The sequence below is a fragment of the Daucus carota genome, chromosome 1, assembly GCF_001625215.2.
Source record: "Daucus carota subsp. sativus chromosome 1, DH1 v3.0, whole genome shotgun sequence".
Classification (NCBI taxonomy): Eukaryota; Viridiplantae; Streptophyta; class Magnoliopsida; order Apiales; family Apiaceae; genus Daucus; species Daucus carota.
In genome coordinates this window covers 39,460,980-39,527,324 of record NC_030381.2, presented here as the reverse complement: position 1 = coordinate 39,527,324, position 66,345 = coordinate 39,460,980, and the positions used below count along the sequence as shown (strand labels likewise).

The following is a 66,345-nucleotide window of genomic DNA, read 5'->3' as shown; positions in this document are numbered from 1 at the left end:
TTATAATTTATTTTTAAGAAATCAGAGTAATTCACAACCACCCAGTTTATTAATTTATAGTAATAGTAATATATATAAAGATAGTGCACAAAATTAGTCATTTAAAATTTCATTATTATTGAAAAATGTTAGAGAAGTCAAAATTATTCCCAAATTGGATGTACTGTAAATATTTAGTCCATAAAATTTGGTTGGATATTTATTTCAAAAGATATGTAATAATTTAAGGAGGGAACGGCTGTCTTTAAGTGCCGTGAGTGGTGGACATGGTATGCTTTACAACGAAACAAGAGGCACCAACCTGTCTATTCTTGAGTGAACACCTACCATCTTTTGAGCATCTCGTAATGTCCTTTCATAGTATGTAAAATCGCGAGTGATGGTTCAAAAATTTTAATATTTTAATTTAATTTAATTTAATATAATGTATATATATTACGATTTTGAGGTTTTTCCAGCAATATCTCTAGTCAAAGACATTTGTTGCAATTAGTTTATTTTGATTGAAAACAAAACGGGTTAATTATCAAATTAATCACTGAACTGGGCTTAATGTATCAATTTGGTCACTGAACTCAAAACGGTAAATTCATTCACTTAGGTAAATTCATGTACCAGGCTGGAAGTAAGAATTTGAAATCATTCACTTCTAGTAAATTCATGTACCAGGCTAAGAAGTAAGTTGCTTGTGTTTGAAAATTTTAATATACTAATATTATAAAATGTGTGATTTACTTGTAATATTTATATTATCATTTTATATATTTTCATATCTCATTTTCTCCGGATACATTTATATATAATTATATACGTTTTCTAATTAAAATATGTTTTTAAGTAATTTATATACATAATTGCATCAATATACTTTTCATAAATATGTAAAAATTAAGTTTTAAATAATCCTGTCCCCGGCCGATGATTTAAAATTATACTCCATCTGTCCCATTCATTTATATACAGTTTTCTTTTTGGATGTCCCATCATTTCTATACATTTCAAAAATAATAACTTTTAATAATATAAAGGGAAAATAGATTTTTTTGCCACCCAACTTATTATTTGTTTAGAAACCTACCACTGAACTATAATTTATTTTTTTTTTGTCACTAATGTTAGGTTCGGATTTTTTTTTGTCACTAACGTTAGGTTCGGATTTGATTATTAACACTGTGTTATTCTTTTTAGAGTTAATTGCATTTGGCACCCTTTTGATTTCAGCATGTTGCACATTGCACCTAATAATTTTGGAATAAACACTATGCAGCCCCTTACTTTTAACCCGTAGACACTTTGCACCCTTTCCGTTATCTTCTGCCGTTACCGTTAATTTTTGAAGGGGTATTTTGGGAAATTTTATTATATTTAATTAAAATCAGACCTTTATTTAAATTTCTGACCATCTAAACGATATTTTTCGAAAATTTATTTTTCGGTAGTCTGCAATATAATAGTGATCTGTGTCTATATCTTTATATGTAGTACTCCATATGTGTCCTAGGTAGTTTATCTTAGAGGATGTGTCCTAGGTAGTTTATCTTAGAGGACGAGAGTACGGATTTTTTTACTCAGAAAGGAAATCTCAAAATTAACTTATGAAACTATATTTATAAAAAGTGGGAACCTTAAAATACGTGACAAGTAGTGGTAAATAACTATAAAGTCAAGTGATACTATATATTTGTGAAGTCTTAAAATAATTCATAAAACTAAATTTTTTTAGTTTCTTAAAATGCCTGTTAAACTCTCATACTTCAAGGTAAACTAGCTAAAGGACATATAGATGACTGTATATAATGTTACAGACACATATCATATCACCATAATATTGCAGACTACCACTATGTTTTTATAATGCTTAAAAAATAACATATTGTTAATAATCCAATCAAAACATAACGTTAGTGACAAAAAAAAATCCAACGTTTTTTTAAGGAAAAAAAAACCAACATTAAATTTTATACAAAAAAAATAAAATAAAATAATTTTTAAAATTTTTTGGAGTCTCAAAATGCGTGTCCAACTCTCGTCCTCCAAGGTAAACTACCTAGGACACTAAGATATAAACACATATCAGATCGCCATTATATTGCAGACTAACACCATATTTTAATAATACCAAAAAAAATAACATAGTGTTAATAATCAAATCCGAACCTAACGTTAGTGACAAAAAAAAGTCCGAACCTAACATTAGTGACAAAAAAGAAAAAAATTATAGTTCAGTGGTAGGTTTCTAAACAAATAATAAGTTGGGTGGCAAAAAAATCTATTTTCCCTAATATAAAACACTACCACACCCGCTACTTCCTTCCACTATCTCCATTTTATAATAATATAAACACTATTACATACACTACTTTCCGCCACTATCTCAAATCGATATCACTGCTTTACCCACTTTTCATCTAATTTTATACATTTTTTATAATTACCCAGGACGGAGGGAGTATAATATTTAATATTTTAATATTTTTATTCTAATTTTACATGCGAGATAGTCCGAAAGTCTGAACTGAATTGTGTGTTCCAGGCTTCAGGCATCCTATATTTTGCTTTGGGCTGACAAATAATTCAAAGTCTGTTAACACTAAAATAACAATATACTGGGCATGCAGCCCGACTATAATACAAACTATAGTTGTGATCATCTACACAAAAATTTGGGTTAAGCCCACATTGTGAAGCTCTATTTTACTGGTCTATACATACAACACCATCCCGTCCCATAATGGACATAATATAGTATTCCCTCCGTTCTTTTTTAGTTGTCCACTTTGCAAAACACACATATATCATAAAGTATTAAATTATAAAATTTGTTTACACCTTTGCTAATAAATGCACAAATTAGTGGGAGTTATTGTAAAGTCAAATATTGAAATTTAGGAATCTAGGGGTAATTTAGGAAAAATGTGGTAAAAAATGTTTTGAAATTCTAAATGTGACAATTATTTAAGGACAAATATTTTTTTGGACAACTAAATAGCGACGGAGGGAGTAAAAGTTTAAAGGGTCCGTTGGACCGTTACCAAAAGTAGAATCTCCACTGCTACAGCCTCGATTAACATGTTAACGCTGCAAAATTGTTGAGAGCCCTGATCATTTGTTAATACTTAATATACATATACTTTTAAATATATTGGGACCTTGGGTGAAATTAAATTATTTTTTTTTTGAAAATGAGAATAAATCTCAACGAGAATCGGCAATTTACCGTGATAATTCTATCATTTAAGAAAACTTATTATCTAACCGTCTGACATGCACCAAGGAAATTTAGACAATAAAACTTTAATGTCCGAAAAGAAAAACCGGTCTTCTTCCAAGAATCCTGAAAATAAAACAAGAGAAACAAGAATAATATAAGTCGAAATATTTAACAGATTATATCAAAATATTCCCACAATCATGATAATTCATAATTGAGACAATTAAGCTCTTAATTAAAGCATAATAATAAAATATTAATGTCCTTAATTAAGACACAATTAACGCCCTTAAATAAGGCACAATTAACGCCCTCAATAAAGAGGCACAATTTGCGCCCAAGAGGCACAATTTGCGCCATCAATTAGGAGGCACAATTAACGCCCTCAATTAAGGCACAATTAGCGTTTTCCTTTCTGAAACCGATCCCGTCCCGAAACCGCCGTCACTGCCAAAAACCAAACAAAACACAAAGATTAAACAAACAATCAATCAAATACCCACAAACAAACAAGATTAAATTCAAACCTTTTCGCAATTCCACTCAAAATAAATCAGAAAATGAAAGTAACAAACAAAAAAACGAAGAGATACCTGAAAAACAGAGTTGCAATAGCAAGTATTACCAAAATTCTCAAGACAAAATAACGTTTGCCTCTGTGAAAGTGATCGTCGAGAGATTTCTCGAGTTTAGAACCCGTAGCAATATAGATATGTCATTAGTACAACTCTAAAATACATACTTTTTGATTAAAGTAAAAAGGTGAAATAAAATTTAGAAATTAAGACTTATAAGTGATTAAAATGTTTGGGAAGGAAGTAGAACCTCTGAGAGAAAAGCTAACATTTGTAATTTCTAAAAAGTACTTCCGCTTTATATTTAGGTGTTTGAGTGATTTAAGTAACCACTAGGAGAGTGTTGGAGTGCTTTTTTTTTTTTTTTTGTACATTTGTAATTTCTAAAGATTCGCTAATTGTTAATTTTGCAGTAGCCCGAAAGCCGAAAAATTGAGAACCAATTTCAAATTATATTATTTGATAAAAATTCATAATTTGTAATCGTAGTAATTTGAAAGCGTAAAAATTGAGAATCAGTTTCAAACCCTAATATTTAATAAAGATTCATTATTTGTTAACTTTGTGGTGCAAGGTTCGCCCACCTAAATTTTTCATGTAATTTATGGTTTGTAGCTTGAAATCAGGGTGTTGGCCTAATTATATTTGTTGATAACCGGTATTTGGAGATATTTTTCCGAATCCTGTTATTCTGAGCATTCTTTTTGATTTTGTGAGATCTTGACCATTTTTGTGAAATCAGTCATTTGAATTATAAAAAAGAACTGAATGTCCACATGAAACTCCAATTATCCAACTTAACGTAAATCACTTCTTCCGATAATTGTTTAGAGCAGTGAAACTATGCTGGAGAATAATTGAAGTTGTACAGTTTAGCTAAAACAAATTTAGCAGGCTCCATAGTCCATTCTATTGTTTGTCGCAGCTCTCTTTTCCATAAACGTGAGTCCTGAAAAGTATAATTGTCGATTTGTCTGAACCCGAATAGGAAAGGAGAGCAAGACAAAGGTCTCTGAATATAGGGCTCAATCAGAATAAGAAGCCATATCAGAATTTATTTAGTCAACTAGCATGTCAAATCTTGATTGCTGATAGCAGAACTGCTAAAATACCACCGATCTCTTGGTTCAATAGTATCTCTCTTTTGTATTTTTTTTTACTTGACGACGAGTGATATGTATTTTTGTCCTTCTCGAGGACAAAACGGATACATGAGTGTGTTTAATTATTGATGACATTTGTACATGCATTGCATATTCGCATGAAAGTATAGTATTAGCTCTTAATCTGTAACAGTTGATATTCTTAAAATTGTTAAAAAGATTCAGCCATTCAGGTGAAAATTAATGTGTTTAGTGATGTTTGAGAATGATTAATGGGATTTAAGATGCTCAAATCATTGGGAGGGAGCTCTGCAGAGCCCAGTCCCCACTCAAGGCCAAGTCAATTGCTATAAATTTAGGCCTCATGATCAATGATCATACACGACAATTCAGAATGTCTGGAGATTGAAATGTGTCTTTTATCTGTGGCCTCTGCTTTTTCTCATTCTGGTATGATAACAGATCCAAAAAGAGGTGTTGTCTGATCAGGAATGTCAAACAATACATGAATCTTGGGCACAAATTTATTCCCGGTAAGAAATGTATGCTTGTTTTTGTTTGCAGATGAATGTTTTACTGTTGAAACGTGACATTAATCTGAGTGTTGATTTTGAAGAATAATTTCCAGGAGACGACAAGAACAATGGTCGTAAATCTATAGTCGTCCATTGAACTGAGTCGCCGAGAGGATCCGTGATTTAGTAAGATTAGATTAATCAGAGTAAATAGTAAGCAATTAAGCATACACTTCACCACTGTGTCAAGTGCGAGATACTAGTTGTAAACTTGTGCAGACATATAATTTATATGTTGAAATGTCTGGAAAATCTGACAGCTCGAGTTCATTATGGTGCATCGACTTGACGGACAATTAGCAGTATAATGCCATTGTTACAACAGACATGACTACTATTGGCTTGAACATTTTCTGTGCACTTATAGTTGATGTCATTGTCTACATCGGTTAAGCTATATAGCTCAAGTGAAGTGTTTAAATATAACATAAGATCCATTTGGGCTTTTCTCTAACAACTTATGATTTTAGATGGACTGATTCTCAATATGATATCAGAGCTCAGGTTTGGAACTCTCCGTCACCCCCAATATTCTCACTATGGACACAAAGGCATTAATTGCCTAAAACATGGGCGCCCGTGATCCACTCTTCAACCCTAAAAATGGGATTTCGAGTGAGGTGGAGTGTTGAAATATAACATAATATCCATTTGGGGCCTTTCTTTAACACCTTAAGATTTTAGATGGACTGGTTCTCATGAAATCCATTATGGTATTTAGTAGGGGGTATAATCATCTGTGAATAACTGGTTATCTTCAAAGTTGTAAATTTAGAAATGTTCTTCCATCACAAAATAAAAGAGAATCAAAAGCACAAAATCTTTCAACATGTATTATTCATTAGAAAGAACAGCCTAAGCTGTTACTAGTATTTATATAGTTACAAATAAAACAAACAAGCTTGCATATCAGTAGCTACAAAACAAGACTAGAAAGAAGAAGACATTACACCAACAGGGATTCATATCAGAATAACAGTGGCAATCATGGAAGGTGATAAGCCGATAGCCCATCTCCACCGTGCCTCATTTTAGGTTAAAAGAAAGGATATTTATAACTCTTTAAAGGAGTCTAGTTTAGAGGACTCCTCCTCGGAGTAGATGGCCTGACTTCTCCAGTTGGACTAGATACTCCTTTCCCAGAACTGCGAGGACTTGGCTGACCCCTAAGCTCATTGATGCGAGGACTGTAGACTTTCTGTGGAAAGTGCGGGCTCTGAAGGTTTTTAGGATCATTGAATGGAGTTGATGTGGAGCTTGTGATTTTAGGACTACGGATGTGTTTAATCTCTCCCCGACTTCTGGTTACAATTCCATCCAATAGTTCTCCAGCCTCCGCAGGAGAAGCTCTAGTGCCTTGTTCTCCTTCCATCTTAAACAAATTAAACAGCACTGAAGTTAGTTAAAGCTAGACCATTGGAAGGAATGTCATGATTTAATATTTTAATTTTGTTCCACATACTAAAAGTTAAAGGCACAGATGTCTTACTGAAGAAAGATTGAATGGTATTGCTAGTGCCTCTTCATACTCTGCTGCATCTAAATCTTGCAAGTGTACCCCTTTAAAAAATTTAGGGAGAAAATATTGTCTTACAGGAACCAAAAGCATAATCATCAGAGGGAACAACAGTCCTGCAATTGGAACCCATGTAAGCCCAAAACAGACGAGCAAGTATGCTGTTTGGAACACTGTAAATGTAGCGATGGTCTTGAATGGCACAGTTTCCACGAAGGTAGCATGGTAGTCTTCTAGAACTCTGCACATAAATACAATGATTAATTTTTTTTATAAAGAAAATGATCTGAATTAGTAATGACGAAAGGCTTTTAAGTAGCTACTTGTATCTTCTGCTTGGTGCAGTGAAGAGAAGTAATATCCTCTCCCAAAACTGGTTGCCAGGTAGACTTTCGATGGCCATAAAAGCAAAGTATCCCCAAAGGACAGAAGTAGGAATCATTCTGAGAAAAGGCATGGCTGCAACACATCCTCCAACCAAAGTGGCTTGTAGTAGGTTACTCAGACGTTGTTCTTTAACCTCAACAGGCAAGAGATCATCGATCTCCTTCTCAACATCGAAAACTGTTTCATCAACTGGGGCGTCAAAGTTCCCCATGCTTGAAGCTAGCTGGATAGTTGAGTCCTTTAGTTCCTTTAGCCCCTGATAAAGGTTGTGTGCATAATAGTTTACTGTTAGTCGAATCGGGAGTCCATCTTTTCTGGAAATATTTTTTAAGAATTTGTTTACGAATCACTGTGTTTAAAAACAACGCTTACAAGTTACAACCACAAAGCAAGCCTGTTGGGACTTATTCAATTTTTTGATAGAATTGCTTTCTCCCCATGTATCACAAGGGAGATGGTTTTTATGAGTTTCTTCTGGTGTGTAGGGAAAGCCAGGGAAAACAAAATTTATTTAGATCAAACATAACAATGCTGTAGCCTACCATATCTGACGATTGTTGGTATATCAAAGGGGTCTGCATCTGATGATAAGCTTCCTGCATGTTGCCATACAGTTGTCCTAAGCTAGAATTCTTCTTCATGCTTTGACGTGCAGTAGAAACAAGTCGGTTTCGGAGCAGCTGCATAACGGAATTTATGGGCATGAGTGGAACATTCTTGCAAAAACTATTAAAGAAATTATCACCTTCGATAATATTCCTGTTGGTGTTTAAATTAAGGTTCTAAAGATCCATGACAACTCAAGAAAAAAGTATTAATCCCTCCATTCCAGTAAAAGAGCATTTGACTTCGAATAACAAAAAAGAAACAGAGAGCATTTGACTTCACTACTTCAGTATGTCAATTGACAGCACATTGTTCATTATTGTTGATGTGTGCTGTGATATATTAGAAAATATAAATTATGATCTAGCACTTTACATAAAGGAAAGATTAGGCTCACAATTTGTTTTGAAGGGAGTACGTGATAACAAGGTAAATTACCTGATGCTTGAGAGTTGCCAGACTCTTAGTATGCATTGGGGACTGGGGAATCACACCATTTGCAGGAGGGATTCCAAGTAAACCACACATCAGGGTCTGCCAAAAAGATCGAGAAATTTTAGCATAGAATCGCATGATAGATTAAAGATGGACCACAGACCCTCAGAGGAAAAATAATAGTGAAAAGAATGAGTTACCAAGAACCCCAAAAGAAGCAAGTCGTAATGATAAGCAGATGGTTTCCTCAAATTAAATTCTTTCTGCTGAGCAAGTTGAGATGCTACACTATGGTCGAAATAGTAAAGCACTGCTATCATTGTTGCAGGAACAAAAGCTCCAATTATATAAAGAATGGGCACATTTAGCATATCCTGAAATTTAAATCAAGTTTAAAAAGGTTGCATTTTAATATTTAATATTAAGTTGCAGCTGCGTTAGTAACAAGAGAATTAATCTCAATATTAAGCTGTAAGGATATAACCTTACCTTGATCACAGTCCAGTTGTCATATGCACCAGGGGACCACGGATTTGGGCTAAAAAGCCGTCGTGGGATCCCTTTTGGAACACTTCCACTGGGTATATAGGAAATAGCTGTCCAAACTAAAACCATGAGTGGCACACCATAGTCTGCAATAAGACTTCTGATCCAACCTGTATTAAACCCAAAAATGATGGTTGAAAAGTGATCTATATAGAATCAAACAAAAGGCTATGGGATTCATAATGTAACAATCGATGAGCAAGAGGTAATCATTTATTAACTCTTCCACGGTTGCTTACCAGATCCATAACGCCATGACCTTGCTTTTCTACTGCGTAATGCAGTGAGCAAAAGGCCAAAAGACAGAACCAGAGCAAACATTCCATTTGAAAACCTCCACGAAGGGGTAAACTCAGTCAAGGTAGGATCCTCTCGCTTTGGAATACGAAACTCATCTATCACTCCCTAGAGAGAAAACAAAAATTATAAAGGTGTGAAGGTCCAGAAAAGTAAGGAACATGGAAATAAATTGCAAATGTACTTACTTTGACAGCTTGTTGCATGAAAAGCATTGCAATGAGCAAGCCAAATAATTCACCAGCAACACGCGTAAACCTGTTAATGATGGAACAAGCTCCCAAGATAGCTAAGAAGAACAGCAAGACTGCTGTCCAAACGCATACCCTGAAGAATTAGATAATCAAGCAAATATCAGTATCAGTATATGACAACATAATTTGGAATGTCAGATTGCGATATAATGGTCAGGAAGGCGAAAGCTGAAATATTAAAACTCACCATCCAGTCCATGCAAGAAACAGCTTATGGCCCAACTCTGGCCTCTGTTTAGAAAAGTCATACAAGAAGGTGTACATTATCACAGTTGGCTCTGCAACACCTAATATAAGCAACGGGTGACCTCCGACGACTGAATGTATAATTCCACATATCGCAGTAGATGACAAAGTCTGAACTGCTGTCAATGCTCCATCTGCAACATCAATTAATATATTGAATGTATCAAACTAATCAGTCCCTGTCGATGTTTATTAAATTGCTCCCTATGTTCTTTATTTTACTTTCTCAAGTCAAAATCTCAAATCTACCAATCTAATAAACTCAAAACTGTTGTTCCAACATTTTCATGGATCGCATAAATGTTCAGGACTTGATATATGCTCCCAAATTCCGATACTATAACTGAGTCCTTTTGCGCATTGGAGTGTGTAACCTTTAGTAAAATGCTACTAAACAAATGAAAAAGATAACACACATAAAGACAGATAGATGTCTATTTGCACAACAAATAGCATTAAATCTATACTGATCGCATTAATTTTTGTATACCTGTGCTTCTTTCAAGTTGCTCCCCGAATGAGATAACCGGAATGGCTGAGGCGAAGAATATGTATGTGGTGGGAGCCAAAATTCTATCAACAAGCAAGAACATGTCAAACAACAAACAATTCTCAATCTTTCAATTAAACTTATACTCCACAAGACTATTGAAATCTTTAAGCTAAATCTGTAAATCACATCGTAAATGCATAAAAAAAAAAAAAGAGAGATTCAGGGGGTAGATTTACCTGAAACCTGCCTTGAATCCACTAGTCCAATCCTGCTTGTAACACAACAATCTCCCTTGAAGGTCATTCTTGATTCCGCGAAACGGCACAAATGTCTCTTCCATCTATCTATATCTCTAAAATCTCTGTTCTAAGCCTATGTATAGCAAAAGAATGTGATATAACCTAGCTACTTATATATCATCTTTCTCCTTCACTGGTTAAATCCTTGGAAGAAAGGTCCAATCTAATCAGCTTAGAAATAGATAGCTGCTGTACAAGAATATACAGGAATGCAGGATCAAAGCACAAAGAAAACAACTACATGATTTGTGTATTTATATAAAATCTCCTTAGATTATATTAAGAACCAAACAGGCAAGCTCTAAGAAGTGAAGAGAAAGATACTATCAAGAACAACCAAACTGAAATGAACTAGCTTGAACATATAATAGATGTCCAGGATTGTTTAGATTAAGACAAGTTTACATAATGCAATGATCTTTGTAAGGTACTGGAGAAGATTTGAAGATGGTAAATGTGATTAGATGATCAAGATTACAATGAGGAAAGCTCTGTGAGACCTTTTGACATGCAACTGCAAGAAAATGTGTGTGTGCAGAATGAAGAGAAGAAATAAGGAAATATATAGACGGTAAGAAGAGTTGAGAACTGTAGATTTTTGAGTGAAGGATGAACGAGAATGGAACCCGACAAGAGAGAAGGCCTTACTAGTCTAGCTATAAGGCTATAACCGCAGAAGTGAGTAGAAAACAATGCGGGTTCTGTGAAGTTGTGAATGATCAGTTAAAAGTGCAAGCAAACTGTAATATACATATCCTATAGTCCAGTAATGGGAGTCATTTGGCTGAGGTTAAAATGAAACGAATTAAAAGTGAGAAGCAATTTAATTGTTTAGGAAAAAATCAGAAGTCATGAAACAAGTAATCTTAGTTTTTTCATAAGTAGATTTTTTATACAAACGGTGCTCTAACTCATAAATCCAAAAGTCGCTTTTAAGCTCGGTCAAACACCCCCGCATCTGGAGAGTTCTTGGCACGCATTTTAAAATTTCCTTGCGAAATAAAAATATAATTTTTAAATTTTTAAATAGAAATAATCTAAAAAATAAATAATGAAATTATATATTTTAAAATTTTAATATATGTGTCTCTAAGTGAAAATAAATCAAAAGGAAACGAGGAGACCGAGGATCTTACGGGGAAGATAACAAGACAGTTCAAGACAGCTAGGCTTTGAATTTCTAAATGTGCTAATTTAGTTAACAAAACTACTGTATGAATTATGATCCCGTCTATTTGTTTTTAGTCTTTTCTTACTTCTCAGGCTTTTTTCTTTATTAGTTTCTCTGTACTATATACATATTTTTATATATTATTTTTTAAAAAAAGAAGAAAACGTATTTTAATCTATTCAATTATTGGGTATTGTTATGAGTTTGTTTGGGTTGCCGAATCATGTCCAACAGAGCAATTTAAAAGTGAATTATTTGAATACAATTTTTTACAATTGTCAAAGATAATAATTGTTGTTTCTATTGACATTTTCTGATGTATCTTCAAGCTCTACAGAATCTTTTGTTCGTATATGCATGGTGTCGAACTGTTGAGTGCTCAGCTTCGACTCCAAACAAATTCAGACGTTGGCTTCAGCGAGTAACAATATTATGGTTGAATTTCTCGATGGGAAATCATAAAGGGAGAAAAACTGAATATAGAAATATTGTGTGTCATATTTTATTTAATTATAATTTACATGTGGGTCTTTTTTTAAAAAATACAAAAATTAATTTTCAAAGTATGAACCTATAAAAAGTATTATCAAAAATACGGTTTACAACTCTTGCAACTGATGAACCATACTACAACCATATTTATAACTGATCAACCAAAATCAACCACAAATTTAAAAAAAAATATACTGAAATCTTATAAAAAAATTATATTTAAAAAAAATGTCTCAGTTTTCTATTATTTCCCACACCATATATTTCTTATTTATCATGCTTTTCTCTTAATATTCACATCAACCTTATCATTGAAAGCAAATCTAAATTAGAAACTAACTTAAATAATCTAATGACAGGATAGACATTACACACAATTACAATATATATTACAAAATAGATATAACTTTTTATTATAAATTTTGAAAATATATCATGAAATACATGATATTTTATGTTTCTAATTTGATTTTTTTCATTTTGTTAGTTGATTTTATATCCAAATTTATTATATTCCTCTTTTCCTCTCAACAGTCAATTTGTATTGCATATATATCATATTTCGATGTGACATAAACATAATTAATTTAGATTCTAATTTTCAAAAAAAAATTGGAATAAGAGCATCATCACCAACAATTTAGTTACATGATGTTCTAAATTATAAATATGAAGTTATATTAGGAGACTCTACTCCGTCAAAATCCTACTCATCGTCTAAACATCTTGAATATTATCATTTTTCTAATAAATATTAAATTTAATATTATAATAATAACAGAGAATATAAATAATAATTATTGTTAAAAGTTTTATTTTGTGGAATACGCACTTTTATAAAATTGTCATGCGCGGGTAGATTTTCAACATGCATAACTCAGTTTTTTAAGATCGTTTCGGTTCGTGTAAATGGTATTGGTTCAATTCAAGCATCTTCTGAGAAATTTCTTTAAATCAACTGCACAAAACTGAGACATGCTTTAATTCCACCCAAACAAAGCTTAGATATGCTAAACAAGTGACCCCAGGAGTACAATACAATAAAATATGTATACGAAAGATGCATACAATAATATAAAAAGGGAGAGCAAGTATCGTCCCACGTTCACTGTATTTAGTTGACTTGAGCAGTATTTAATATGCCATAAACTAATCCTTACGTATGCAGCAGTATCATGGACAAGAAGACAACTACAGAGCATCAATGGCTATACCTAGTAAAGGTCGCGGCATGGTATATACTCAGTATCAACTTCTCTTTAGGGCAGTTTGACTGAAAACCGGATTTATAATCAAAAATAATTTATTTATATTATTTGTGTCAAAATTTATAAGTTAATTTTTAATTATATGTCAGTAGATGAAAATATTATTTTTTTTATTTTTGAGATTTTGTTTCACAAAAATATACAGAATCATCTTATAAGATAACCGGTCCCTAAGTCTTCTTTACAATAAACATCTTTTATTTATAATTAATAAATAATTTTTTTTTAAATTAAATCAAACGTAAATTAGTCTATTAATTTTCTTTTCGATTTTTTTTGATATATTGTGCAATTTGGGAATCAGCAAACGACTCAGAGCATCTCGAAGAGCATTCTAATTAACTACTAGATATAATATAAAAAAGAGTAAATGACAAAGTGGTGGCCGTAGTTTTTCGAATTTTACAAGATGGTGGCTGGACTTTAAAAATTACATAATGGTGGCCGGAGTTTACTTCCGCCTTTTAAAAAAGTGGCTGCCGTGAAATTCCGTTAATTTTCTTCCGTTAACTCCAAAAAATAAAAGAATAAACGACAAAATGGTGGAAATCCAGCCAACATTTTGTAAAATTTGAAAAACTACAGCCACCACTTTGTCGTTTATTCTTTTATTTTTTGGAGTTAACGGATGAAAATTAACGGAGGTTCACGGCGGCCACCTTTTTAAAAGACGGAAGTAAACTCCAGCCACCATTATGTAGTTTTTAAAGTTCAACCACCATCTTGTAAAATTTGGAAAACTACGGCCACCATTTTGTCATTTACTCTATAAAAAATATATGATTTTTTCATAACTTTTTAAAGAGCCTCTAAAGATTTTTTGGAGCTCTATTTTTGACCTGGCTCCTTGCTTTTTTTCCACTTAAGAGAGATTGCTCTCATTAGTGTATTACTTTTTCTTTTCCATCTATATTTCCTATCTCATATTATATTTTCTATCACATGTATGATGCATACATGCTATAATTTACGAAATCAGCTGAGAAAAAACCAGTTTCTAACTTATAAGTAAGATATCAAATTATAAATTCGTTACACAAAAGAAATGAATAAATTGATTATGATTCTAATTTATAAGACAGAAGCCCAAATAGCCTTTTATTTCAAAATTATTAATTTCCGCTAATTTGCTATTGTGATTCAGAAGCGACAATATGAGATGTGATTCGGACTTCGGAGCCGAGCTTTACACATTCGTTTTGTCTTCCTTTTCTTTCGGTGACTTGAATCCATTTTCAATACATAAAGTAGCACAAATCACATAAACTTGCATAGTTAATTATGTTAATGGCTTTTCCTTACAAATATTTAAATGTCTTTCTGTTTCAGTGAAAATTTTGACAACGACAGAGAACAACTAACAAAATTAAATAAAATTATAGACATTTTATTTCGGCACGTCTATTCACATGATAATAAATTTAAATATTACATGCGTGAGCTGTACTGCATGACCCATATCTAGCTGACTTTCCTGTTTTCATGGCAGAATTTATTTGGTGAAGCTTTGGAGATTGACAGAAAGAGTTGAGATGGGCTTGGATTAAGGACATTCATTATGCAAATGAATGTCTAGATTTTATGTACCGGCCATTTCTGAATGATCACTAATTCAAATGGAAAAAACTTTTAAGGAATGGAACTACCGGTAAAGGTGTTATATTTTCTATCTTTTGCGAAAGAAATTAAACGTTTAGATGTCAGTTTATTCATTTTTGTTATATTAATTTCTGCCCTGTAGTTTTTCTTTTTATACTTGCAGGCTGCCCGAAAGTTATCCAAGTGTTCTCTTGAGAGAAATAAAAGTTGTCAAAAAGTGTTTGAATATACAAACATATTTTTTAATAATACTTTTCTTAATAAGCACTTTACTTTGAATCATTAAGAGATTCGCTTTGTCTAACCTTAATTAATCAAATGAGTATTGGTTCGCTCATCAGTCATTCTGCTTTTCTTTTTAGTTTCTAGTAATTCTTGTTTTTATTGGTTGTTCACAAGTTCATTTGGCAGATTAATCATGCATGGACCTCCATACGTACGATCATATTATATGTAATGTCTTTGCTGCTTTAATTATAATCATTTACAACCGAACCCTCGTATAATTGAGAATCGTTTAGGTTGTTTCTAGTCCACATATATTATTTTAATTATTTATTTTCAGACAAAGATTTTAAGAATTGTATTATTATACATTTCTATATAAATATTAATGTTCTAATATATATAATACTGTTGCTTAAGACTTGGGTCTTTAGAAAAGTTCACATGCAAAGCATTGAAGAAATCATTACGTTACTTATAATTCAACAAAAATATGTTAATATAAGTTTCGGTGGTGATTAAGGTGAAGTTGCATTCAACATGATACTGTCTACCAAAAACTTTATAAAAGAACAAAATTATTAAGGGAACTAGAGGTCAGAAATTGACAAAACGCCGCATGTTAATAAAGGGATCATCTCCTAATCTCAGCCATTGACCGTAAGTGGTTGGCCTCAATAAAGTTTTTGTATATAGCTAGCACAAACGACTCGAAGCTAGAATTCAAAGTGATTGAGCTTTAATCAGTATTATTTAAATAATTTTGCAATGATCGGAGTTAAAGCTCCAGTAAGAATTTGCGCAAATGAGCATAATATTATCTAATTTACAATAAGACATGACAAAGTATTTAATTAGTTACTAAATTTTTTTTTGTTCATCACAAACCATGGATTCACGCCACCTCTTGTGGTCTTTGAATATAAAGGATATTAGCCTGGAAAGTTATGAATTATAACACCTTGTTGTGCATTCAAGGTTTTTTCGTGTATAGTGATTATTGTAATCGTATGTTCCTATGCATTAAAATTTATTTCAATTACCATAACTATCATAAGAAAATGTTAAGTACATAAGTTAATTTTAAAAGAAAAAAGCTCTTTCTTAAATATGTGCTTAAAAAAATGATCGAAATACATAGTACAAATTAATGATAAATTTATAATTATTTGATTAAAATTTTGGATTATATAAATGTTCCCGGTTCCCCGTTAAAAAGCCCTTGTCCTCTGCCAAAGAACATCAAACCCCGGCTTTAACTAATAAATTATTGGAAAAAAAATATAATAAATTACGGAAAAACAACAAACATATAGCTGGAAGTATAAAACCATTCGTCTTAGCAAAAATAAAATTAAAAAAGTAACCGATCACCCCGTTGGGCCTGCAATACATACCACATTACCACTAGTCCAGTCGAGACTTATTCATAAGTCATAACAGAAGCTATGGCCCTATGACAAACATGCTATCACCAGGAAAAACCATTGTTTGTTGAATAAACTATTTGGCAACACAAAATGCAAATTCACAAGTGTCATTATTCAGCCAACAATGATATATGAATTCATTTATAACAAGTATAAATTCATCTATCATAACAATTTGTGCCCTCAGCCCAATAACAATAACATAAAAAAGAATAACACTATCAGCCTGCACATGTATGCATTTCAGCAAGCATATCATCAGAAAACATAAGTATATTGTATATAATCTTCAGAAATGCCAAACATGAGAGTAAGAGAACCATTATTCCCAGATCCAAGCCGGGGGCATTTTACTCCTAAAAGGGCAAATTAATTATGAAACAAGAAATTATTTCCATTAAGCTTCAACAATAAACTACCAACTTTTTGGAGCATATGGGAACCCATAACCTTGAGATACCATAAAAAAAATTATCTCAGAAAAGAAACTAAAAACATCCGGCATATATCATCTTCATCTAACCACATATATTATGATTATTAACAATATGTGAAGTTATATAAATTTCCAAACACATACCAAACAACTTAAGGTATAAGACATTTGATACACATATCTTTCATATTGTACTGCCACACACAATTAACAAAAGCACACCAGTTTACTTTCAAGGTTACAAGAGAGATGCTGACTAATTTAGCAAGCTACAAACATATCCGGAATCTGACGGAACTAGCTTCTCTGCCTTCTTAACTGCGTCTAAAGGGAGTGGACTGAAACTTCTATCGGGACCATAGAAATGGGGAAAGACGTTGGAGCCATCCACATCTTCGTAAATCAATCCATCCCCAAGCTGCAAATCCATCAAGACAGTGTGCTATAAATGGTTTTACCTCCTTAAATATACACATATATACACCATTGGCATTAGAAAATGAAATGAACATTGAACAACAGACCCTATTCCTCTATAGTAGACCCTCCCGCCCATTTATTTTAAGTATGGTCTAAGCTAAAATACAAGTAGCAAATTATGTTTAAGGTACCGATGCTTGTCAACTTCATTAGTATTTAACTTATATGCTGGTCAATGTTGCAGATTTCTTATATTTTCATTTGCTTTAAAAATGTTTAAGCATCATACAGTACTCCTATGTGCCGGAGACACTTCCATACCCATTACCATCTTTCTCCATGAATTAGTTGTATCTATACACACAGGCTTACTTTCTTTGTTATAACTGTTAATCCCTGATAAGCCATAGCTGGCTTAACTAATATTCTTTATGAACATTACTCTACAAACAAATTATTTATGAAACAAATTAAAAAATGAATATCCACGGTGGAATTTAAATGTTAGGCAAAGACAAATACTGGTGAACTCTTGTTAATCAATTGCTGGATTTAATATTAAAGTGTTCATAATATAAAATTTAAGATAGTTTTTGGAGTAACTATAATCATAATTAGAGGGAAAGGTCCCTGTGTATATAAGAAATGGTAGCTACCTCTCACACTCCCCGTGTTCAGAAATAGAAAATTGGAGATACATTTCAATTGCTTGTTTTAAAAACATAACCTGCCCTAATTTAGAATGCAGACTGTAGCAGAAGTAAACTGATAGTATATAGCCAATTATGGCAGGCGCACATTAGGAACCTCATTCCATTTTAGAAACTAAGTTCTTAACATAATAAAATTAATAAAAGTTCGTGCTCCGAAGCAAAGTTGATAGGTAACCAAATTTCTACTTAAGACAGGGAGAGTACTAAATGTCTGAATTATTAAGCACTCCAGTTTGTTATAATTGTTCAAACTTGCAAGACATACATGGGTGTCTTGGTAAAGAGACTATACCTTCGAATATTGAGTCAATTTGAACATTTATAATGTTAAAGGTATGAACTGCATCCACAGTACTCTGATTTGGTTTAGAAATTGGGATAGTCCCCACTGCTGTATTTTAACTAACTCTACAGTCTACTTTTGTGTTGCATGTTATTTGTTACACAGAAGCCTTAAGATTTTAGTTCGCAGTTTGTTATTTAAGATACAAATATCACTCTTAGAAAATGTCTGCAATTTTCCTTTGTGCTGAAGTTTTAATTGAAATTTAGTATTGAAGTGCTGACATTCTTCCGCCTCAATTTAGGGAAGGCGAGGGAGTTAAAAATAGATAGTTGATAAAGATACCTTTTTAGCATCGATTTGGAGCAAATAAAGATCCGTCTTGGACTTTGGGAAAAAGTTCTTCAAAGTTGGTTGCACCTGTTACACCTCAAATATTAACAGTTTCCGAATACAAGACTAATTAGGTGAAACTCCTGGTCTTGAAAACAGATATAGCACTCCCTGTAAATGCCCTAATAATCATGGAATCAAAGTGATATTATATTAAACTTTTACAAGACAAAAGAAAATATTGGTCTGACGCAACATCATCAAGTAAGAAGCCTCAAGAGTCAGGACCATTTGTTTCAAGGTACCGGTTGGAAAATTAGCAGGTTTATTAATTTAAGTGCAAAAACGCTATAGATTTTCCATTTGTAGCTGGAGATTGTATGTGAGACAATTAATATGCAAAGTGGTTGTTTAAATTTAAGGGTTTACAACATTCTCTTCAAACTTCCGAAAGATGCATTATTTTTACCCTAAATGAAGATAAAAACACCTAAAGAAGATAACGTTTCCCTTGATTTGCACCTGCGACCCCTCAAAAGTTAAACATTATGGGAATGCAAGACTGCTTTAAACTGATTTGAGAATAAGAACCCAGATATAGGAACCCATTCGAAATGCTATCATAATCATGTTATCATACTATAAAGTTACTTAGATCCCAGTAAGACTAGATCAAGAATCAAATTAATGCAACTTCATCAACTAAGAAGCTTGAAAGGCACTTCATTCAAGTTAACCATATGAAAATAGAGAAACCTAGCAGCAAGTTCATCAAATGGAGTAAATTGTAGAGTGGTGGCTAAAATTTAGCTCATACAGCAATTTAGTGGCTGAATTTCCGAATTTGTATTCTGGTGGCCAATTTTGTTTTTGTTCTTATAAAAAATGGCTAAAGACCACTTTTCTAACATAAAAGCAAAGTCTATCCACCATTTTTTATCGATTAGCAACCAAATATATGGCCTCCATATTGCGATTCTATAAATCCACCCACAAAATGTCGCAACAAGTAAAATTCAGCCACCACTTTTCACTTTACTCTTACGCAATAATAACTACTATATCACTTGATGGAGCTTGTATGTAAGTCAATTACAGTGCAAATGATCCTTTAAATCAAATCATTTCGACCCATTTCTCCAATTCTCATATCAAAACACTACCTAATAAAGATTCAACAAACCCTTCACTTAATTTATCAATCTTGATAAATACAAGCCAATCAAGAACTAAAAAACAAATCGGCTATCACAAAAAATCAAGAAACTAACAATACAAATCTTATATGAATGTGACCTGATTGAGATTGCTGAGATGAATACACCCAGTGGACTTATCAAGCTCACCACCAAAGATACTACCACTAGATTGAAGAGCCTCCCACTCCGCAGCAGTGCTGATTCTATACACATATTCCTCAGCCACACTCTTTTCGTCCTTTCCTGCCATTTCCTACTTGCTATATTGGTCAGTTTCTGATTTTAAGTATTTTAGGGGTCTGCCTAGTTTCAAATTTATTATTTGTAATTCGATTTTTAAAATTATATTGTTCAAACATTCTAAATTACACATGTAAAATATTACGTAAAATTTATCAAATTTTAAGATATTTTGTTTCGATGATATTGCTTATATCGATGGATTATATTTTAAAAGTGATATATTATTATTTGAAAATATTTTAAATAAAATATATTATTATAATATGATAATACGAGATGTGAGATTTTGTTATTTGTTACAACTTTCTAGAATTTGGCTAAATATAACGAACCCAGGAGGTTGGCTATAATAAAATTATAGACAAGAGTTTTGTATATTTGAGTTATTAAATATATATATATATATATATATATATATATATATATATATATATTATATATATATATTATATATGAATTCTATTTTGGATATGGCAGACTTTGAGCTAATGACTTTATAAGATTAGAGATACTCTTGGATGCACATAATTTTTTTATATGAGAATTTTGTTTATATAATTTTTATATAAAATTATATATAAGATTATATAATTTTTTTATATTAAATTTTATCAACGGGCTGATTACAATTTTCTTATAAATTTAGTTTTATAATTTTATTTTAAATTTGAAATTGATAATATAATTCATAAATAATTTTATTATATATATATAAATGGTTTTCCAATACTAATATGTGATAATTGATTGCTAAAATGAAACTCGAAATAATACAAATATCTTTTAAAATTTCAGGTGGAGGTTTTGTTTACCACCTGATATATATCGGGTAATTCTCTCTATGAACAACAACGCTTCTTATAAAGATTGAAGAACTAACCTTTACAAGATTTTACCTTAGTGCATTAGGTTGCTCTTCTTGTCTATTATTTTGGATATACTTCAAAATGAGTTACAATGCTTGATTAAGTATTCAAGATTACAACGATTTTCTACTCTAGAGATATAAAATTACTATTCTAGAAAATAACAGCCATCCCTACTCTTTTATCTGCTTGCACATTTTAGGAAACATTTGTCTCCTCGATTGAATAGTTTTGTTGAATGTTTCCTTATTCTGTAGCTTAAAATGGTAGGCTTCGATTTTTTGAACATATGACTAAGACTTTTTATAGCTTATCTTCCAACACTGTCAGTAATTTTTTTGTTTAACTCATGTGACCATTATCCTTTCTTTGTGCTACAACCGTCAATTGATAGTCCCAAAATATAGCAGTTAATAAACCAATAAGGGGTCGTTTGGTTGGAGAAGGGATATGGGGTTGAAATGGGAAATCGGATTTCCTTGTTCTTTTTTCTACTTGCACATTTTAGGAAACATTTGTCTCCTCGATTGAATAGTTTTGTTGAATGTTTCCTTGTTCCGTAACTTGAAATGGTGGGCTTCGATTTCTTGAACATATGACGACTTTTTATAGCTTATCTTCCAACACTGTCAGTAATTTTTTGTTTAACCCATGTGACCATTATCCTTTCTTTGTGCTATAACCGTCAATTGATAGTCCATAAATATAGCAGTTAATAAACCAATAAGAGGTTGTTTGGTTGGAGAGGGTATATGGAGTTTGAATGAGAAATCAGGTTAACTTGATATCGGTTTGAGCTCTAATATCAGGTGTTTGGTTGAGTGGTGGAATGAATATGGTTGAATTATAATATTTAAGAGTTATTAATTATAATTAATTTAAAAGATCATTAAATTAATATTTATATACATTTTTGAGTCATTAATTTCATTTTGTATGAATAATTTACATGAAATGATTTAAATAGTAATGAAAATAAAAGAAAAAGAATTTGATTCCCCAAACTCAAGTTTCATACCCACCTCCCCCCTTGGTTATGAAAATCTCATACCTTGTGGGTTTGAGGAATGAGTTTGATGAAAGAAAAATTTCAACCAAACATCATATATGTGTTTGAAATGAACAAAACTCGTACTTGATACCTAGAAAGCCCGAACCAAACGACCCACAAGTAATCGTTTATTGTTTTATTGATTAGCCGTTGATGACTTCTCGAGTTATCAGTTAATAATGCATTCTTCACTAGTCATTGATGGGTTGTAATGTTGTATAACAGTTGATAAATCTTTAATTCCTCATCCACTAATAGCTTGATCTAGCCATTAATCTTCATTTTACTTGTGCAGTTCACACGACTTAGAATATTTTCAATTTGACATCCTAAATACACATCCGTGGATAGATCAAAAAATTTATCAACTGATCAATCTATTCTATCAATTGTTAATGCTGAAAAGTACTACTATCTTCGTTCGATTCAATTCTATACAGTTTCCCTTTTTAGGATGTCCCATCATTTCTATACATTCCAAAAATAGTAATTTTTAATAATATAAAATATTATCACTCTCCGTTACTTTCTTCCGTTATCTTCATTCTATAATAATATAAACATTATTACATTCACTACTTTCCTCCAATATCTCAAATCTATTATTAAATATAAATGAGTCCCATTATTTTACCCACTTTTCATCTAACTTTACACAATTTTTATATCTTTTCTTAATTTCTGTGTCCACACCTAATATAGTAATTGGGTGGGATGGAGGGAGTAGTTTTATTACAACATCTCATCCTCCGTTGATGGGATATGTGATCAAGGGATACTATAGATGTATAATATCCATTGATCAGTTACATTTAAATACAAATAAATTAAACCAAGTATTTTGAGTTATCATCAAGATTGGCATATTTCTAACAAGGAGATTAAACATCATTTAAACAGACAAAATAGTTAAAGTGATGTGATCAACTAATATTTAATAGACTAAGGACAATAATTTGAAAGATGAAGAACAATAATAATTAAATCTTTACAAGAAATAGTTTCTGATACTAAGGGTCTGTTTGGAAGTGCTGTTAAAAATTGTTGTGCTGTCAGAAAAAGTGTTGTTGTAGAAATGAGATAACTGTTTGGTAATTTTTTTTGATATTTGCTTATTTTGAGTTATAATATAAAAATAATAATATTTTTTATGAGTTTTGATAATAAAATCTGTAACAGCTTTCTGCAAAAGCTGAAAGCAACTTTTTCTAAAAGCATGGGAGGACATGCTTTTTCTAAAAGCAGCTTTTCAGCTAAAAGCTGCTGTTCGAAAAAGCTGTTTTTATATTTACCAAACAGTTTTGAACCTACTTTTCAGTAAAAAACTGTTGTTGCTGTCTGCAACAGCAACCCCAAACAGTACCTAAGTTGGTTACCAAGAAACTTCCTAAAGGTATTTATCTCATCAGGATGACTACAAAATCATAAATAAGATGGACCCCGGGTGGGACCCCTCACAGTCATTATTTTAAAAAGAAATTGGAATAATATAAAAAATTAAAAGGTGCTTTAAATTGATGTGTGTGTATAATTTATCTTATATAATATAATTTAAAATAAATTATATTCAAAAAAATTCATGACAATAGTGGAGCTTTTAATAATAAAAATCACATCAAACTATACAAAAGGGGTTTCTAGATATGACAAAAAAAATGGTTTGTAGATAAAATTTGAAAAAGAAGGGAAAGAGTTATAGTGTGACATAATAAGAAGAAAGATCCAAGAACGGTTTCTAAGTGTTACCCCCTCTACTTTCCAGGTGTCATCCATGCACTTATGCTCTTCCAAATCTCCGTTACGCTCGAGGTTTTACCCCATTACTACTCCTTAATATATAAACACATCAATCTCTATCTTCATCTTTATCAATACACACATTTACATCAAAACACATAAAATTTTAAGCAATGGCTTCTTTGTTCACCACCCTCCCCTCTCTTTGCTCTTCTTTTAATCACTCTCCTTCACTTGCTATCACTTCTCCTCTCATCCGACCCACTTTTAAGGACACATCCTCTTCTCGATTTTCGCTAAAATTCTCAAAAATCTCTCCTCTTTCCCCGGTCATTCGTGCTCAAAGTGCTCCAACGGGTAAGTTTAATTTATAGATTTTTTAATGTTTTTTATATGAGATTTCATGATTCTTGATTTTTTTGTTGATTTTAGAGGACTTTCCTGATGCTAAGTTTTACAAAGTGGAGGCAATAATCAGGTACAAGAATCTGATATGTTAATACATATCTACTAATTTTTGTTATATATCCTTAGTATTTTTGTTTATTAACTTATTTTGTCAAGTAATATATGTTGTTTTGGTCTAATGAATTTTTAAAATCACTTTTCTGGATACAGAGCTTGGCGGGTCCCAAAAGTTTCTCTGGTAAGAATCAACCTTTATTATTTATGTATTTGTTATAAATTTTAATTTATATGTCTATTTCAAAACATGCTTTTTAGTTTACAAAATGTCCATGATTTATTATGATAACTAAGTTGTAATGAGATATTATATGAATCTAGAAAGGATTTTAAAGATTGTAATTATTTAAAATGTTATCATCTTCTAGTCATACCTATCATTTAAATATTGAATATTTCTAACTTGCTTTAAAAACCTAATACTTGTATTGATTTTGGTTGTATAATTTTAGGTCATAAATAAAAATGGGTGAAAATTTTTAGTAATTTTTATTAAATGGTTATATTGGTTTACACATTCCAAGTGTTCACTCACATATAATTAACATATTATTTGGTTGAATTTTATTTATAATGTATTCTGACATTGAATAATTTTTAATTTTTTCTTCAACATTGCTAATCTCAGTGTCATATTATTGTTTCTGACTATGTCTTTACATCTTTGTGTATTCAAGGCCCTGTTGCGAATGGGTATTCGTGGGGTGACTGTTTCTGATGTTAAAGGCTTTGGTTCACAAGGCGGTATGAAGGAAAGGCATGCTGGTATGCGCATATATAGTTGTTAAGTATCCATAAATTTTGTGATTTCTTGTTCTTCATCCCTATATAATGGCTAATTATTATCTTAAGTTGTTGCCATATATGAGAAATTTTAATTAGTTAATTCTTGTAATATACAGGTTCTGAATTTGGTGAAGATATGTTTGTTTCCAAAGTCAAGATGGAGATCGTTGTGTGCAAAGATCAGGTATATATATTATGGATCTTGAATAGTAGCCCCTCATGTTCTTGGAACTAAAGTGCTACTACGTACATGGCCTGTATCCTTTTTTCGTGCTATAAATTTTTTTAATAGTGTTAGAGACAATAAATTATGTTCAAATACCACTGCCTCTTATTTTAATTTTTTGTTATCTTAGGTGGAAGCGGTGATCGAGAAGATCATCGAAGAAGCAAGAACATCTCAAATCGGAGATGGCAAGATTTTTGGTAAGTTTTTAAACCTTTGAATCTATTTCATTAAAAATGAAGTTGAATATGATAGATGTTGTTTCTTAATAAACTCTATACTGAGCAGTAGTAGATACATGAATGTTTAGATCATATATTATAATACACAAACACACACACAATATTTTGTACTTGATTGTTTAAATATAATAATGCAATTAATTTTTAGGCTCATTATTATTTATTAACAAATAACTTATTATGTCAACTTCATCTTAGATACAAATTGATGTTCACATAATATGCATATAATAATATGGTTTTTAGTGTAAATATGGCAATTATAAAAATATAAGTGTCATACTTTTAGTGTATAAAAATAATTAGCCCAACTAGTGATTCTAGTTTGAAAAATTGAATCAAAAGTAGTATATAAATAGAAAACATAAAATTCACCAGATTAAGATGCCTGTGTATGAATGTGTTATGATAATTGATTTTTTTTATATCATTTCTTGTATATGAATTTGTGTTAATAATATTTAAATATGAAAAAGCTAAGTCACAAGAATATGAGATCTAATGCAAGATATTAAAAATGTAAGATTTACGGAGATGTGATGTGAAATACCAATTTGAAGTGTGTCGCGTTTCTTCAACATTATGTTGAATTCATACAAAAAACTTGGAGACTTGTAGTCAACTAGTCATTTGATTGTAAAATATTATAGATGCATAACTTAAAAGGTTTCTTACACGTATATTTTACTTGTGTAGTGATACCGGTCGCTGATATAATTCGGGTTCGCACAGGTGTGTTTATTTTTTTTAAAAGATTTAGTAATGCATCTAATATGTTTATTATACATCTAATTCATTTTTGTTGTTTAGTAAAAAAATGCTAATGAAATATGTCTTTTTTAATTTCAGGAGAGCGTGGCGAAAAGGCTGAGCGTATGAGTGGAGGACGGTTCGACATGTCCTCTTCCGAAGCTTAGCTTCAAATTGATAATTGAGTTGTAGTTTGTTGCTGAATCGCCTTCATAGAATTGGTACTTGGTGAAGGTTGAAAATAAATAAATATTTAGACTATTGTGGTTGAATGTATGGAGTAATGTGATTGATCATGTGAGATACAATCTTTGTGATGATGCTTCTAAGTTCTAGACCAATCATATCTCTAATTTGGCAATTGCATTTTCTGAAGATAAATCATAGAGAATTCTACTTAAATATAATTAGAAAGAAAATAAATGCATGTGCATCTTTTTATATTATTTCAAGTAGAATCATACTATAAGAGAATATCTTTTTTTTCGTCTTTTATTTGGTTGTTTATACTTGAATAGTTGTAGACTTGCTTTATTATAATATTGAGAATTTAATTAAATATATATCTATTGTGTGTGATGACTTTGTAGATATTGTAGCGTGCCTTGGGTAAAGAAGACATGAAGTCATTATACTTTATGTGTTATAAGCAACATAGGATTCATGCTTCATCACATAGTTTTATCGGTATTATGAAATTATGAAATATTTTAATGAAAGCAAAGGTCAAGTGGTCTTGAACAATGTCATACTGCTAAACTAATGATCACATTAATTTACCAGTGATGCTTTTTGTGTGTGTGTGTGTGTGGTGTGTGTGTGTGTCTGTAATGTAAAATCTCGAGTGGATTACATGTCTCTTCCTCAATCTTCGATTCTAATTTCTTTAAGTTTTTATAGCTTCACAACTTGGTACCATCTTAGCAATTGTATAACAAACAAGGAGTGAAGAAGTTTAGCATTTTATTATTCCTTTTCCATTAATAATTTGTCTGGATAAAGAATATTAGTCTATCTACACACGTAAAGTAGAAAATATATTATAGAGAATTAGGGTATAAGTTTTTATGTCATGCTCATGACAAATCATGAAATTAAACCATAGAAAGAATATCAGGGGATAAGTGTTTACATCTTGCTCATGACAAAACATGAAGTTGAAGCATATATAGAAAGAGAGTGGAAAATATAGATGAGAACATAGACTAGGAAATAATACTTGATGCTCTTAAGTTGTAAGTAATTTTAACACATAGATTCGTACTTGATTTACCAAATCTATATCTATGATTACGAATACTTATATACATGTATGATATATGTTGGGTGTTTTTTTTATGTATTACCAATGACCTTGATGTATATCGGGGGTTTGGTGTCCTAGATCATTGGCGGACAATGCACATAGTGTAAATAAATTAGGTGTAAATATCTATTTCCTTTCTAAATCCTTATTTATGGAGTTTTTTTTTTAAAAAGTTTTAACATGCTTAACACAGTTTTAAAATTGTCTTTAGTAACCAATCTTTGTCTCTTTAGTTTTTTATTAATCATAATTTCATTGTTACTTATGTGGTTGGGGTTCCGTATACAAATACTTTCATGTTAATATAATTACATAATTTTTGCGAATATTGGTTCAAATTTTATCTTCATTTGTTTTTTTGAAGGATAATCATATTGTTTCAATTCATCATTAGGCTAGAATTAAAGTTATGATTTATACCATATCAACTGCTGGTCATACTTGGCCTAATTGATAGTTGTATACAACTTGGCTTCGACAAATTTTTACACGTGTTTACACACATTGCTCCATTATCTAATTTAATGTGATGATTGTACAAAATTTTGATTAACAATATCTTTATTAATTAGCAATATAGTTAGAGTCAATCTCTCTGAACATGATTCTATAATAGAATAATAATCACCCAAAATTATTCTGTTCTAGAATCAGTTGCGAAAATATACTTTTTCATCAAATTTTAAGTGTTTAAAATAGATATATGTTATAGTATTCTACATATTGAAATCATGTTCGTATGTATTTTATATTAGAATTTATATTAAAATTGATGTTTTAATATGGTGTACTATGTAACTCCATATATGGAGTACCTCCCTGGAATGTTGGCATATATATATATATATATATATATATATATATAGAGAGAGTAAAGTTCTATGGAGTACACAAAATATTGGAGTATTGGAGTACAAAGTTGGATAAAATGTAATCTATTCATCTAAATTTTAATTTTTTTTGTTCAATAATATTCGTAAACATTTAATAACCTGCACATTATGTTCTACAACATAAACATTGTAATCAAAAGATAGAATAATGACTTTTATAAATTACAAGACTCTATGTTCTGCAATATAACTAATAAGCAGAACAATAATGTTAATACTTGTTAAAGTTGAAAGATATTAACGATTGATAGACAATTATGTGCAAGACAACTTATAAATGATAGATTGTATATAAATTTGCATAATCAAATATATTATTTATGATTAAACTAAAAAATTAAGACTTGTACTCCAATACTCCAATGTTTTGTGTACTCCATAGAACTTAACTCTATATATATATATATATGGCATTGCTCAAAGAACACTCTTAAAAGAAGAACAAAGAAGAACATTTTAGAATCGTATATTGAATCTCATCTAAAACTTGAATTAAATTCTAATTTTGAGCTAATTAACCTTTTATTATGAATAAATTTGAAAATCACCCTCGGAGATGCTCTTAAAGGTTGTTCATATCACTAGACTGGCAACGGGCCATGTCAATAATAGGTATGAGGCTCGTGGTCTGCATCCTTCCACATAATTGATGGTTATGAGAAGAATGTTTATTTGTATGTCATGTATACTAACAGACTTTTCTCAAAGTGATAAGACATAGAGTAACGAGTCTATTTGTTGAGGAGATAAGAAAAAGCAGTGGGTGTTGCTAGTGTGTTTTGAGCTACTTCAGTGAATTGAATATATGTTACAATGATAAAATTTCAAAATCACATATATAATATTTCACACACGAAATTCATTCAGCCTATTGGGTTCAACGCCTCTCTGTTAAAATTATATATCATGTGGTACTCTTGTTATTGAGTATGATGACAAGGGCATTGCTGCACACTTAGACTACTATCGCGTGCTTCATGTGCCATTTGTGGTGACATACCGATTTAGGTTTGGCCGATTCAAATAACAAAAAAATATTTTTGAGTAAATTATACTAAGTTTTAATTATGTTAACTTTTTTGGAAAACGATATATCTTTAACTATTTGGATGATTAAGTTAGTTGAATAAAATGTAAAATTTGATTAATGGACAAAACAAATAAGATAAATGAAATTATACGTGTGCGGTTCGGTGCAGTGCGGGTTGAAATTTTAACAAACCGCGCGGTGCGGGTTGCGGTTTGAAATTATACGTGTGCGGTTCAAACCGCACCGCACCACTCTTTTTCTAATATTAAAAATACATAATATATAATTATAATAATTTATATTATATAGATCAATTATTTATTGCGATGTTATCTCCTATATGTGTGTATATATATTCAAGTTACTTAACTTAATTTTAATAATCTAAGGCGACAAATTAAATATTATAATTATATTTGTTTTCCAATGAAATAATTTGTTAGTGTTGAAATCTTTTCATCTTTATCATACTTATATTTTAGTTTATAGTTCTTTTGATGAGTATCATAATTCTAAATTTTTAAATACATATAGCTTAAAATTATTTTTATATTTTAATTCAAAAATATAAATTCTTTGAATGTGTAAACCACACAAACCGCATGAACCGCACCACATCGCACCGCAAATTTGTGGTGTCGTTTACGCGGTTTTTATATCAAGTTTACGAATTTTCTCAAACCGCATGCGCGGGTTGGTTCGCGGTTTTAGGAAAAAACCGTCTCGCCCGCACCACGAACACCCATAGATGAAGGGAGTAAATTATTAAAACGTTTTGAAAAAAAGGGTGTTGCTAAATACAGTTCATTTTTGCTTTGTGCAGTTTGCAGAGATTACATATGTGACCTTTAGCTTATTAAATGTGTGAGACCCTAATAAATAAGCGTTGATTACAGCGTGTTTACATGTGACTTAAAAGACTGCTACAACACTACATTTCAAACAATTTCTTATTTTTTTAATTTTAAATTTTAGAATATATAGATTTTAATTCTTAAACACGCGTTCTTCTCAAAAATATATTATAAAATATGATTATCACGTTTTTCAGTAATTTATTAGTTTAGCAAATTTAATATTCTTCATTTTTATAAATTTTAAATACATTCAAATTTTTGTGCAAAAAGTAAATTTTATTCACAAGAAAAATAATTAAAATTACAAGAAAATTATTAAAAATACTTTCACAATATTTTGTAATCGTTATTTTTGGATGGATTATATATATATATATATATATATATATATATATATATTAACGTTTTTATTTAAATAAAAGAATTGGAAATTAAAGAAGGGAAGAAACATTTAACACATTAAAAAGCATTTAAAATTTATTTTTAAAATGTATTTTAAAAATATATTACAATACGTAACAATATTCAATATTAAAAATAAAAACATTCAGCCACTTCCATTCCCCGACTCTAGCTTTTATAGGAGCATCCATAATCTTCATGAAATTTGAACCAAAACCCAGCAATTTTTGTTCAAAAGGATCTAAAATAATAATTATAATATTTAAAAAGTATAATATGAATTAATAATTCAATTATGATAAACTGTGCATACATATATACATATTGAAACAAAGTGAACATAAATTCAAATAAAAATTATATATAACAAATTATCTTTCTAAATTCTTAATACTTAATAAAAGTTTTAGGCCCGCTGAAGATTATTTTATAAAAAAATCAAGTATTTTTTATTTTGACTAAAATATTATATTAAACACTAGTGTTAACTTTTTAATATTTTATATTATTGGGAATTGGCCGTGATAGTATAGTTTCAAAATTTTAAGTTGTTTTGATTAAATGAGAATGAACAAAGTAAAAAAATTAAACACGTCGATAAAAAAATAAAGACATTGATAAAATTATATATAAAGTCAAGTATTTAAATTATATGATTATACATAAAGTTAAAATAAAAATTATACGAATAAAGATTATTTATACAATTAAATTATTTTTCTAAATTTTTAATACATATTAAAAATTTTAGGCCAATTAAAAGTTATATTATAAAAAAAAATCCAAGTACTCTTTATTTTGACTAAAATAATATATCAAATATTAGTGTTAACTTTGTAAAATTTTAAGTTACGGAGATTTTAACCCATTATAGAGCCTAATAATTAAAATAATATTCATGTATCACTTAATAGTTGAAAAAAGATAAGTAAATGAAGTACTTAGTTAGTGCGCCTACATTAATCCTGTTCAAAGTGCACAAAAAATTAGGGTCGACTTTGTTTTGTATCATAATATTACACAGAAGTTTAAGAAGGACACAATTGTAATCTCTGCGAACTGCACAAAGCAAATATGAAGTGTATTTAGCAACTATGGAAAAAAATTGTGGAACGTAAGGAGAAGCGTAGAATTCGGGAATATAAAAAAACAATACTAGTCATCGTCTATTTTCTGCGATCTCTCTCACACACTCTCTGTGTATCTTCTTCTCACTCGTTCCCTCTCGGTAATTTATTTACTCTCTTTTGTATTTTTCATTTTAATTCAGAATTACTTAAAAATTTCTGTTCTGATCTGATCTTTTGAACAACAGCATAGTGCTCCGCCACACACAAACACGCATATATATGATTTTAATTGTGGAATTTGTATGAATTTATTCTGAGTGTTCAGATCTCTGTATTGTTAGGTTATAAAACGATTAGATTTGTTTATCAGGTACTTTCTTATTGTTTTGGATTACTGCTCAGATCAATTTTGTTTTTGTGGAATCTATGGATTTCATATTGATGTTGTAGATTATTAGATCATGCTTTTATCTTTTGATGTGTGGAATTGTGATTCTGGAGAGTTTTTAGGGGAACTCTCTCTCCCTCTCTCTCTCTCTCTCTCTCTCTCTCTCCCCCTCCCTCCCTCTCTCTCTCTCTCTCTCTCTCTCTGTCCTGCTGTTTGTGTGTATCATTTAGTGATTTATTTCATATATGGATGTATAACTCCAGATCTTTTCTGTTTATGTCCATTTCGTTCGATTATGAAATGAATTTGTTATGTATGGGTATGATCAAGGTCTTGAGCTTAATAGTTTGTTTAGGTGTTTTGAAATCATGTTGTAAGATGTCGGTGCTTTGTTTTGCAATCATCAGTTTATGCTTCTATATATATTGATTATTTTGATTTGTTATGGGTGTTTAATCAATCTACTGCATAAATCAGTGGTTTACTTGTGATTACTTTGCTTACTAATGAGTTCTATGGTTGGTATCTGAATTACTGGAATTAGGATACGCAAAGATGGGGCTTTCTTTCACCAAGCTCTTCAGTCGTTTGTTTGCCAAGAAAGAAATGCGCATACTTATGGTGGGTCTCGATGCAGCTGGTAAAACAACGATTCTCTACAAGCTCAAGCTGGGAGAGATAGTTACTACAATTCCGACCATTGGTAAGATTAATGATCATTTGTACAGAAAATTTATTAGTATTTATTTTGTAGTATTATACACATCAACGGTATATTGTCTGTTAATCTCATAAATACATTTGAGTTTAATGTGCTGAGTATGCCCTCATTTTATTTGGAGAGTCAATACTCAAGTTTGAAAGGTAAAAAAAACCAAAATAGTTTCCTGTATGCTCTAGATTTTGATTGGTGGAGATTTTTGTGCATGTCGAGGGGCCGTCATTATTAATGGGATTGGAATCCATAGAAAACCGCCACCTAACTAAAAAGTGGTTGTTAGTATGTGCCCTTGGGCACACACTAGAAAATCCGTTCTAAATTTTATCTGAGTTTGCTTTTTGAGGTGCCGACTTACTAAAAGCCTTTTAGAAACTTCTGTTGTGCAATTCCAATTTAACTGCCCTGCCATATTTAGAATTATTGAAACCTATTATGTTGAATATTTTTGCAGTTCCTTTGTTTAAAATGAGTTAATTCACTAGGCAGTTGTTAAATTGAGTTAACTTTCAGAGTTCATATAATATTAAGACCTTCCTTCATTAGTCAAATTATTTCATTTTCCACTCCATTATCCTTGCTCACTTCATCACTTCCAAATTCTCCATTCCCTCCAATTTCATTATCTCAAACTCTGTCTTCTTCCATTCTACCTCTATTTCTCTCCAAACACTAAATACACAGTCCATACTTCTCTCATATCCTCCTAAGAGAGAATGTGTTTTTGCATGCCAGTATAACTACATAAAAATTGAGCATCTTATTTTTTTTTTTTTTTTGTGTTGCTGGAAGCTAATACATGCTTTTTTTCAGGATTTAATGTGGAGACTGTGGAGTACAAGAACATCAGCTTCACTGTTTGGGATGTCGGCGGCCAGGACAAGGTTTGCATCATTAATATACTCAATAGATTACATGTGTTGGTAAACAAATGTTGATTATCGTGTTTATTGTGGATTTGTGGTGGATATTTTGTTCTCTTTCTTCGCTGCACACATTTCTCAGCACTGAAGTCTGAAAGATTATATAAATGTGAAGATCTCAGCACTACAGGAGAACATTGAAATGTTAACCTTCTTGTAGTTATAGATCATATTTACCTTTTTGTATTGAACGAGTACTGTTGCATCATGGATTAATATAGATTGCAGATTATTATTTGACCTCTTGTACGCTGTTCCTGCAGATCCGTCCTTTGTGGAGACATTACTTTCAGAACACCCAGGGGCTCATCTTTGTGGTTGATAGCAATGATCGAGATCGTGTGGTAGAAGCAAGGGATGAACTACACAGAATGCTGAATGAGGTAATAGGCAACATTTCATGTTCTATACAGTTAGAATTTTCTTGTATACCTATTATGAATAACATATGTGTAGAAAACTTAACTGTCTCTTTTTCTCTCTTACATTCTGTTTGTGCTGGAAGGCTACCACCTTCGTCCACCAGCAACCACCCACCACCATTTTCAGGGAATAAAATCTATCAAATGACCGTGTAACTTAAATGATTTACTCTTCTTGACAAAGATGTGAAACAATATATCCAAGGAACTTGAGCTGTACATGCCTTGTTTTGTGTTCAAAATCAGAGAACACGAGCAACATTTGTGAGCATACTAAGTTGAATAGTAAGGAATTTTATGAGATGTGGTTAGAGCTATGACATTGGAAACACTCATATACCTCTAGATCTTCGACTGTGTTTGCTTCAGTATCAGGCTCCTGCTTGTCTGTGTTAAGTAATAACAAGTTAGGTACTAATACAAGGAACGAGGGCTTTCTTTTATATATAAAAAGGATGACATGGTGTTTGTTATCTGGATGCTGAAAGATTCCAGTGTTGTTTTTGAAGTTTGGAAAATGTCCAGAAAAAACATCAAGAAAATCTGCTCAAGATTTATTTTTGCCAGTGTTTTCGTGTTTTATTTGCTGTCATAATATTAAAGATGAGTGTGTTCTTGCTCTTTCTAGTATGGGCCTTTTTGGCTATATATATCTTTCAGTATAAGCCCAAAGATCTCATAATGAGTGCTCTAATACACTCACTGAAGTTCACTTGAAACACGAGCACGGTCTTTTTGACTCGAGGCCGGAGGGCTAGATCGCTTACGCTTAGTATGAAATTGATAGGTTATCTTTTTGTTGGTAAAACGTTGGATATTGGAAATACAGTAGCTTAGCCCTTTGATTTGATACGCTTTGAAAGACAACTGAATTTGCTGTAAACACTTAAGTTTCAGTCGTGAAGATTTCTTTTGGAAATTCCTAGTCCAATGATTTGTGGTACACATTTCAGGATGAGTTGAGAGATGCCGTGCTACTTGTATTTGCAAATAAGCAAGATCTTCCAAATGCAATGAATGCTGCTGAGATTACCGATAAACTTGGTCTTCATTCCCTCCGTCAGCGCCACTGGTAAATAAATTGTCTGTGTTTTTTCCTTTCTGTCTCTACAGAGTACAGGCTCTCCCTAATCAAAATGTCGATTTGATGTTGCAGGTATATCCAAAGCACTTGTGCCACCTCAGGTGAGGGTTTGTACGAGGGGTTAGACTGGCTCTCAAACAACATAGCAAACAAGGTATGCTTGTCCTGGTAATTGACAAGCTGTAAGTGTCACCTTAGAATTGAAACTTCAGTGCTCTTACCTTGATTTTCTTCCAATTGTTTATTCGCAGGCATAATCACCTCACTTAGGGTTTGCATGTTTGTGGAGGCCAGCTAAGAAGTTTTCTCATTGCTTTCGTTCTTAAGGGATCTGTATTGTGTACCATGTTAACGCTGACATCTTTTCTTACTATGTTCAAGGTCTCTTTTCCAGATATTGTGGTTCTTTAACTATAGTAACAAATGAATTTGTGGATACAAATGAATTTATATGATCTAAATCGTATCTGCTTTGTTGAACGTATCCAAGTACAATCTGCGAACTAGAAGCAGTTTTTTCTTCTATATATATGTGTAGATTCTAATGAATCCTACTGTAACTTAATTGTTTCCTTATGCTACCATTTTGTGGGGGCTTGAGGCTCAATATCTTCAGCGCGAAAAGTTGTTTTATATTTGGCACATTATCTCGGAAGCAATATCTAATCATTACTAAGATCCTGTCCAAAAATTCTTGACCGGGCGTTTTGCTCGTACTTAATCAAAAACCATTCAATTCCACCTTTTTGGTCATTTTCATTTTATTTTTTTTGTCAGGGTCATTTTCATTATTGTTCTTAGGTATAGTTATAAATCACTAACCATTCCACTGCTTGGATATTTTCAGTTTTGTTGTATAACATCTGATAATCGCTTTCGGCTTTCTGCTGGGTGAAAAATCTGAAAATGTGGCCATTCACTTCTTAATGTGCTGTCTAAACTTTTCCACTGGCTTTCATTAATTTTCTGATCTGTATACTGTAAATCATCTTGCTGTATGCTTAACAGTTAAGATCTCTGTTTTACTAACTGATTGTGTTTTAATTTGTTACTCCATCTTGGATCCCCAAATCTCATGTTTTCAATAAGTTAGGTACTCATTTCAGAGGACATATATAATCATTTGTTCATCTAAGATCTGATAAATATTATTTTGTATCACCACAACCACAAGTACACACCCAGGATCTATGTTCTAAAAATCGGTGATTAATCACGATAAACACCGATTAATCCATGTTCCGTAACTCGCCGAACTGATTAAATCTTCGATTAATCACCGATCAATCCGAATAATCCCCGATTAATTTAATTAATCTCTGATTAATCCTTGTTCCGTGATTTCACCGATTAAGTCCGATTCCCGTTTTTTACAACACTGCCCAGGATACGTAATCGAGGGTTTCACTGTGTAAATAAATAAATGTTTGTAGATTAATAAGTAGGTAAATGCTGAGCACGGTTGGATAGTTCAAGTAGTTAAAAGTTTATAAAATGTCATTCCAGTAGTTCTTGGGTTCAATCCCGTCTTATCCTGAGGATGTACGAGAATTTCTTAAATTTTTGAGAATGTACGGGAATGTAAACAGTTTTGATCGGTATGAAATTATAATCGAATCAAATCATATATGATGATTTTATAAGATCTCTTTTCATGCTAATAATTTTAAGGTTTTTCTTCCCAATGCAATTAATCTCTCATGGGACATGAATGTTTGAATTATACACGACCAAATTCATTTTCAAGAATGTATTGATAGTGAACTTATGACAAATTGAAGTTTAAAATTCTGTCATGAAAAAGCTTATTTTTTGTAGTGAAATTTCTATCATAAAAAGCCGATTTCGTTATGATTTCACTGTAGTGTGTGTTATTTCTTATATAGTGGGTTTAGGCTCCACCAACTGCCCCTACGAAGCTTCGCCACACAAGTATTTTCCTAAATCTAAAACTTGCATGCGAAGTAAATGATAATTTGAGGTCCAAAGGATCAATCAAAAGTAGGGTTCCCTCCACCACAGACGAGTGAGGGTTGCCCTCTACCACAGACTCAGAGGATTGATCTCACCTCATCACCGGCCCTCTTCCTTTGTTCCTGCATATTGGCTTCAAATTCTCCCCCTCATTTTTTTTTTACATTTTCTTCATTACTTGACACATATTTTAAGGTATTTTATATAGTTTTATAACTTATTTTTTAATTTTTTATTTGTAAATACTTAATCATTAAATATTTATTGAATTTTTTTTATAATAACTTGTGAAACTACACGTTTTATAATGCGTGACAAGCCCAGTCCCTGCATAAAAAACCTGGGACAGGGGGAGTATTTTTTATGCACTAATATTCTTCTGAATCGATGAACGTGATAATGTAGTTGTCAAACAGTGTAAAACCCATACTTGCTGCAACCTGACATTATCAATCCAATCCCTTGTTCTGTATTATCATATCATGCCAATCGAACAGACGAACACAAGTACATACAAATATTCTGAAATCTGAACATATAACAGTTAAGATAGCTGAACGCCAGTGGAACAGATGATAAAGATAAACACAGACAACAATTTGTTCGCTAGCTATTACATGCCTTCATTATTACACTGCTGAAATTGACAACACTATGAAGCAGCTGGAACTTCTAACACTCCGGTGACCATAGGACGTAAGCCTGATTTTTCCTTGTCTGCAATATCCTGAGCTACTAAATTCGATTCGGTGATTGGAACATTGGCTGCCAGTGTAGTCTTATAGATGATAAGGGTTTCATCGTCGTAAATGTCCCACCATTTTTTCACCAACATTTTCACATCTTCCCGGTCCATATGTTCATGCTTTCCGGTATACCTCCATGGTTTCGAACCCTAACATTAGAAAAGAGCATGTTTAAGTAAATTTTTTTTTTTTTTAAATTGTTGTAGACAGACAACTGCAGGTAATATATAATTATCTTACATTTGCACAAAAATGAACAGCTTTCACTTTGTCAAGCTCTACGTTGTCTGGATGGGTCCAGAGCATTGGAAGCAAGAGATTGTAAATATTTGGAATCGGCTTGAAAATTCCCCTAAAATACAAGTTCAACAAGTCCTGCGCATAATTTCAAGTTTTTAAGAGAACTGACCATTTAATGATTTTGTTTATATAAATTTGAATCAAATTCAACTAAAAGTCCATTTATGTTGACAAATTTTATGTTATACCTGTTCAGCAAACGACGAAGGAGGAGTTATTTTAATTGTGTTCATCAGATCATCATAAGTAGCCTGGCTTGGCTCGAAAACAAACATTCCAGCATTGAAATACGAGGACGGAGCTTGTCCTAATTCGGCTGGCCACTGTACCCTATCAGGGCACTGCTGGCAGTAGCCAATCTTGTACTGCGGGGAATGATGCCATTCACAGAAACAATCCAAAACACCATACAATTGGCCATCCGGCAAGTCGAAGAGTTCGTCCACGTTGCCGTAAACTTGAATATCGCCATCAAAGTATATCATCTTGCTGTACTCCTCAAACTGCACCAGTAATGTAATGTATTATTTCAGGGCTAAACCATGAGTTCTGATCAGTACTTACATAAATCTTTATATGGGACGAATATGTAGTACACGTAAAGATTTCCTGCATGCTACTCATTGTTATTAATTAGTCATCAAATTAAATTTTATTTATAAAGATACCAGACTGCCTCTTTTTCTTGTTAGCAAAAATTGATTACAGAAACCAGGGATATAATATGGAACTTATCAATTCAATATGCATGCAATGATAATACCTCAAAAAAGTATTGCCACCTTTGTGGGGATTATCTATCAGTACTAGAACCTCGGCCCACAGCACACAGGTGAAATATATATCAGAACTAGTAGTTTAATGTTTTACCTCGAATATGCGAAGCTTGGAGTAGTTGATGGCGAAGTGCTCATGAGCCCACCCTATTGATTCATCAATTTTTGGAGGCTGAACCCAATCAATATCTTTGAGAACGCAACCACTCTGCACCATCAGAAGGCGGTGCTCCAGAGGAACATCAGGCAGAACAGCCACAACAAGAGGGTAGGCTGAGTTAACGTTAGCCAGACCCCTAGCCAGTCCAATCACACCTTTCACATAGTCACCACTACCTCCCAAGAACGTCACAAAGGCCTTCTTTTTGCCCTTTTCACCATTCTTGAACATTGTACGGACACCACTCGGATGATTTTGTTCTAGTACCAGTGCCATCGATTGTATGTAAGAGATATCTGTAATTAAACAACTCTCAAACAAAACAATCAATAGCTACTGAAGCTAATGGGCATATATTTGCAAGCACCACACTTTTTTTGGTAGTGAAGGTGGTCAGATGGTCCTTATTTATAATGAAAAATGCTGGCTCTTATTTAATTTCTTTTCTTTTGTAAAAAAAGAAAATATTGGCTGGTAGCTGTACACTGTAGCCTTCTACAGACAACTGTTTTGCTCATTTTCTTTGGAGTTTTGTTGTTTGTTTTCATATCAGAATGGACTTCGAAAAGGAAAGGATGAAAGGAAAAATACCGTCTAAAGTTATTAATTAAAATTAGGGCATGAAACTGATTTAAAAAAGAGTGAATGAATATGATAATAATGCAACTTCTCTAGAATTATATAGGGATACTATTCCTACTAAAAAGAACTATTAATTAATTATTTTCGACAAATATATTTGAAGAACAGAAAAGGCAAACTTACTGATAAATTTTGACCGAAAACTAGCAGTTACACAATTTTGACAGAACTAATTTGCTATCGAACGAAGGTCGACCAAAGTCACAATGGGTCTGACAAATCCGGTTGATTAGATATTTTCTGATCAATACTCCTGGGTTAATGTGGCTCGTTTTATTAAATCATTGAATGTCATCCCTAGTTCGAGGCCAGGACGGAGAAAGAGATGAAACAGGCCGGTAACTGGAAAAGAAATCAAACAAGTAATTCGCAGCATCTAAATACAATTTTGCCGTCAAAATATAATTTGCTAAACAACAATATTTTTGAATTATGATATAATATTGGATCCACGCTGTATCATATGGTCAAGTCAGGGTTTGCGGTTGCTACTCCCTCCATCCCTAAATACTTTTCTCATTTGTCTTTGTCACGTTTGCCAACACACACTTTTAATCATTAATATCTTTAATTTTGTATTTGTATTGAATAAATAAACTTCATCATATTAAACTACTCGTAATTATGAATTCAACAAAATCACTCATTACTATATTTAATCTTATAGATTAGACGTAAATAAGTAATTTGTCTCGTGTCATGAACAGTGCCAACATATGAAACCGGCAAAATAAAAAGAATCAAAGGGAGTAACATTTTACGTAATTTTTCAGAAGTCTATTAGATTACTCCCTCCGTCCCACCCAATTCTTTACATTGGACATGGGCATGGAGATTAAGAAATATGTATAAAGTAGTGGAAAAGAGGAAGAAAAATTGGTGAAGTGGCGGGACCCATTGATTTTTAAATATAGTGGAGTAAAAGTAGTGTGAAAAGGAAGAAAAAGTGGGGAAATTATGAGACCCATTAACTATTTTAGAAAAGTTTTGTAATGTAAATAAATGAGTGAGACGGCTTAAAAAAAACTGTAAAAAATCTGGTGAGACGAAGTAAGGACAAAATTACACCGAGTACTGAGTACCTATAGGTAATTAATACAGTAGTACATACTGTAATTCGCACGTATTTATGCATGGGTACAGCCGTACAGGTTCTCAAGGACACGAGGCAGATGACCCTGCACCTTAACCCTTGGATACTCTGAGATTTAGCTAAAATTTCATATCTATATTATTGTAATTTTTAATTTAAGTTTTTAAATGTTTATTTTCGTAAATAAATGAAAAATATATAAATGAAATATCTTAGTTATAAGCAGACATAACTTTTCCACTACATATGTGATTAAATTTTAATATAAAGTAAACAAACATTCACGGCATATGGTATATGTAGTATGTATACTCTCTCCGTCCTTCTCATTTTCTTTGCAGTTTTTTTTAATTGTTTGAACGTATTTTAAGTCACATATTAAAACATAATTTCATCATTTATTCTTAAAATTTTCTTTTCTATACAAAAGTTTAAACATTAAAATATATTATAGCATTAAAATATGTGTCGAGTACTAAACAGGGACTATATGGATTGAGGTGGTAATCGTTTTGTTTTGTATATTTTCGTTTCGTGTATTTTCGTGTTTCGTGTACTCAAAGGTGAAACCCGTATCCGCCCGTTATTAATTTCGTGTTCCTAATTTGAAACCTGTATCCGATCCGAAACGTTTCGTGTATTTTTCGTATACATTATATATATATATATTAATATATTTTTAATCAAAATATAGCTTTAATATATATTTTTCTGTATAGTTTTACTAAATATGAATGATATATTTATGCTCGCATACAATTATCTACAAATTTGTTAATGTATCTATAATATGTATCTTCATATTCATATAAATATATATTTATTTAACACAATTATATATATAATATATTATAACATATATATATATATATATATATATATATAATGAAATCTATGTACAAATATTTCGTGTATTTTCGTGTATTTCGTGTATCCAAACTGAAAACCCATATCCGATATGAAATCTATTGTGTAATTTCGTGTTCGTGTACTTTCGTGTTTTGTGTATCAAAAATCAAAACTCATATCCGTTTTTTTTGTGTCGTTTCGTTTCGTGTTAACGTATTACGTTTCAAATTGCGATGCCTATATATGTTATATGGATACTAAACCTAGAGTTTATTTTCTTGAAAGATAGGAGTTAGGTTTAGTTAGTCCTGACCTAGCTAGGTTTGGTCCAGGCCACCCGACTCCATACACATATGATCGAGCAAGTACAGTTAATGTCAAAGATCACGGATCTTCATGAGATGGCGATGCAGTTATGAATTACGTATGGTACTAAAAGGTGGTCAGAATTCATGCAACGGCTGCCACCAAGAACCAAAACTATATGATAAACTATATGATTTGCGGCCTGTTAAAGGGCGTTTTACTCATCATATATATCTTTTAATCACTTTAAATTCATCCATTATATGTAATTTAAAAGATGAAAATTTGAAAATCTAATACTCAAGAATTATGAATTTTTCACTAGGGGTAGGTATGTGAGTTTGGTAAATAATTTTTATATTATTTTCATCTTTATTACGTACATAATAATATTGATATAAAATTAAATTAATGGTTTTAAATATATATCTTGTAAGTAATATTTCAAATTACATAAGTGTAATACATAACTTACAATAAAATATATCCGTTTCAAATAAAAGATATTCATCTCACATCTGGCAGCAAATACATTACATGGATCAACTAAATCTCTATATGACAAATATTACAACTCTATTTTTTTGTCTAGACCAATATTGCTCTCACACTCTCAAGTTAAAAATGGAAAACCGATGAAAATGTCTATTCAAGCGTATGCTTACACGTGAAACAATGTGGGAGCCCCCTTATATAAAATACAATACTCCCTCTATCCCAATCATTTTTATACAATTTTTTTTGGATGTTTCATCGTTTCTCTACATTCCTAAAATAGTAACTTTTAATAATATAAAATACTATCACACAAACTACTTTCTCCCATTATCTTCATTTTATCATAATATAAACATTATTACAGTCAAAACTTTCCTCCACTATCACAATTCTATAATTAAATATAAATAGGTCCCGCCACTTTACCCATTTTTCATCTAACTTTACTCATTTTTTATAGTTTTTCTTGGTTTATGTGTGTACACCAAATGTATATAACCTATCCGGACGGAGGGAGTATTAATTATCATTACTTAAAATAAGAGAAAGAATGCAGAAGAACCAACCAGAACGAAAGCATAAAATATCAAATCTGTGTGGTAACCCCACACGAGCACCAAATTGTTTGGCCAATATTATACTCAGAGGAATCTATTCTAAGGGGTCTACTTATAGACTTTAATTCAATTCTTTACTGTATTATTCATGCTCAGACATACATCGCAAAATCAAACGTGAATTTATTTATGGTAAAAATTCACCGGCCAATTCGAAACGTGAGATTATTGTCCCGCGCCTATTGTCCGACAGGTCAAATTTCTAAGCAAGTGCACTATAATTGAGTAGGCTCATTGATATGGACATCCGTGTGGAGCGTCCGACTAGCTCAGTCATGCAAATTTTTGTTTATCACAACTTCTTGGAAAGCATGGATCAAATAAGTTAATGCAGCACTTGTATTATTATGCAACTTGTTTTCTATATTTCGTTTTCGTCCAGCAACTTGGTTATTGGACTCCCGTCATGTCCTTGTTTTTCTTATCTATAAAGAAGTATCCGCATATGTACGTATATTACATATATTGCATGTACATGCAAGTTTAAATTGTGTGGTACATATTTATTATAACTTTAATATGACATTATTATCTTTAATAATTATTTTTTGTATTTAGCTAAGTAGGGTCTTTTTTCAATTAATAAATTTAGAACACGTTCGGATAGGTTTAAAATAATGAGTTGTGCCTTGCACTGGCTTAATGTGAGCAATTTTAAATTATAGGTGAATTAAAAAATAATAATTGATTTTGATATTTAAGTTATTTATTTTATTGCTGAAATTGAATTTTATTTAAAAATTTATAAAATTAAAATAAGTTGATAGAAAAAATGTGCATAGAACTAACTTCCATTACAAGAATCACGAATATTTTCTACCGTCGAAATCTGATTGGAATTAGCTAATCATTTTCTAACTTATATTTTAATTTAGGTTAGTTTCTAATTTTAACGAACAGTTTAAAGTCGTAAATATTTTTAAACCAAACTGTTTTTTATAATGAAGGTTTTCTGTATAGAACAGTGAATCTCAGATGTAAAGTTTTCCCTTTATCACTTGATACACTCATGATATTCAATCTTAGTCGGACAAATTTTTCCCAAAGTAGTTAATAACATGGATGTTTACACTTAATGATGTGCGCGTTCTGGTTTATATTTATTTGAATCTGAGACTCATCTTTTTTTTTTTTTTTTTTTTTTTTACAGAATCTGAGACTTATCAAATATATGAAAGTCAGAGTCCAGCTTGATTTTTGATAAGGTACTTGATTAAATAGAATTATTCGAGTTCGGCCATATTAAACTTCTCGCGAATTAGTTTCACCGTACGTGGAGCAAAAGGTCAGGAGATCGATGCAATATTATATACTTGAAATCGAAGATAACTCATAATGTCGAAAAGGCTGTTGCGAAAACACAAAAAAGAGTATCTCTTTTGTAGAAGAGAGATTTGAATTGGCATTTGGTACATCTGAACTGCTTCTGCCTGCATGGAGCATGCAATGCGGAACATAAAAGACGATATATTTAAACAAAGTAATGCCGCCTAAATGTTTATATTTCGGTTGACTTGAAGATTGCAGCAGGTAACTCAGTGACGAGAAGCACAGAACACGAACACAGGACATGCAAATGTAAGAGCTCAGAGACTGATCAGTGATGCAATGCAATGGAAAGCTCCAGATGTCAATCAATTTAAGGTTAATGTAGACGCATCAGTATTCTTAGGGAGGTCTAATTATTCAATTGTATGATCTTACGAGACCATGAGGGAGCATTCCACGGAGCTCGAAGTATGTGTCAGGAAGGAGAGGTTTCAGTGTTTGAAGCATAGGCGTGTGGTGTTTTAGAGGCAATAAAGTGGGTGATGGAGCTGGGAACAGAGAATGTAGTGATAGAATGTGATTTCATGCTCACTGTGCAAGCAATCTGCAAGGACAAGGAGAACTTTCTTGAAGTAGACAATTTGCTGCAAGAGAGTCATTCACATGAGGGATCTCCTAGACATTTCTGTCTAGTTAATTAGAAGCATGCCAACAAAGTAGCCCACTTGTTAAATAGTAACTTTATTGATTTTTGTCTCCTCCATCATTGGTGTTGGAGAGCATTATTTACGATGCTTTGATTGTCTAACGTAAATTCTGCATTTCGAAAAAAAATTTACAGTAAGTTAAAATTATGATATTTATAAAATTGATTTTATTTGATTCTATTATAATTATTTAAAAAATATACATAAAAGATACACGATAATATTATTGTCTTGCACTTATCATATGTTTTGAGAATATTTCATAATTTCTATTTTTTTTCTTGAGTTAATATAAAAGGATGCATTCTCATTGTTCATTTAAATAAAATTCGATATTGTATAAAATCAAATATCCTGAATTAAATCACGATAACACGACAAATACCTTCACAGAAATGCTTTTTGTTATTTTTCCTTTAAATCGTATATAATATTATCACTTTCATTTCTCCCCGTACATCAAATTTCTTACTTTCTCAACTTCAATCAATTATTACTTCAAAACTTGCGCAGGAGGAACAATGATTTCAACCATGTTTGCTTTATAAGCAATTAAGCTTTCACTTTTTCGAACTATTATATTATATATAGCAAAATTAGAATATAAATCAAATTATAAATCCAAAAATCTATTAATTTGTGTATGTAAAACCCTACCAAATTCAATAGCATGATAGGGCGAAGTTGATGATAAAATCTTAAGAAAACTTGAGTGCTCATAAGAAAATATAAAAGAATAAGAGAAACAATATTTAGAGTTCTGAATCCTAATTCCAAAACTAATAGTAATTTTATTCTAAATGTAAATCTGTATTAACAATCCATTATCACACTCGACTAATAAATTAAATTTATAATCCAATTATAATCTTTTGTTGTTATTATTAATCTACCAATATACAGTTCACGTACTTCGAGTATTCTCTGCACAATCTCTCAAGAGGCCTGATTAAGTAGTTGTTTTTTTTCTTTTTCCGTTTTCATTTACTAGACTGATTAAATTTTTTAAGTAAAGACACACGAGTATACAATACGAGACACATCAAAATTTGGATTACCTGTATATTTAGTGATTCTTTTTTTACATTTATCCTTTCCCCATTATTTTACATCAGTCGAACTACATTTTTATATTCTAAAATGATTAAATATTTCTTTGCACAAATTTCTTTACTAGTTCAAACGCAATATTCAAATGATTTTCATTTAATCCACATGTTCCAAATTTTAAAACGTTCATATTTAAAATCTCAACTTTTCTACTAATTTCCAACATAAATTTGTTGTTGATATCTTTATTATTTTTCCTAACAATATATTATGAGTCACATATAGTATCAATATTGTAATCAAGTCCCACTTCTTACAGTAAACACTCAGTTTTTAATTCATTTTTTATTTGATTCGTAAAATATTCCCAACCAAAAACATCTCAAATTTAGAATAAAACTAAGGTGCCATCTTTCTATTTTAAATTTTTGTTATAATATTTAAACTTTCTAACAAAATAGGGTTACGTTGACTTGGATGAAATGAAATGACAATTAAATATATAGAATAATTTTATGGAGAAAGAACAAAGTATGAGACTATAATAAATAAATATGAGTGAGTTAAAGTTTTTTTATAAAGAAGATAACAGGGAAACAAGATTAACAAATGGAATGAATATTCCTTTCATAACATAGTGGATAATTATATTTATAGTTTAAATAGTTGGAATGAAATAAATGAATGAAAATTATAGACAATTTATCTAATGATCACGTCCAATTTAGAGTACAATTTTCATTTCATTCTAGTCGTATTCCATTATATGCAAGTGAACTCGGCCTAACGGTTTTTCATAGAATTATTATTATAACGAGTTTCCATGTACAAAAGGCAAATACCACAAACACATGGTCCTTGAGTACTATAAATAACTAGCGACTCGTTTCATAAGCGGAAAGATTTTCCAAACACATTTTCACTATATAATCATGAATCCGTTTTGTGTAGCCGTAGGATAGGCAAGGCAATACGGTATTCCGTCGTATATGATCGTTTGTTTTGGTAAAGTGTCTGATCTTGTGAACTGTTATATTTATATTCCTACAGATGCATTTAGATGATGAACATAGACCACAAACATGATGCGTGAACAGATGATTAAGAGACATATAACGATGTTTAATTAGTTGAAAGTTTAAAAAACAGTTTAACCGGAAAACAATAAAATGGAAGAAACACACCGCAAGCTACTAATCACTTGCTTTAGTACAATGCTATAACTTAGAACATATATGGAACACGAAATTTATAGACACAACAAGTTCAGTTAAGTGGTCTGCTAGTCTGCACACGCTTGCCTCGAACCTTTGCTGCCAGTGGCTTCTTGCAGCTGAACGAATCATCGTCATAGATGTCCCACCATTTTTGCACGAGCATCTTCACATCTTCCCTCTGCATATGTTCATCCTTTCCGGTGTATCTCCAAGGCTTCGAACCCTAGCATTGGAAAAGCACAGATATGTGTATAAGTAAATCCATTCGGGTGGAAATTCATAGAAACAACCGAATCAGAGACAGGGTAATCGGTATCTTACATTTGCGCAGAAATGCACAACTTTCACTTTATCAAGCTCCACATTCTCCGGATGAGTCCACAACATGGGAACTAAAAGATTGTAAATATTCGGAATGGGCTTGAAAATTCCCCTGAAGTACAAGTTCAGCAAGTCCTGCACGTAATTTCGAGATTTTAGGACAACCGGTCACTTAACTGTTATTACGAGTCGGAGTAATATGTCAACAAATTTTATGTTATACCTGTTCAGCGAAGGACGAGGGAGGAGTGATTTTGATAGTGTTGATCAGATCATCATAAGTGGCTTGACTCGGCTCGAACACGAACATTCCAGCATTGAAATAAGAGGACGGAGCTTGTGCCAATTCGGCTGGCCACTGCACCCTATCGGGGCACTGTTGGCAGTAGCCAATCTTGTACTGAGGAGAATGATGCCACTCACAGAAACAATCCAAAACACCATACAAATGGCCATTCGGCAAGTCAAAAAGTTCGTCCACGTTGCCGTATACTTGAATATCCCCATCTAAGTATACCATCTTGCAGTACTCCTCGAGCTGCACAGTATTGTATTGGATCATAAATATAAGTTTAAAGCCAAAGCAAATAAGCTAATAAGCAATGCCGCAAGTAAATTTTGTTGCACGATTTATAAGTTATTGCAATATTGCATAATACGAAGTCAGAAGTTGTTTAACGTACCTCGAAAATACGAAGCTTGGAGTAGTTAATGGCGAAGTGCTCATGAGCCCAGCCTACTTTTGATTTGTCCATTTCGGGTGCCTGAACCCAGTCAATGTCTTTGAGAATGCAGCCATTCTTCACCATCAAAAGGCGGTGCTCAGGGGGAACATCAGGCAAAACGGCCACCACAAGAGGGTAGGCTGAGTTCACTTCCCTCAGGCCCTTGGCGAGTCCAACCACGCCTTTCACATAGTCACCACTCCCTCCCAAGAACGTCACAAACGCCTTCTTCTCTCCTTTTTCAGCACTCTTCGACACTGCATTGATGCCATTAGGATGGTTCTGCTCTGGTGCCATTGTTTTTGATATATATAGAGGCAAGTACTCTCAGAATTTAAGAGAAAATCAAAAGATATTGAAGCTATAGGGCATACAATTCGAGTACTTGACTTTGTTTTGGTTAGTGTGGTAAGATTGAGCTCTATTTATAATGAAAATTTTGGCTCTTAATTTTGGCAAAGAAAAAGAAAAGAATACTCCACATTGGCACGTTTCTTTTGATAAATTGGCACGTTTATTGTCAAATAAGGAACGACTGGCCGTTTACTAAATAGCACTAGTTAGTTACAGTATCAGCTGCTATAACTTTCAGGAGACAGCAGACTATATGAAATTGGAGACCAGACACTACAAGAAAACAGGTCAAAATCGACCGCACAAAACCGACCGTCGCAACTAAAACCGACCGACGGTCGCGTGGTCTGTTTTATCTGGCCGAAATCACAAAACGACGACGATCTGGGTGACGTGACAACAAATAAAACCGACCGTGGACAACGGTTAATTATATGTATGACCTGGCAACGTTATAACCGACCGTTATCTGTGGTCGGTTTTGTTGTCTGTGGAAAAATAATTAAAAATCAATTTAAATAAAAATATATGTGCGTCAGCCCCTTAAAACGGCGTCGTTTTTTTGTTTGGTACTAAAACCGACCGATTGGTCAGTCGGTTTTAACCTGCAGCGTTTATATCACTTTTAGCTAGTAGTGAGCTCTCATATTCACTTGAAATAAAAAACAAAGGAGAAGAAAGGAGTTAAAGTGGGGAAGAATTATTACTTACAAACATTTCAAGTAAGTGATTTTCATTTCTTTGCATTAAATGTGTGTGTATTAAATATGTTTGCTATATTAAATGTGTGTGTATGTAATTACATTAAATGCTTGTATTGAATGTATGAAATTCATGTGAAATATAAGTATGTGAAATTTCCTTTGATGAGATTTTCAGATCCGTGAAACCTATTGCTTCAGGAACTCAGGAAGTCACGGCCTTGAGGCTACTTGATACTTGTTCCGTGATTGTTTACTTAATATTCATTCTGTTTTATAATACATGTCTATTTTTGAATAAATTAGGCATATTAAGAAAAACTAACTTTTGTCAAAAGAACTCACATTTATTATTATATTTATTACATTGATATATTTGATGTAGTAAATATAATTAAGTAACATGGTATATCTGTCAAAAAAAAAATAACATGTGATATAAATCTCATCTTGAAAAATACAAATATTAACTATACTCTATTGAAAGTTGATGTTTTTTAGTCCACAGGAGTGGACAAACAGAAGGAGTAGTTGTTTACCTAATACTCGTTCCATTATTTAATTGAAAATAATGGTTTATCACATATTTTAAAATTTTTATAAATTATATTTTTATAAATAATATAGAAATTTTTCTAGAATAAAATTTTATTATTTTAATATGTATATCAACAAAAAAAGTTTAGAAATTTTTTTATAAAATTTTATCTGATATAGAATATATATGAATGTAATGTAAAAATATTGTAAAGAAATTACGAAAACGGAAGGAGTACGTAAGTTTTTATACTACTGGCGGAAAATTTGTTTGATATGAACTTTTAATTCAGAATTAAAATTTAATTAGGGAATACTATTAACAGATACATAAGTTATTCTATTGCTGTTATTAATATTAACTCGACTTTAATTTATTCCGCATTATTATTCCCACAAAAATATCCATATAAGAAAACAGAAAGCTAACATGCATGCTCGACAGCTCGAGGTCCACACGCTCGTATGTTTGGAAGTCGGAACTGCTTAAATGGTGGGAATGGTGCGATATCCTTTTAATTTGGGTGGTGATTATTCTTTTGACAATATTTTAAGTTGCGAAAACGTGATACATACTTAAATGATGATATTATCAACTTAAAATAATAGTTTCTATTTGCTAGTTGCTAGTAAACCCCACATAAAATAATATAGTTATCTAAATTTACGTATTAGATTCTTAATCTCTTTCTTTATTATTCTTCTACCTTTAATCTGCTTTCTCAACAAATTTAGTTACCAGAGCATGACTAATTGAAGAATCTGAACTCCCACTTATTTCACGTGTTATGTGAGTTACAACAAAGGAGTAAAAATTTAGGTTAATGGTGTTATACCAAATACTTTACTATGTTTTATGGTTGGACAGAGCTAAAATTTTAGTCCGACGGGAACCAGATATATTTTATCGGGAAAATCCGGTTCCACAATTATAGGATAAAATAATTTTTTTATTAAAAATGTAGAAGATATATGCCACTGCCCCCGCTCCGTCATAACGACATTGTTGTCTACTTGTAATTCTGTTTGAGCAAATTGTGTGATAAATGCGCGTGATTCCAAATATACTGCCTTAAATTTGAAATATAGGGGCCGTTTAGCCAAACTTAAAAAAAGTGATTTTGTCCTTAAGAGAGTGGAAGTGAGAAGTAAAAAAGTTAATAAAGTGTTTGAAAAAGAAGCAGAAACTGTGAGAGAGAAGCTAGTATTCTCAGCTTCTTAAAAGTGCTTCTACTTCTTTACACAAACGGGTCCAGAAAAACAGAAGGCAGAAGCAGAATTTGATTCTCATTCCCAAACAGGCCCATACTATACTATTAAATTCGAAATATATTATACTATCAAATTCCAAATATACTATTCGAAATATATATACTATACTTTGTCATTCTGTTGAGCAAATTGTTGCTATCTATATATACTATACTATTAAAACGGATATGATAAAAGTTTGACTGGTGGGTCGGTCGATCAGTTGGTCGGTACTTGGGCCGAAATATGGATCTATCTATATAACTAATTATTCCTTTGACACAAAATATATTATTTTTTTTATAATTTTCAATAAAAAAATCTCAATCTTCTAAAATAATATCGAGTAACATAGTAATTATCTTTTTAATTAAAACATATTATCTTTTTTAGATTTTGTCGATACCTGGGCCGAAATATGAGTATATCTATATAATCAATTATTCCTTTTAATTAAAATATATTATCTTTTTATATTTTCTAACTAAAAAATCTCAATTGTGGTAACATAACATCGAGAAACATAGTAATTACCTTTTTAATTAAAACATATTATCCTTTTCAGATTTTCTAACTAAAAAGACGATTTTCTACCATTAACACAGGCAACATGTATATATAAATATAATATATATTATATATATAATTATTAATAAGTAACGGGTGAAATTTTTCAACCAAAATACATTAACATTACTTTTAAATTCTCTAATGATCTCACTTTAAAAGTAATTTATCAATCTATATTATACTATATATTACATATTATTAAAGCCGAAACCTGAAAAGTTCAGTTGGTCGGTCAATAGATCGATCTTTCAAGTTTGGTGAGCCGGTTGGTATTTAACTCACTGATCTCCTTAATTTATAATATATATTTTTATTATCTATTAAAAATTAGGTTGGTATTTGGATTTACTATTCGCTTTAATTTATAATATGTTTCATATTATATTATTAATTATTAATAACGAAATATTAAAAGATTGATTGGTTGGTTTATATCTACATTTATAAGTCTCTTTAAATTATAACATGTAAAAAACATATTTAACATAATAATTAAAATATGTATATTCGACCTAATTTTTAATTAGCAATTAGACGAACTTAACTATTAAGAATTTATACAACTGTTAAATAAAAAAATGATGTAACCATATTACTCTATCACATTTTATTTTCAAAATAAAATTAGTTAAACTTAAAATATATACACTAAAATAAAAAATATTATAACCGTCCGTGCATTACACGGGTTATAAGCTAGTTACTCAGATTTCTTGCTATGAGTATTTTTGTCTGGATAAAAAGTCCAGCTCATAATATTTCTGATTTTAAATTAAAAAATATTTATTTATATAATAAGTCACAAGTCAGTTAAAATTAGAAATAAAACAGATATCGATTTAAAGTTAAAAGTTAATTTGAAATATATTTTTAGTGATTTAATTTTATTAAATTTGTTATGATAAAAATTAGTCATAAGATACAAATTTCTCATAAATCAATTTTATTTTAGATAACCTATAAATTATTAATAAATCAAAATTATCCAAACAAATATGTTAAATTGTCAATCTTATCACAATAAGTTACATTCATAAGTTATAGAGGTGTTTGGTCGGGTTAAAAGCCTTGTTTCTTGTTTACAAGTTATAAGCACTTATTCATACTGTTTGTGTAAAAAGTCAAGAAATACTTATAAAAAGTTGAGAATATTAGTTTTTGTTTGAAGGCTTCTACTTTTTTCTTAAACACTTTAATCACTTATAAGTATTAACTTTTTTCTAACTTATACTTCATCTTTTTATATTAAGGAAGAAACACTTATTTTAAACTTAACCAAAAAGCTTGTATTAATCAGCCAAATGGGCCCTTCGTATATTTCGGTCATATAGCTTTGTGAATGAATTTTGTATTTTTGTATATAATTAATGTGTTATTTCATATATAATTTATTAATTTAGAAGTGATTACAAATTTGTTATCTCTTATTTTTATCAAAATTTAATTATCTATACTTTAGTTTCTTATAATTTTAAAAAAAATGTTTCAGTAAAATTACATGTTAGTTCATAATATTAACGGTAAGACGTTATTTTTGTGCGCGGTGTTATTTTATTGTGTCAATCTTTTATTTTTTTGGGAAGGGTCATTCTAGTATGTGTTCATGACTACACATTAATAATTATTTGATTATTTAAATATAAATTATTATTAGTAAAAATTTATGTGTATAGACAAATCATTATTGTTAATGTGATTGAAATCAATAAAATTTACTATAATAATATTAGTGTGCCCATATACACATTAAAAAATTGTTTGCTATGCTTACATTTATATTACCTTCTTGTTGATTTCAGACAAACATTTTAAAAGTTAGGGGGATTCCACACACTACATCTGTTTGTTATGCTTAAACTACACAAGTTAGGTCTGATTTAAATGCTCTAATTCATCTGGTCCAAAATAAGTTGTGCTCCCTTTGTTCTCATTCAAAATATTTATATTTAAATTAGACACGAAAGTTAAATATTTATATCAAATAAAAATAAAAAAAATAGAAAAGTAATGATAATAATGGGACCGGTTGATATTTAATATATAAGATAAGTATAATGAAGAAAATTAATGAGATAGTTGATTTTTATATTATAAAATTTTATTTTAGTTAATAAATTTTGAAAGATGAGGCATCTCAATTTTCCAGAAAAAAGTGTAAAAAAAATAATTGGGATAAAAGAAGTATTACATTATCAGGACCCAATTGATAGATTCGAGATGCAGGTTGATTGCTTCGATGACATTAAGCATATCTCTATATCTTCAATTTTACTGAAAATATTACTATAATCTACATATCTTAAAACAAAAATAATAATAAAAATAATAATATAATTAAAACACGTGACTCTTGTTCGATCCAACCCCAACTCCACCTACGCATAGCTATAGTAAGTGACACGTACCTATAGTAAGTGACATGCACTTGCTTTTCTGGAATAGTCCACAATTATTAAATTATTAATATAGAATAATTTACCTTATCAAGTGAGTCTAAATTCATTCCCGAGGGTGTTGAGTCTAAATTCATTCTTTGTGGGAACTTTTGTAGCCCGAGGGTGTTGATGTGATTGCGGTGTGTTTGTGTGTTTTTGGGACAGAGCAGATTACTATAGGTTTTGAAAATACTTGGCTAGTAAGTTCCAGATTTTTTTTTTTTTTTTGACAATGCAGGCTTATATGCCTTACAACTTAGTATCTGTTCTAATAATTCTCGGGGTGAGCCAGAGTCGAACCCGGGTGCCCCGGGTCAACAGAGGATAAACCCACCACTGGGCTATCCAATCGTGCTCGTAAGTTCCAGAATTTGTTTGTGTTTTGAATGTGATAAGAATTGAGAAGGGATGTATTTATAATCAAACAAATGGCTCAGGCTCTAATAAAATAATACTATACTCCCTTAGTCCTAATTTATCTGTTTTGTTTGATTTTTTATGATCAAATTGAATAAATTTTGACCGATAATTAGTAATTATTCTTACATAATCTTTAAAATTGAAAAAATACATTTTAAAGTAGAATCGGTGTAGATTCTAGTAATATATTTTTCATAATTTTTTTTAGTTATTTTATATATGTAAATTGCAGTCAAAATTTGTTATTTTGATCGCAAAAAATCAAAAAGGACAGGGATAGATGGTGTACGCAGGAGCTTTTAGATGAGTACTATAGTCGATAAGTTTCTGGAGGCAACCAAACTGCTGCTCATTTTTCCTTTTCTTTAATTTCATCAGATACGAAAGCATTGACACTAATATTATCTGGTTTTCTGACACGTGCCTCCCTGAACTTGTCTCCGCTCGCAGAAACAATCCAAAGCACCATACAAATGACCATTCAGCAAGTCAAACAGTTCGTCCACGTTGCCGTATACTTGAATATCCCCATCTAAGTATACCATCTTGATGTAGTCCTCAAGCTGCACCAGTAAATGTATTGCATTATGCAAGTTTACAACCAAAGCAAATAAGCTAATAAACAATGTCACAAGTAAATTTTGGTTGCAGTTTTTATAATCTGTTGCATAATTACTTATGCTTTGTAGACACTATCGGCGTGTAACAAACGGATAGTACTCAAATATGCTACTCCATAGATAACAAAACGTGACCCAGTTTTATTAAACGAACTGCTCTCAAGGCAAAAATCACTGCAGCTACTTATAAAGACAGGGGAAACTTTAAAGTCAGAAGTTGTTTAACGTACCAAGAATGTCACAAAAGCCTTCTTTTCTCGTTTTTCAGCACTCTTCGACACTGCATTGATGCCGTTAGCATGGTTCTGCTCTGGTGCCATTGTTTTTGGTATATATAGATGGAAGTACTCTCAGAATTTAAGAGTAAATCAAAAGATATTGAAGCTATAGGGCATACAATTCGAGTACTTGACTTTGTTTTAGTTACTGAAGTTGGGTAAGATTGAGCTCTATTTATAATGAAAAAACTGGCTCACATTTGGCAAAGAAAAAGAAAAAAATACTCCCTCCATCTCAACTAATTGTTTACATTGGGTTTGAGCATGAAGATTAAAAAATATGTATAAAACAGTGGAAAAATAAAAAAAAAGTAGGTGAAGTGTTGGAGTCCATTGATTCTTAATATATAAAAATAGAAATAGTATTAAAACAAAGGAAAAGTGAGAAAGTTGTGAGACCCATTAATTATCTTAGAAAAATTTTATAATGTAAAAAAATTAACGACGTCTAAAAAAAACTGCAAAAAATTTGATAGGACGGAGGTAATACAAGATATGTGCAGTGAAGGTGAGTACTAGCCCCTGTTGCTCCGTCATAACGACATTGTTGTTGTTACACAATGTCGTTACTTAGTTGTAACTCTATTGAGCAAAGTGTGTGATCGAGTATGCGTGATTCCAAGTGTTCGCCTGAAATTCGATATTTTTCTACAAGTCTAATCCATGAGTTTGTTGCTGTTACCACTTACCCAGAGTCACAGGCGGATGTTAACACAAAATTTTAGGAGGCACTAAGCAATTTTTCAGAAAACATTTGAATATTTTCAAATTTTATAGAAGTGTTTCTATAATTTTTTAAAATTTAGAATGATTAAAAATATAAAAAAACAAATTTAGGAGGGCACGTGCCCCGTGCTCTTGGCTTCTTGCTATGAGCATGTTTGTCTGAAAAGTCCAGGCTCTAAATATTTTTGACTTTAAATTAAAAAATATTTGTTTAGATAATAAGTCATATGTCGGTTTAAAGTTAAAAATAAAATAGAAATTGATTTCAAGCCAAAAATTAATTTGAAATATCTTTTTAATGTCTTAAATTTTTTAAATTTGTTCTGATAAAAATTAATCATAAGACACATGTTATCCATAAATCATTTTTATTTTTATTATTTTATTTTAAATATCCTGCAAGTCATTAATATTACCTTCTTGATTTCATGCAACATTTTAAAAGTCATGGTCGTAGATGTTGATTCCACACACTAGTTATGCTTAAACTTCACAATTTAAGTCTGCTGATACGTACTGATTTGAATGTTCTAATTCATCTGGTCCAAAATAAGTTGTACTCCTTCAAAATATTTATATTTGAATTAAACATGAAAGTTAAATATTTATATCATATAAAAATAAAAAATAAAAAAGTGATGATAATAATGTGACCGGTTGATATTTAATATATAAAGTAAGTATAATGAAGAAAATTAATGAGATAGTTGATTTTTATATTATAAAATTTTATTCTATTTAATAAATTTTGAAAGATGAGGCATTTCAATTTTTCAGAAAAAAGTGTAAAAAGAATAATTGGGACAGAAGAACTGTTACATTATGAGGATCCAATTGATAGATTCAAGATGCAGGTTGATTGATTGCTTCGATGACATCAAGCATGTCTGTATATTTTCAAATTTTCTGAAAATATTTTCATCATCCAAAAATTTTAAAATAAAAAATGTTATCAGTAGAACACACGTGTCTCTTATTCAATCCACCTCGTACTCCACGTCTCCATAACAAGTGAGTAAGTGACACGTACCTACATCAAGGGACCTGCACTTGTTTTTCGAGAATAGTCCACACGTACAAATCCAGAGTAATTTACCTTATCTAAGTGAATCAAAATTCATCCTTTGTGGGAACCTCTGTAGCCGAGGATGTTGTTGCGGCATAAAAATGTGCTCTGTGGAAAATTTAGTGTAATCTGGAACATCCATGTAGCTTCAGTATCAGAAGATAAAGGAGCTGTTTGTTTGACAGAAGCTGAAGCTGCTTTTGACTTATACTTCTCTTGACCCGTCTGTGTAAATAAGTAAAAGTACTTTTAAGAAGCCGAAAATATTAGCTTCTTTTTCCCAGCTTTTACTTCTTTTCCAAACACTTTATTAACTTATTTATTCCTCACTTCTACTTCACTTATTTAATTTAAGCAAGAAATCACTTCTTTTAAGTTAACCCAAACGACCCAAAAAGTTTTCGTGTCAAACAGTCAAAGTGTGGACGAGTTAGTTGAGAATTGATGCGGTAATTTATATCAACGTAGGCCGCTTACTATTGAGTGTTGAGTGGTAGTTGTGGTGTTTAGCTTAATATGGCCCAGCAGCTTCCTCCTCTTTTGTGGTTATGAATTTTGCCTTTCTTGGTGGACTCCATTTTTGTGTTGTTTTCCTGAACTAGTTGATGGACTATGGAGTCTGGGATGGCCCGCTGCACTCCCCTGTTGTGGATCCCTTGACAGCTACCACAGTTGCTGCTTTTTCATATTTACAAGATAAAAATGTGTACTTAAATTTGGATCATGGATGTGAGTGTGATAAATAGTTTGGATTGGACTCTCGCTGTAGTTCTTTGTAAATTGTATATTCAAATTTTGGTGAAAAATAATCTGAATCTGAATGAAAATTGAAATGGGTTCGGTTGCATTCGTCTTTCTCCTATTTCCTTATCAAATTATTTTCCACATTCAAATTAAGTTCGTAAATGACAATACATTTTCGGTTGTCGTATAAAAAGAAGAAAGTATACAAATTCTGAATATTATATAAATAAGAATTCAAACATATACAACCAAACTGAAAAATCGATACACACCGCAAGCTACTAATTACTCGCCTTATTACACAACTTAAGTTGCAGCACTACGAAGCAGGAACCTTAACTACACCAGTGACCATAGGACGCAAGCCTCTCTTCTCCTTGTCCGAAAGATCTTTCGGAACCTTAACTCCGACGTTCGCTGCCAATGGCTTCTTGTAGCTTAACGACTCGTCGTTGTAAATGTCCCACCATTTCTTCACGAGCATCTTCACATCTTCCCTGTCCATATGCTCATCCTTTCCAGTGTATCTCCACGGCTTCGAGCCCTGTCATTAGTACAACACATATTAGTTTAAGTAATTAACGAGGCGAATTTGTTGAATATCAAAGAACCGAATCAACACATGGTAATCGGTATCTTACATTTGCGCAAAAATGAACAACTTTCACTTTCTCAAGCTCCACATTCTCCGGATGAGTCCACAACATTGGAACTAAAAGATTGTAAATATTTGGAATCGGCTTGAAAATTCCCCTGAAGTACATGTTCAACAAGTCCTGCACGTAATTTCGAGATTTTAGAATAACTGGTCACTTGATAGTTACGATAGGCTAATATGTCAACAAATTTGATGTTATACCTGTTCAGCGAAGGCCGAAGGAGGAGTGATTTTGATAGTGTGCATCATATCATCATAAGTGGCTTGACTCGGCTCGAACACGAACATTCCAGCATTGAAATAAGAGGAAGGAGGCTGACCCAATTCGGCTGGCCACTGCACTCTATCAGGGCACTGTTGGCAGTAGCCAATCTTGTACTGCGGGGAATGATGCCACTCACAGAAACAATCCAAAACGCCATACAAATGGCCATTCGGCAAGTCAAACAGCTCGTCCACGTTGCCGTATACTTGAATATCCCCATCCAAGTATACCATCTTGCTATACTCCTCGAACTGCACCAAAATAAATAAAAATTATATCAAAAATTAGACGCCACCGACTTATTATTTCCAAATCTGTTGGAAAAGGATAAAAGGCCTCGGATCTTCCACGTTGACAGATACTTCCCAAAAAGTCAAAACATGTAACATATATTTTTTCTCATAAATAACTTGTTTTTTAAAGAACTTATCAAACCGACCACTTGACCAAAATTCTAACCGCTTGACCATATCCAACTGAACAAACCAAAAACTAAATAGATGCACTTAAATTATCCTCAAGTAGCGTCAACTTAAATTACCTGGAAGATGCGAAGCTTGGAGTAGTTGATGGCAAAATGCTCATGAGCCCACCCTATCGACTTGTCAATCTTCGGTGGCTGCACCCAGTCAATATCTTTCAGAATGCACCCACTCTGCACCATCAGAAGGCGGTGCTCTTGCGGAACATCAGGCAGCACAGCCACCACAAGAGGGTAGGCTGAGTTAACTTGCCTCAGTCCCTTAGCCAGCCCAACCACACCCTTCACATAGTCACCGCCACCTCCCAAGAACGTCACGAACGCTTTCTTTTTGCCGGCCTCAACAGCCTTCGACTTCCTGAAGCTCCCGTTGGATTGATTCATAACTGGTGCCATTGATATAAATATGTTTTTGTGTTTGTGTTTTTCTTCAGACAGCAGATTACTAGGTTTTGAAAGTACTTGGCTAGTAAGTTCGAGAATTTGTTTGTGTTGTGAAGGTGGTAAGAAGGGCTTTATTTATAATAAAAAAAATGGGTTATGCTCGAATAAAATAATAATATATGTAGGAGTCATTAGATGGGTACTATAAGCTTCTGGAGGCAACCAAACTGCTGCTCATTTTTCCTTTTCTTTTATTTCGTGGAAATAGGACAGCATTGACACTAATGTTATCTGTTTTTCTGACACGTGTCTTCTTTGACTTGTCAACGCTCTTTTAAGTTTACCAAATCTACTCGTCTTATCCATGAGGATATAATATTTCCGTCAAAAAAAAAATCCATGAAAATATAATATAATATAATCACTTTTATGTTTTAATCTTACAAGATACAGCAATCAATATTTTAAGATCATATTACTAGCTTACGACCAAGTTTAAATAATTTTCATTTCCACTGTACTTTCTATTATAATTATAATATGTTTTACTTGGTTATATTATCATCTTCTTAATATATTTATTTACATTATCATTGCTTAGATGTCAAAACATTCTGAATATTTTTAAAAAATTTACATATTATAAAAAGAATATATTTCAGAATGAAAGGTGGGATGAAAGATTTTATTTTAATAAAACCATTATGTGATTTTGATTTTATAAGATATGAATAAACATTTAACAACAACTATATTCTATCTAATGTTAGTTGAAGTTTTTATTAATCTAGTAGTGGTTAATATGGAAGTCTAAAAACATTTAAAGTTAAATTATTTTAATTCCAATTAATTTCTTATCAAATTCTTTTCACAAATTCTTGTGTTTTGATCCTTCTATTATATGCGATAACATGGGCAACTATTATAATAGTAGCAGAGGACATATTCTCAGGAGAGTTTGCGTTTGTCATGCTCGTTTATTTGAATTCTAAAAATATGATATGAATTTTATAAAGTTACTCATAAATTAAATTATTTGAGTTTCAAAATTCAAGCAAATATTTTTGTTGACGATATAATTTTCTAAATTAAATTGTTGGAGATTTTAAAAATTAAAACAAATAATGTTATTGACAATATAATTTTATTGATGTAATAGTCGTTACATTATGAAATTCTCTATCACTATGAAAGTTTTTTCATAATAATATAACAATAATTATTATTAAACAAAAAGAAAATATCATGATGACTATATTTCGATATGTTGGTATTTGATATGTGTGATATTCCACAGAAAAAAAAATTCACTTATTAATAATGGTAAAAATATGGATAATATGGATTTGGCTAATAATATCCATATAAACCCTTATTTTATTTGAATCCTGAAACATGATAGGAATTTTACAAAGGTGTTTCATAAATTATATTGCCTGAGTTCTAAAAAAAATTAAAACAAATATATTTGTTGGCGATATAATTCTATTGATGGGGTGACTGTTATATTGGGGCCGTTTGGGTGAGTTTAAAATAAATGCTTCTGGCTTAAAATAAAAAAGTGGAGTAGAAGTTAGAAGCAAGTTACGACTTATAAGTGATTAAAATGTTTGGGAAATAAGCAAGCTGTCACTTCTTAAAAATAATTCTAACGTGTCAAGAAAAATAAAAATTAACTTAACGAAAGAAGTACTTATTTACTATTGCCGAACATGCACCATGAGTATTGCAATTAAATTATAAGTTAAAAGAGATTTTATACATATATATCTCGAAAATATACATTTATTAAATTTAATAAGATACTTCCTCCGTCCCACCCATTTCTTATCGAGGACACGGAGGTTAAGAAATATGTATAAAATAGTGGAAAAGAGGAAGAAAAGTGAGTAAAGTGGTGGGGCCTATTGGTTTTTAATGTATAAAAAGTAGATAGTGGAGTAAAAGTAGTGTGAAAAGGAAAGAAAAGTGGAGAAGTGGTGGGATCTATTTGACTATTTTTGGTAAGTTTTGAAATGTAAAGAATTGGATAGGACACCTAAAAAAGAAAGTGTAAAGCAATAGAAGGGACGGAAGGACACATTTCACATCGTAAGCTGTCAGGTTACAGGCCCACGTTACGTTAGTTTTTAGTAAATACTCCCTCCGTTTCTTTATTCTTTTCTCGTTTGATATGTCGGGACTGTTCATAACACGAGACTAATTACTAATTTACGTCTAATCTATAAGACTAAATATAGTCGTGAGTGATCTTGTTGGATTCGTATTCACGAGTACTTTAATACAATGAAGTTTTTATATTTAATACTAATACAAAATTAATAATATTAAGGATCAAAAATGTGTATTGGCAAACGTGCCAGAGAGAAACAGGAAAAGTAATAAGAGACGGAGGGAGTATGTTATTTGATCCCTTCTATGTTTATATATGAAAAGGGTTTGTCGGGTGTGTTCATGGGCTAGGGATGGACATTAATTTCGATCCATCTGATCCCGACTCGATCCCCGCATCGAATGGTGCAGGGATTCGGGAATTTTTTAGGGTACGGGTCGAGGAACGGGGACGACTTTGAAAAAAAATCGGGGATCGGGTCGGGTACATTTTTTCACATTCTCCCGGTCTGATCTCCGATCCTTTACTTGATTTCCCCTCGATGGTCGGCCCGATCCCCGCCCCGATTATTGTATTATATTTTATATATATTATAATTATTTATTAATATGTTTATATACCTCTTTATGTGTAATTTCAGTCATGGATTTTCACATCACCTGTTTATTGAAATAAATTTTAATATTTAATTCTATCAGGTTATAATTAAATCATTGAAGATCTATTTAAATTTAAAAATTAGGCATTAATTAGACATACTAAAAACTAATCAGAATTATGAATTTAAGTATTTAAATATAAATTTTGATTTAAATCAAAAATCTCCGAATTCGGGGATCGGGGCCGGATATAGCAATCCCCGACCCGAAGTGACCCGATGTCCATCCCTACCGTGAGCATATGCTAAGTACTAAATTTTATAGGTTTGAGACATTTTAATTGGTTGTGGTTGTTGTATAGGCAAGGGGTCCACCATTATTAAGAAACAATAACCAATCAAAATGAGTCAAACTTGTGAAATTTAGTGCTTAACATGTGCCCATGGACCCACATTAGAAAAATGAAAAATGCAATGATGTTTATCCAGCTCGCGGTCTAAAGTTTTTCTCCACGTGCCAATAGATGCTGATTTAAATTAGATCGTCTATCTGTATATATGTCTTGTTATCTGTTCTAAAAATCCCCGTTTTAATAGATTAATTCCCGGTTAATCATTTTCGAGGTGGACAACTGATCCGATTTTTGAAATCCAATTAACACTTACAAATATTTTTTGTTTGAAGTATATATAATAAATTATTAAAATTAAAATACTATATTACTTTAAATATGAATAATTATAGAATTTATGAATATAGTAAATATACTAGTTATAAAATAACTAATATAACGATAACTAAATATTAAATTATATTTTAATATTAAAATATATCCGATTTTCACTTCGATTAATCCCCGATTTCTGATTAATCCTGGATCGGTACCTCAACCGATTAGATCTGGTTCCCGATTTCTGTAACAATGTTGTTATTCGTATATGTGAAACTATTCGTACATTATTAACTAAAATTTGAAGAAAAATTTAAATTAAATATTTTGTTTATTTAGCATTTTATATAAAATAAACAATTTCTGTTTGAATCATATTTCAAGGTAGATATAAAGTATATTTTTATAATTTTTTTCATTTTTCTTTAGAATATTTGAATGTAATTTTAAATTAAAAATGTTAAAATAATATATAAAATTATATTTTATTTGCGCCGCTTTTTTAAAATATTAACAACATCAAGAAACGGAAGTCATATATTCCCTCTTGACTTTTTAACACGCATGTTTAAGAACTTTGACCGTACACTCAAAATCATTATTTTTATATTGTTTTTGTGAGTAAAAATATCAATGATATATTTTTATTCACAAAAGAAAAAATTTGAAAATAATAATTTTAAGTATGCGATCAAAATTTTTAAAAGTGCGTGAAAAAATTCAAACGACTATTGTAGCTGTTTGGGAACCACAAATAAGTACTTCTTTTCCGAAGAAGTTGACTTCTATTTTTCTTGACCTGTTTGTATAAAAAAACAGAACCACGTTTTAGAAGTTACAAATGCTAGCTTTTTTCGTAGAGTTTCTACTTTTTTTCCAAACATTTTAATTACTTATAAGTCTTAACTTGCTTCTAACTTCTACTTCATTTTTTTACATTAAGAAAGAAGCATTTATTTTAAGTTCAGACAAACGGCCTCATTATATCCGAATAGAGGGAGTATACAAATGACATATGCTGGTTGCAACATCAGTGCAGGGATTAATGAAGAACAGATCAAAATATCATCAGATGTACACCAAAAGCTTGTCTGAGTTGGGATTATCGGATTTCCCCGAAATACGAAAGCATTGATACTGATGTAGAGCTGTAAACCAGTTTTCTGACATGTGTCTCCTTTGACTTATCACCACTCTTTTTTTCTTTTTCTTTTACAAACAAAACATTTTATTAATACGAAGCACAAACCCAGTCGGGACAAACCCCCGAATTGTCAATTACAATTTGATTGTGAAATAAAGAACGAACTAAACAGATAGTCGTTTTGTTTTCAGATCGATTAACAAATAGAATATTCATATTCTTTGATCTAAAAAGTATTACAATGATATCTCGAGTAATCCAACCTACATCAATAATGAAACTAGTAGTATCGCAATTGACCTTCACATAAGCATCATCTGTAACCCAATGTTCAGAATTTTCAGTCAAACCAACTGATCCCGGAGCACCAAACGTCCCCAAAACATAAAAAATTATTTGTTGTGAATGGTGAGCTCTTGCGGTATCCACCATCGTTCCGAAATCGATGCGAGTCTTACCGATCTCCCAAAATACCGTATAAATCCTTTCCAGATTGATGATCAAACGACACATCAAGACACATAAAAATACGAAAACATAACAAACTGACATCCCAAAAAGATGGGCACACAACCTTGATAACAAGTTACTCAAACAAGATTAGATCTTGGTTTTATTAAAAAACTAGTAAAATAATAGAGGGGATGAGAGAGTGAAGGGGTTAATTGGTGAGAAGATGAAGATATAGAAGACGGAGAAGTGGCGACTGAAACCCTAATACAGGAGTCGACTCTCAAAACGAGAGAGAAAAGAAAGTCCTAAATTTCTAACATCGTGCTGAATACGTTTAATCCATTCATTGTCACCACTCTTTTAAGTTTACCAAATCTACTCCTCTTGTCCGTGAGAATGGCCGTTTGAGTAAGCTTAAACTGAGTGCTTATTATTTAAATTAAAAAAATTTGAAGTAGAAGTTAGTTAAAATTTATAATTGATTAAAGTGTTTGGAAAAAAAATAGAAATCGTGAAACAAAAGATAGAATTCTTAACTTTTTATAAGTGCTTCTCAACCTTTTATACAAACGATATGAATAAAGGTTTCTAATTTATAACTCCAGAAGCGTGGCTTAAAAATTTGACCCAAACACCCTCGTAATATAATATAATCACTTTTATGTTTTGGTGAAGCTGGTGGCTTTCACAGTGAGTATATTTTAATATCACAAGATACAGCAATCGATATTTTATGGTTGTGTCGGTTAAAATGAAGAAATTTGTGGTTGTGTCATGTGTGAACCTATGAGTCTTGAAATTAAACTACAGAGATTTGATACATATATATCAAAAATATATACTATTAATTTATTTAGATACAGGGACATGACATCGTAAGCTGTCAGGTTAAAGGCTCATTACGTTAGATTTCAGTAAATATGTTCTTTCTATGCTCATATATGAAAATATAAGTTCTAAATAATTTTATTATTTTATATGTGAAATTTATATACACCCACGAGAATACTATAAGTTATAACCTACTTCTACAAATTTTTGTTAGTGCAATAATT

General features: G+C 31.5%; 7 protein-coding genes across 9 annotated transcripts; 2 read left to right on the top strand and 5 right to left on the bottom strand.

Moving 5' to 3' along the window:
• Window positions 1-6,275: 6,275 nt before the first annotated feature.
• On the bottom strand, window positions 6,276-11,079 carry LOC108220566 (probable boron transporter 2). The gene is made up of 12 exons (XM_017394402.2): window positions 10,481-11,079; window positions 10,242-10,324; window positions 9,693-9,885; window positions 9,440-9,578; window positions 9,194-9,359; window positions 8,898-9,064; window positions 8,609-8,782; window positions 8,412-8,507; window positions 7,910-8,047; window positions 7,304-7,623; window positions 6,954-7,221; window positions 6,276-6,836 (listed from the first exon to the last, which is right to left on the bottom strand). The coding sequence occupies exons 1-12, from the start codon at window positions 10,582-10,584 to the stop codon at window positions 6,537-6,539; spliced, it is 2,148 nt and encodes a 715-aa protein (XP_017249891.1). The 5' UTR covers window positions 10,585-11,079; the 3' UTR covers window positions 6,276-6,536.
• A 6,155-nt stretch (window positions 11,080-17,234) lies between these two features.
• LOC108210667 (uncharacterized) lies at window positions 17,235-20,395 on the bottom strand. Of its 2 annotated transcripts, none has more exons than XM_017382050.2 (3): window positions 20,210-20,395; window positions 18,926-19,000; window positions 17,235-17,582 (listed from the first exon to the last, which is right to left on the bottom strand). In XM_017382050.2, exons 1-3 carry the CDS (start codon window positions 20,360-20,362, stop codon window positions 17,421-17,423), a joined length of 390 nt encoding a protein of 129 aa, XP_017237539.1. In that variant the 5' UTR covers window positions 20,363-20,395; the 3' UTR covers window positions 17,235-17,420. The 2 variants fall into 2 exon arrangements, with proteins under 2 accessions (XP_017237539.1, XP_063939652.1); XM_064083582.1 differs by having other exon boundaries at window positions 17,487-17,625; window positions 20,210-20,389.
• Window positions 20,396-24,179: 3,784 nt separating this feature from the next.
• LOC108200315 (nitrogen regulatory protein P-II homolog) lies at window positions 24,180-26,645 on the top strand. Its single transcript, XM_017368428.1, has 8 exons — window positions 24,180-24,366; window positions 24,442-24,487; window positions 24,628-24,655; window positions 25,152-25,239; window positions 25,377-25,444; window positions 25,617-25,686; window positions 26,425-26,460; window positions 26,578-26,645. Exons 1-8 carry the CDS (start codon window positions 24,183-24,185, stop codon window positions 26,643-26,645), a joined length of 588 nt encoding a protein of 195 aa, XP_017223917.1. The 5' UTR covers window positions 24,180-24,182.
• Window positions 26,646-32,057: 5,412 nt separating this feature from the next.
• Window positions 32,058-36,096, top strand: LOC108205098 (ADP-ribosylation factor). Of its 2 annotated transcripts, none has more exons than XM_017374888.2 (7): window positions 32,058-32,194; window positions 32,969-33,127; window positions 33,956-34,026; window positions 34,329-34,448; window positions 35,441-35,559; window positions 35,644-35,725; window positions 35,823-36,096. In XM_017374888.2, the coding sequence occupies exons 2-7, from the start codon at window positions 32,980-32,982 to the stop codon at window positions 35,826-35,828; spliced, it is 546 nt and encodes a 181-aa protein (XP_017230377.1). In that variant the 5' UTR covers window positions 32,058-32,194; window positions 32,969-32,979; the 3' UTR covers window positions 35,829-36,096. The 2 variants fall into 2 exon arrangements, with proteins under 2 accessions (XP_017230377.1, XP_063939646.1); XM_064083576.1 differs by lacking the exon at window positions 32,058-32,194 and adding an exon at window positions 32,230-32,406.
• A 1,895-nt stretch (window positions 36,097-37,991) lies between these two features.
• LOC108212161 (galactinol synthase 2) lies at window positions 37,992-39,914 on the bottom strand. Its single transcript, XM_017383894.2, has 4 exons — window positions 39,462-39,914; window positions 38,780-39,094; window positions 38,532-38,666; window positions 37,992-38,440 (listed from the first exon to the last, which is right to left on the bottom strand). Exons 1-4 carry the CDS (start codon window positions 39,801-39,803, stop codon window positions 38,198-38,200), a joined length of 1,035 nt encoding a protein of 344 aa, XP_017239383.1. The 5' UTR covers window positions 39,804-39,914; the 3' UTR covers window positions 37,992-38,197.
• Window positions 39,915-47,659: 7,745 nt separating this feature from the next.
• Window positions 47,660-49,227, bottom strand: LOC108215254 (galactinol synthase 1). Its single transcript, XM_017387673.2, has 4 exons — window positions 48,780-49,227; window positions 48,320-48,634; window positions 48,097-48,231; window positions 47,660-47,998 (listed from the first exon to the last, which is right to left on the bottom strand). Exons 1-4 carry the CDS (start codon window positions 49,116-49,118, stop codon window positions 47,825-47,827), a joined length of 963 nt encoding a protein of 320 aa, XP_017243162.1. The 5' UTR covers window positions 49,119-49,227; the 3' UTR covers window positions 47,660-47,824.
• Window positions 49,228-58,724: 9,497 nt separating this feature from the next.
• LOC108210651 (galactinol synthase 1) lies at window positions 58,725-60,472 on the bottom strand. Its single transcript, XM_017382032.2, has 4 exons — window positions 59,988-60,472; window positions 59,383-59,697; window positions 59,165-59,299; window positions 58,725-59,067 (listed from the first exon to the last, which is right to left on the bottom strand). The coding sequence occupies exons 1-4, from the start codon at window positions 60,321-60,323 to the stop codon at window positions 58,843-58,845; spliced, it is 1,011 nt and encodes a 336-aa protein (XP_017237521.1). The 5' UTR covers window positions 60,324-60,472; the 3' UTR covers window positions 58,725-58,842.
• Window positions 60,473-66,345: the final 5,873 nt, after the last annotated feature.

Bases quoted from the DNA above. Each gene is read 5' to 3' on its own strand.
- LOC108220566 (XM_017394402.2), bottom strand. From the start codon at position 10,584: ATGGAAGAGACATTTGTGCCGTTTCGCGGAATCAAGAATGACCTTCAA. The intron at 8,783-8,897 runs GTAAGGTTATAT...TTTAAATTTCAG, and splicing joins ACAACTGGACTGTGATCAAG to GATATGCTAAATGTGCCCAT. The intron at 8,508-8,608 runs GTAACTCATTCT...TCTTTTTGGCAG, and splicing joins TGCTTCTTTTGGGGTTCTTG to ACCCTGATGTGTGGTTTACT.
- LOC108210667 (XM_017382050.2), bottom strand. From the start codon at position 20,362: ATGGCAGGAAAGGACGAAAAGAGTGTGGCTGAGGAATATGTGTATAGA. The intron at 19,001-20,209 runs GTCACATTCATA...GAGGTGTAACAG, and splicing joins ATCTCAGCAATCTCAATCAG to GTGCAACCAACTTTGAAGAA. The intron at 17,583-18,925 runs GTATCTTTATCA...ATGGATTTGCAG, and splicing joins TCCAAATCGATGCTAAAAAG to CTTGGGGATGGATTGATTTA.
- LOC108200315 (XM_017368428.1), top strand. From the start codon at position 24,183: ATGGCTTCTTTGTTCACCACCCTCCCCTCTCTTTGCTCTTCTTTTAAT. The intron at 25,240-25,376 runs GTATGCGCATAT...TGTAATATACAG, and splicing joins TATGAAGGAAAGGCATGCTG to GTTCTGAATTTGGTGAAGAT. The intron at 25,445-25,616 runs GTATATATATTA...TTGTTATCTTAG, and splicing joins TCGTTGTGTGCAAAGATCAG to GTGGAAGCGGTGATCGAGAA.
- LOC108205098 (XM_017374888.2), top strand. From the start codon at position 32,980: ATGGGGCTTTCTTTCACCAAGCTCTTCAGTCGTTTGTTTGCCAAGAAA. The intron at 33,128-33,955 runs GTAAGATTAATG...GCTTTTTTTCAG, and splicing joins TACTACAATTCCGACCATTG to GATTTAATGTGGAGACTGTG. The intron at 34,449-35,440 runs GTAATAGGCAAC...TACACATTTCAG, and splicing joins TACACAGAATGCTGAATGAG to GATGAGTTGAGAGATGCCGT.
- LOC108212161 (XM_017383894.2), bottom strand. From the start codon at position 39,803: ATGGCACTGGTACTAGAACAAAATCATCCGAGTGGTGTCCGTACAATG. The intron at 39,095-39,461 runs GTAAAACATTAA...TTACTGGTGCAG, and splicing joins CCAAGCTTCGCATATTCGAG to TTTGAGGAGTACAGCAAGAT. The intron at 38,441-38,531 runs GTAAGATAATTA...TTCTAATGTTAG, and splicing joins CTGTTCATTTTTGTGCAAAT to GGTTCGAAACCATGGAGGTA.
- LOC108215254 (XM_017387673.2), bottom strand. From the start codon at position 49,118: ATGGCACCAGAGCAGAACCATCCTAATGGCATCAATGCAGTGTCGAAG. The intron at 48,232-48,319 runs GTATAACATAAA...AATTACGTGCAG, and splicing joins CCTCGTCCTTCGCTGAACAG to GACTTGCTGAACTTGTACTT. The intron at 47,999-48,096 runs GTAAGATACCGA...TTCCAATGCTAG, and splicing joins TTGTGCATTTCTGCGCAAAT to GGTTCGAAGCCTTGGAGATA.
- LOC108210651 (XM_017382032.2), bottom strand. From the start codon at position 60,323: ATGGCACCAGTTATGAATCAATCCAACGGGAGCTTCAGGAAGTCGAAG. The intron at 59,300-59,382 runs GTATAACATCAA...AATTACGTGCAG, and splicing joins CTTCGGCCTTCGCTGAACAG to GACTTGTTGAACATGTACTT. The intron at 59,068-59,164 runs GTAAGATACCGA...TACTAATGACAG, and splicing joins TTGTTCATTTTTGCGCAAAT to GGCTCGAAGCCGTGGAGATA.